Here is a 72,089-nt window from a genome sequence, read left to right as displayed (position 1 = left end):
AGAGGACATGGTAAAACAATAGAGATAAGAGAACTTTGAAGATGATAAAGTGCTTCATAGAGAGAATTCAGAAAAGGATAAAAGTGATGATGACATTGTTGATCATTATTATCGCCACATGTGCAACATGGCAATTTGTGGATTCCAAACCCCAGAGAAGCAATTTCCATTCAAAAAAATTGTAACACACAGTTTTTTTTTCTTTTTTTTTTTTTGAGATGGAGTCTCACTCTGTCGCCCAGGCTGGAGTGCAGTGGCACAATCTCGGCTCACTGCAAGCTCCGCCTCCCGGGTTCACGCCATTCTCCTGCCTCAGCCTCCCGAGTAGCTGGGACTACAGGTGCCCACAACCACGCCCGGCTAATTTTTTGTATTTTTAGTAGAGATGGGGTTTCACCGTGTTAGCCAGGATGGTCTCGATCTCCTGACCTCGTGATCCACCCGCCTCGGCCTCCCAAAGTGCTGGGATTACAGGCGTGAGCCACTGCACCTGGCCCACATACAGATATTTTTAGGGAAAAGAGAAGACCCCCTGTTCAGGGATTAGGACATTGTGGAATCCATCCAGGGGCTTTGTCGTGAGAACCCCCACCTGTTAGCCTATAACCAGAAACAGCCCCTGAGATAATTGTCTTGAATATCCCATTCATCTTTCATTGTCTTTTGGTGCTTTTATTCATGATGTTGGTGCCTTGTCTCCCACACCCAAAGGCCCAGAGCTCACAAGCTCTCTTTAGGTATCTTGGTTCCCAAAGGGAAAGGGGATGGAGGCAGAGTTGGTGTCATCTCAGTCACCTGAGGGAGCTTTTCCATAAATGAGGTGGCTCTGGAAGGAGGAGGGAGCCTGGCCCTGAGGGTGTGAGGCTTCAGTCAGAAAACCTGGATGCAGAGGATGTGATGGGAAATGGATGGACACTGGGCTGTGACAGAGCTGGCCCAGGTGACCACGTGTCCAGGAATGGGTCTTGGCTAGACCGTGGGGCAGCCCAGGGAGGAGGGTCCATGCTCCAGACCAGCACTTCTCACCTTACACCGCCTGCCTTTGTCAATGAGTATAAACTCACAAAGGAAACTGAGGCCACGGAGTCCAACATAAAAAGGGACCTCCAGAGCATGTTGCTTGCTGCGGCAGTCAGCACAACAGCAGCCTTGCTTTCTCACAGACGGGAAACTGTCGGCCCTTCCCTCACTGCCCTTCCCATTTGATCTCATTTCAACTCAGCTGTGCAGTTCATCATGGTGCCCGTTCCATGTGTACAGTGCTGAGAACACTGTTGAGAAGACACAAGCTCAGTGTCGTTGGAGGAATAAGACGATGCACAGGTCATAAATAATGCATAAAATAAGGCAGTCTTGCAACTAAGGACCCAAAATAAATGTGACAGAATCAAGGGCTGAGGGAGAGTAGTAGGAGGAATCCAGGCAGCGGGATCCATATTGGGGGAGTGGGGAGGGGCGTAGGTAGGCGGTACCCTGGGAATCTCACACTGATGCTCCCTTCTCTCCTCCCCTTTCCTTTACCAAGGAAGCCTGAAGGCCACTCTTCCCTGACCTTTAGCAAGGAAGACTAAAGGTAAAAAGCTGCAGTTACAACTCCTAAGAGGTCAAAGTCAGTGACGTTGGTAAATAGACCAATGACCCTACTCCATTCCGTGCCTTCCCTAATCTAGTCACACCCTCTGTTTCCCCAAAATAGTTATGTGGATAAATTACCTTTATTTCTTTTGCTACTTCATAAACTTCTACCTAAAATTTGAAATGAGGTAGAGGAAATTTGTGTTTTATGTGAAATGAGACGAGGATAGTTCATAACGTCTATAATGAATAAGTTTATAGAATTTCAGGCATCAAGGAAATTAATGGCACTATTGTTCCCATCAGAAGAAATACTTTCATGCTGTATCCCAAATTGTATCCATTAAATATTTAATTCCTTTAAATTTTTCCGTAAATATAGTCCTATTGTAAGCAAGACTAATGTTTTCAGAAACATACCAGGGATTGTATATTCATACTCAATAATTAATTTATTTTACAAACGTTTCTTTTTCTTTAGTCAAGTTGTTACTATCATGCAAATGTGTCCCTTTTAAGCTGAGGCACTCATTCTAACACCCCTGGCTCCTTTCACAGTATGCCTGGTACTCTAGCACTAACATTGCCCTGGGAGTTAGCACCCTAAAAGAGAATCCAAATTATAGCACTGTTTTTGAGGCTCAGCCTCTGCCCCTGGGTACGTCAGCACAAAAAGCTGAAATTATTGCTCTTACCTGAGCTCCAATATTGGGAAAAGGGAAAAAGCTTAACATCTATATGGATTCTAAATATGCGGGTCTCAGGTTCATGCTCATGCCAAAATTTGGAAAGAAACAGGACTACTAACTGATACGCATTTCTCCATAAAGCATGGGTGTGAAATTCTTCAACTACGGGAAACAATATACTTGCCAGAGGCCATAGCTGAAAGGAATTAGCCAGCTTGCTTTAGGCAGACAGTAAGGGAAAGGTCCCCAGAGAACCTCCAACCTGCCCCACAAGTGCTTATACCAGATGTTTTGTACATTTGAGGAAACTTGCACGGCGGGCTTGCCTAAACACACCTGCAGTGGAAAATTCCACTCATTAATACACATGCAGTAAGGGAAATAAATCAATTTGGAGTGACTCAGTCTAAGGGCCCACATGTGCACTGGAAGGATGGGATGGAGCTGCCAGGAATTTGCACCTTAAGCCTGGATATTCAACTGTGAAGGGTGCAATGGCAACCTGCTTTCAGGACCACTCTCTTTGCTGGGAGTTTTCCTTTTGCTTAATAAATTCTACTGCAGCCACTCTCTGGTATCTGTGTGCCTAATTCTTCCTGGATGTGAGACAAGGACCAAGACCTAGCTGAGCTAAGGAGCAAAAATCCTGCATCATAGTTATAATCCATTGTAGGGGGCATCAAAAGGACTTAACCCCTATAGCACAAGGAAACAAAAAGGCAGATAGGGAAGCCAAAGCAGCAGTTCAGGGTGCAATCTCAACAAATCCTAACACTGCTTCCTTTCTATGATTTCCCAATAGAACCTGAATATGCGTCACAGGAAAAACAGTTAATAAAGGAGCAAAGGGGACAAAAACAAGGATCCTGTGGTGTATGGGATCAAAAATGTATCTCTCTCAAACGGCCCAATGGAGAATTATAAAAATCTTCATGACTTTTTCCATATGGGAAGAGATGCCACTCTGGTCTGGTAAACACGTTCTTCACTGGGCCTAACTTAGCTTCAGTGGTTAAGCAGATCTGACAAACCTGCTCACTGTGTGCATTCAACAACCCAGGAAACAAAATGCCTCCTCTAATAGGACCAGCCCAGAGAAGGAGAACTTACCCAGGGGAAGACCGGCAACTGGACTTTACCCACATGCCAGGTTGTAAAGGATACAAGTTTTTCTTAGTACGAATAGACACTTTTACTAGCTGTGTTGAAGCTTACCCTACCAGAACAGAGAAGGCTAATGAGGTTATGAAGTTTCTCTTGAAGGAAATTTTCCCCCAGTTTGGGTTACCCCAAAGCCTCCAAAGTGATCACAGCCTTCTTTTGTCTCCCAAATAACTCAAGGGTTATTTATAACTCCCAAATAACTCTCATATAACTAAGGCTCTTGGAATCAAATACTATTTACATTCAGCATGGAGGCCTTAATCCTCCAAGAAAGTAGAAAAGGCTAAGCAAACTCTAAAACGGGCATTAGCTAAGCTACATCAGGAAACAACAGAAACTTGGATCAGCTTACTGCCCATATCCCTCTTAAGAATTTGTAATTCCCCAAGAGCAAAAATTAATATGAGCCCATATGAAATGTTATATGGGAGGCCATTTTAAACTAATGATCTAATGATTGATCCAGAAGCAGCCGGTTTAGTAAAATACTTAGTTAACCTGGGACAATTTCAGCAGGCTTTACAAAAAGTTTGGAACTCAAAGGTTCCCTGTACCAGGAACTAACCAGCGCACCAAGGTCAGGCCAGGAGATAAGGTACTTGTTAAAACATGGAACGAAGGGTCACCTGCTCAACAATTACAACCCAAATGGAAAGGACTGTTTTCCGTTGTGTTGGCCACGCCTTCCACAGTCGAAGCACTAGGATTAGATTGTTGAATACATCTTTCCAGGGTTAAGTCTGCAATATCTGAAGCCCTGGACCTGGAACTGGAGGCTCCCTCCAGCCACTATACCTGTGAACCTGTGGAAGACCTGAAGTACCTGTTTAAAAGAAAGTCAAAAGATAAGTAAATACATACCAATTTTCCCTGGTGTAAAATGTTAATTGATTTTTGCTCCCTCACTTACAGATGCTTGTGCAAGGGTTTCAGTCAGTTTTGGAATAAAATCCAAAATCGAGCCAAAGATACTCAACTGTCACAACTGGATCAAGCTAGCTGCACCTTTTATGACCAAGTACAAGTTTCATTGCAACTCACGGACACCGACCTAACTACCTAGGGACAAAGAGCCAGGATTCTCAATAGGCAGGGACAATGCCCGTGACCAGCAGGAAGCAGCTACAGAAAGCTGATCTTCAGCGCCTCTGCCTCCCATAAAGATTCAAGGGGATCATGTCTCTCAGCAGGAAATGAGACAGGAGAATAGGGAATTAAGGTAACCAAGGGTTAAGGCATAAGCAAAAAAACAGCAGGTGCCGACAGTTCTAGGCAAGATTAGGCAGCATAAAGGCCACATCCTTGCTCCTGTGATAACAAGACATAAGTTTCCACTTTATTCTCTGATTGGTCACAGGCCAATCCTTCATAAGGTGTAACCAATTGGAGACCTCTAAAGGGCACCCAGGTGGGTGTGGTGGTATGCGGCCTGTAATCCCAGCTACTCAGGAGGCTGAGGCAGGAGAATCACTTGAACTTGGGAGGCAGAGGTTGCAGTGAGCCGAGATTGCACCACTGCACTCCAGCCTTGGCAATAGACAAGACTCAGTCATAAATAAATAAATGGCACCTAGAGGTGTTGCCAAGTTATTTTGGCTATATAAAAACATTGGGGAGCATTGTAACAAGGAGATTCTTGAGCTGGTTGCTGGAGCTCACTCCCACCCTGTAAACTGTCTTCAACAAATCTGTGCTTTCATTACTTCCTTGCTTTGTCTTTCATTGCTTCATTCTTTTGTTACTTTGTGCATTTTGTTCAATTCTTTGTTCAACACTTCAAGAACCTGGACAACTCTATCAGTAACAATAGGATTGAACAAAGTAGTATGTATATTGCAAATAATGTTGCACAAACAAGTTACAAATAAGAATAGAACTTACTGCTTTTTAAAAGTATGTAGATAGAGAGATGCAGAAATCAACATAAGTATGTGGATTTGCATACGTAAATTTGCACGCATGGCTTTCCCAGCTCTGTCTGCTAAGGCGAGCTTAGAAAAAGTGACACCTTCTAGCAATGAGCACATCAAGTGCCCAAATCTTTGTTTATTACCCAATAACCAGAACCAAGAGTCCTTGGAAAAGGGGTAGATTCCAGAGAATGTTTCTCATGTATAGATTTGGCAAAACTCCTAAAGTTTGACAGCCTACTTTCTTGACAAAAGTATAGGGAAGACAGAAACTCTCAGACACTGCTGAAGGGAAAGCAAAAGAGTTCAGCCCTATGGGGGTAAATAAAGAAGGATTTACCCTTTGACACACATTATCAAATTTAAGAATGTGCCCAAAAATACACTGGCAAAAGTATAGAAAGAACTATGCAAAAGTCTCCTTGGAAGAGTACTATTGAAAAAAGCAAAGACAAAAACTGATCCAAATTACCATGAATAAGAGACTGGTGGGATGAACTTAGATACATCTATGCAATGAAGTACTTCTTCATTGTAAAAAGTAGTGAAGACTATCTCTATAGAGAGTTGTAAAATCATCTCCAGGATATATTGCCAAGTATTTTATTCAATTATGAGTTGAATAAAATAATGTAAGGGATACTATCATTTGTCTAGTAAGGGGCACAAGGTACACTTTTGCATATATATTTATTATATTTATGTTATATATTTTCATATAGATACATAAATATAAGGATGACAATAGAAAGATAAATACTTTGAAAACAAGCAAGGAAAGAAAGAAGGAAGGGAAAGAAGAAAAAGAGAAAAAGAGAGGTGGAAGAAAGGAAGAAATAAAAGAAGAAAGCAAGAAAGAGTAACAAAGAAGGAAAATGGTTACCTGTGTACAGAGGGAGGGAATGAGGTAGCAGAAATGAGAACAGAAGCTGGACTTCTTTGAATTGACTGTTATGAAGATTTGATTTTAGAATGATAAAAATATTTGAGTTGAAGTGTGACTCTACCACACTCACTCTTAACCATGCACTCTACAGCCTGTCCTTGGTTACTCTCAAGCCATGATTGTAAATTTTCATTGACATCATGTGATAAATAGGTCAGGGGAGGGCAAAGGAAATGATCCACACTTTGCTCAGAAGGTGAGCTGGGAGCGAGCCTTGGATTGGAGAGTCCGTGGGGAGAGGTCCGCATGTCTCTGTGGACTTTTCCCTCTATCCCATACTGAAAAGCCAAAGATGAGAGGGAGACAGAAAAAATCATTTTTTTTTTTTTGAGATGGAGTCTCACACTGGCACCCGGGCTGGAGTGCAGTGGCATGATCTCGGCTCACTGCAACCTCCCCCTCCCAGGTTCAAGCGATTCTCCTGCTTCAGCCTCCCAAGTGGCTGGGATTACAGGCACCCGCCATGGCGTCCAGCTAATTTTTTTGTATTTTTAGTAGAGACGGGGTTTCATTATGTTGGCCAGGCTGGTCTCAAACTCCTGACCTTGTGATCCACTCGCCTCAGCCTCCCAAAGTGCTGGGATTACAGGCATGAGCCACCGCACCTGGCCTAGAAAAATCATTTTAAAACTTTCCTAAATGGGAGACAATTAGATCATCATAGCAGATGGCAGGCAGGACCAGATTGCAGTTCTGGACAGAGCAGCTTGTGGAAGCTCACATTGTGAATTTTAGCTGCAGATCAACTGCAAGAACAAACCAGCAACCCTGAGAGGACCCTCCAAAGGAAGCAGACTGCTCCTGAAGGACCTGGGAGATACCCCAAATACTGTGAGTGCCCCAACTGCAGAAGTGGGAAAGGGAGACCCTCCTCTCCCAAACACACAACAAAAAAAAGTTCAGGACCAGACAGATTCACAGCAGAATTCTACCACACATTCAAAGAAGAATTGGTACCAATCCTTTTGATGCTGTTCTACAAGATAGAGGAAGAAGGAACCCTCCCTAATTCATTTTATGAAGCCAGCATCACAGTAATACCAAAACCAGGAAAGGACATAATCAAAAAAGAAAACTACAGACTGATATCCTTGATGAACATTGATGCTAAAATCCTTAACAAAACACTAGCTAACTGAATCCAACATACCAAAAAATATGATCGAGTAGGTTTCATACCAGGGGTGCAGGGATGGTTTAACATATGCAAGTCAATAAATGTGTTATACCACATAAACAGAATTAAAAACAAAAATCACATGATCATCTCAATAGATGTGGAAAAAGCATTTGACAAAATCCAGCATCCTTTTATGATTAAAACTCTCAGCAAAATCAGCATAAAAGGACCATACCTTAATGTAATAAAAGCCATCTATGACAAACCCATAGCCAACATAATACTGAATAGGGAAAAGCTGAAAGCATTCTCCCTGAGAACTAGAACCAGACAAGGATGCCCACTCTCACTGCTCCTCTTCAACATAGTACTAGAAGTCCTAGCCAGAGCAATCAGACAAGAGAAAGAAATAAAGGGCATCCAATCAGTAAAGAGAAAGTCAAATTGTCACTGTTTGCTGATGATATGATTGTTTACCTTGAATACCCTAAGGACTCCTCCAGAAATCTCCTAGAACTGATAAAAGAATTCAGCAAAGTTCTGGATATAAAATTAATGTACATAAATCAGTAGCTCTTCTATACACCAACAGCAACCAAGCAGAGAATCAAATCAAGAACTCAATCTTTTTTACAATAGCTGCAAAAAATAAATAAAATAAAATAAAATAACTTAGGAATATACCTAACCAAGGAGCTGAAACACCTCTACAAGGAAAACTACAAAACACATCTTAAAGAAATCATAGGTGACACTAATGGAAACACATCCCATGCTCATGGATGGGTAGAATCAATATTGTGAAAATGACCATACTGCCAAAAGCCATCTACAAAGTCAGTGCAATCCCCATCAAAATACCACCATCATTCTTCACAAGATTAGAAAAAACAATTCTAAACTTCATAAGGAACCAAAAAGGAGCCCACATAGCCAAAGCATGACTAAGCAAAAAGAACAAATCTGAATGCATCACGCTACCTAATTTCGAACCATAAAACAGTGTGATACTGTTTTATAGGCACATAGACCAATGGAACAGAATACAGAATCCAGAAATAAACCCAAATGCTTATAGCCAACTGATCTTTGACAAAGCAAACAAAAACATAAAGTGGGGGAAAGGACACCTTTTTCAACAAATGTTGCTGGGGTAATTGGCAGCCACGTGTAGGAGAATGAAACTGGATCCTCATCTCTCACCTTATAGAAAAATCAACTCAAGATGGAGTAAGAACTTAAGCCTAAGACCTGAAACTACAAAAATTCTAGAAGATAACATTGGAAAAGCCCTTTTAGACATTGGCTTAGGCAAGGATTTCATGACCAAAAGCAAATGCAATAAAAACAAAGATAAATAACTGGGAGCTAATTAAACTAAAGAGCTTTTGCATGGCAAAAGGAACAGTAAGCAGAGTAAATAGACAACCCACAGAGTGGGAGAAAATCTACACAACTGTCAAAGGACTAATATTAAGAATCTACAACAAACTCAAACAAATAAGTAAGAAAAAAAAATCCCATCTAAAAGTGCGCTAAGGACATGAACAGACAATTCTCAAAAGAAGATATACAAATGGCCAACAAACATATGAAAAAATGCTCAACATCACTAATGATCAGGGAAATGCAGATCAAAACCACTATGCAATACCACCTTACTCCTGCAAGAATGGCCATAATCCAACAATCAAAAAACAGTAGATGTTGGCGTGGATGCAGTGAACAGGGAACACTTCTACACTGCTGGTGGGAATGTAAACTAATACAGCCACCATGGAAAAGAGAGTGGAGATTCCTTAAAGAAATAAAAGTAGAACTACCATTTGATCCAGGAATCTCACTACTGGATATCTACCCAGAGGAAAAGAAGTCATTATTCAAAAAAGATACTTGCACATGCATGTTTATAATAGCCCAATTCACGGTAGCAAAATCATGGAACCAATCCAAATGCCCATTAATCAAAGAGTGGATAAAGAAACTGTAGTGTGTGTGTGTGTGTGTGTGTGCATGTGTGTGTATGATGGAATACTATGAAGCCATAAAAAGAATGAATTAACACCATTTTCAGTAACCTGTATGAGATTCAAGACTATTATTCTAAGCCAAGTAATTCAGGAATGGAAAACCAAATATCATATGTTCTCCCTGATATGTGGGAGCTAAGCTATGAGGACACAAAGGCATAAGAATGATACAATAGACTTTGGGGACTTGGGGGGAAATGTGGGAGGGGGGCGAGGGATAAAACACTACAAATATGGTGCAGTATATACTACTCAGGTGATGGGTGTACCAAAATCTCACAAATCACCACGAAAGAACTTACTCATGTAACCAAATACCACCTGCACCCCAATAACTTATGGAAAAAAGTCACATTAAAAAAAAAACAACTTCCCTAAGTGGTTCTTGGAAGACCCAGATGACCTCCAGCTAAGAGGAGGGCTGAGAAGTGAAACAAGCGTGTGCTTCAGACATGAGCTGACCTAACTGTAGCCAGACCCACCATTTCTGGAAGATTCCATAAGCTTCTTGAGACTTAGTTCCGTCTGCTATGGAAAGGGTCAATAAAACCAGTTGTGCAGGGTTGTCATGTGCTTTTCATGGAATAATTTCTAAAAGTCTTACACATTGCCTAGAGCACAGCAGCCACTCAAGATGCCACGGGATATATAAGAGAAACACAGACTAAAAAATCGTTCTGTGTCTTACCTAGAACCACACTGCAACTCAGGGGTTCAGCTGGAATTACAAATTATAGTCATTTTTTAGAGCAGCTAGTCTTCTCCCTAAGCTCCCTATCCTCCACCCCATCTCTTACACTATTAGGAGCACAGCCTCCTTCTTGGGAGGTGTTGGAATGTATCTAGACATGGAGTTAGTAGACCAAGTTCTAGTCTTTTCTTGTCAACCTAGATGACACTCGGGATGTCCCCAGTTCACTGGGGTTTGATTCTTTTTCAGTAATTAAAGCAATTAGAGTAGGTTTAGATTTGGTGTCTCTAAATTGCCTGCAAGTTCTGAAGACCTGTCCTGGGGACACTAATATCCTGTTAAAGGTAAATGACAGTTTTCAGACAACAGCATCACAACAGACACCAGATAGAAAGTGCCTGTTAAGCAAAGGCCTGTCCTGTGCAATATGAGCTGGAGGGACATTCTGCTTGAACTCTCAGCTTCCCCTCCCACAGCCTCTACACTCACATGCAGGCTGCCCCCCATGACCCCCACTCACACACAGCTCCCTGCTCTCCTTCCCAGCCAGCCTCACCTGCTTTTGCAGAATGGATGAGCTCACAAGTTCTCTCCAGGGAAGTGTGAACTACCATTTTTACTTCCAGCGAAACCTCTGACCCAGCTCAACTTCTGACCATGGAAGCTCCAAAGGAGTGGAGCCAATGAAGAAATATTTCACATTTAAACGGAAAAAGAATGTAGTATTTCACAATTTGGTAGGTGCTTCAGTTTTGCCTGAGGGAAGTGTTTTTCTCCATGGACCTGCTGGACTCCCGAGAAACCCAGTCACAGCCATTGCTTTGGATGGTAGTGTGACTCTGAAGGCCTAGTGAAATAGCCCAAATTTTGCTCAGTGTTGTATTCTCTATGGTCAGCCACTGAGATCCACTTCCTTCCCCTCCGTTTCAGGACTGAAGCCCCGAGTCTCCCTGCTGACTTGATGGGAGTGTTGAGGGCTGACAGCTGCTGGCTGAGCCCTGCCCCCACCCCTAAGACACCACCTCATGATTGGTCTCAGCTAAAAAGTCATTTCCTCCAAGGTCATCTCCCATTCCCAGGGCCACTCACACCTGATGACTTGTCAGTGTAGAGCTATAGAGGCCTGGCCTCTGGCCCCAATTTTGGGTAGCTGTGCAGGGCCATCTTAGCCCCTGGGCTCCTGGAGGGGTTGACTCACTAGGCCTTTGTTGTCATCACAGCCTGACTTCCTCTGCTTCCTTCACTCGCCCACAGGCTCTTCCCAAAAATACTCCTAAATGAATTTCATGCCTGCACAACTTTATCTCAGCATCTGCTGAACTGTGACAGCGACATCCAGAAAGCACAGTCTAATCCTCCTCACTGAGTGAAGGGAAGTTGAAGGGTGAGTGTGGGAGAGATTTGGGTGGGTACACAGAGCCAAACTATATCACATGAGTTATACCTAATCAGTTATTATTTGTATATTAGTAAATTATTATAGTTTGTATTTAGTTGCACCCATCAACTTACTAAATTCTCTTATTGTTAGAGTAGTTTATCACCTCCTGGGCTGTGGTAATGGATTGCAGAGGCCTTGTGACTGTGGCCTATGAGGTTATTTTTGTTTTTCGAGTCCTGGCACACTTACAGGTAATTTCCACCTGTGCCTCAGAACCAAGTTTTCGCTCCAGTTTAGAAGAGAACATTTTCAGAGGCTTGTAAAAAACTGACATTGAATTAAATTTACAGGTAATATAGAAATAATATACTGACTTTTTTATGATAACACATGTGGAGCAAAAGGCTCATATAAGTTTATAGCTTAGGGAATTGTCATAATTTGTTTGCTGTAAGCTTTTATATGTATCCATATTATAATATGTAGGTATAGATTATGCCTTCTCATACCTGTATTTGATTTTATTGGGTGAATATAGCCCAATTCATTTGGTGTCTATTGTAGATGGACATTTGCATTGCTTTCAGTTTTTTTATGAGTACACTGCTATAAATATTATAGGCATTATCTCTTGTTGAACACCTATTTCTCTTGGGTATGCACCCAAGAGTAGAATGGCTGAATATTGGCTATGTGTAATCTTCAGCTTTCATAGATACTACCAGATAATTTTTTTTTTGAGACAGTCTCATTCTGTTGCCCAGGCTGGAGTGCAGGGTTGCGATCTTGGCTCACTGCAACCTCTGCCTCCTAGGTTCAAGTAATTCTCCTGCCTCAGCTTCCTGAGTAGCTGGGATTACAGATGTGTGCCACCACGCCTGGCTAATTTTTGTATTTTTAGTAGAAGGGGGATTTCACCATGTTGGCCAGGCCGGTCTTGAACTCCTGACCTCAAATGATCCACCCACCTTGGCCTCCCAAAGTGCTGGGATTACAGGTGTAAGCCACCATGCCCAGCCCAGATAATTTTCCAAGGTGGTTTTACCAATGTACATTTTCATCAAGCCTTCTATGAGAGTTCTTTTTGCTGCATATCCTCAGAAGTTTCCTTTTTTTTTTTTTCTTTTTTGAGATGAGGTTTCACTCTTGTTGCTCAGGCTTGAGTGCAGTGGCACAATCTCGGCTCACGTTCCAGTGATTCTCCTGTCTCAGCCTCCCAAGTAGCTGGAATTACAGGTGCCCACCCCCATGCGTGGCTAGTTTTTTGTGTTTTTATTAGAGACAAGGTTTTATCATGTTGGCCAGGCCGGCCTCAAACTCCTGACCTCAGGTGATTCACCCACCTCTGCCTCCCAAAGTGTTGGGATTACAGGCATGAGCCACTATGCCCAGCCCCTCAGATGTTTCTTAAAGTTTTCTTTACACAGAGGTTACACATTTTAGAAGTTTGTCCTAGGTATTTTATCTTTTTGTTATTTTTAAAAATGTGATGTATTAGTCCATTCTTGCACTGCTATAAAGAAATATCTGAAACTGGATAATTTATAAAGAAAAGAGGTTTAATTGGCTCATGGTTCTGTGGGCTATACTGGCTTCTGCTTCTGGGGGGGCCTCAGGAAACTTACAATCATGGTGGAAGGTGAAGGGGAAGCAGGCACATATTCACATGGCCAGCAGAAGAGAGAGAGAGTGAAAGGAGAGGTGCTACACACTTTCAAACAACCAGATCTCATGAGAACTCTATCACGAGAACAGCAAGGTGGAAGTCTTCCCGCATGATTCAGTCACCTCCCACCAGACCCCTCCTCCAACACTGGGGATTACAATTCAACATGAGATTTCAGTGGAGACACAGAGCCAAACCATATCACATGTGTTATACCTAATCAGTTTTTATTTGTAACTTAGTAAGTTACTATAGTTTGTATTTAGTTTGCACCTACCAACTTACCAAATTCTCCTATTTTTATAGTAGTTCATCAGTTTATTCTCTTGATTTTCACAGATATGAAATCATATTTTCTGCAAATAATTTTATATCTAGCTTTACAATTTTTATGCATGCAATTACTTTCTGTTTTATCATTGTAGCATTCACTTGCTCTAGAAAACTGTAGGGGTAATAAGGAACAATGACATGTTTTCCTTTTACCTGACGTTAGGTTGAAGGGTTGTCAAATTCCCGACTAAGCATGATGCTGGATTTGATGTTGAGGTAGACACAGCTATCTATTTTGTATTATAAGGAATTATTTTTAAAAATCAAATACCGGTTGAACTTTATCAACTGCCTTCTCAGAATATAAGTAGAAGATCAAATTATTTTTCTTTTTGAATATATTACCACGTGAAATTATTTATGAATATCCTAATATTAACCTATCTTTGCATTCCTACTTGCTAATGCAAGGCTGTTCTTTGAAAGAACTGTTTGCTGATATTTATGTACCATTTTAATAAATATTTATAAGTGAGCCAACTCCTTGCTAATTATAGAGCAGTTCATATAATTATTTGGTTGTTTTACCCTTTGCTGACCCATGTTCTCAGGACTCCACCTTCACATAAAATATTTACCAAGATATTTTTATTAGATGACACACTTTCTGAGAAACATCTTGGTTCCAGCTCCTCAGAGTACTTACGGACACAAGAGATGGGATAAAACCCTCAAGTAACTAAGAGAAATGCAGCAAGGCCAGAGCACAGAGAAGAAGAAAGATTGTAAAAAAATGAGGCAGAAGAGGTAGCTGGGGAGCAGACTTGGCCTGGATCACCTAAGCGGGTAGGGAGCTGCAGAAGGGAAAGGAGAGGAAAGGAGAGGGGAGGGGAGGGGAGAGGAGGGGAGGGGAGGGGGGAGGGGAAGGAGAAAAAGAGAGGAAAGGGAAGAGAAAACCTGTGAGGGCCATAGCCCAGGAACACAGACCCAGTGAAAGAGTGAGGCAGATTTAATACTGAATGTATAGAATGCTTTCCTTGCCTCACTTCTTACCACCACATCGTAGCTTAGTGGATTGCAGCTGAAAGAACTACAAGACACATACACATGGTCCTTGCTTTATAATAATTTGATTTGTAATTTTTTGACTTCATGATAGGCTTATCAGGGTACTGAATGTATTTTCCACATATGATGTTTTTGACTTATGATGGGTTTATTGGGATGTAACTGCATCATAAGTCAGCAAGCATTGGTACTGTACTCAAGGAGTCATTAGGGACACCTGAAGACATCAGAGGAAATTAAACAAGGATACTGGAAGAAACTGAAACCTCTGACTACAGTTACAGCAAACATCAAACACAATGCAATCTGTAGCCACTCAACATAAAGTCTCATAGTGAAGGCCTATTTCCCTCAGTTCCCATTACCCAATGTATCACATCAGGCTTTCAACAAGGATTACAGGGCACACTAAAAGGAAAGAAAAATACAGGCTGAAGAGACAAAGCAAGCAACAGAACCAGACTCAGATATGACACAGGTTTTTGAATTGTCAGATGCAGAATTTAAACTAATTTCATTAACATGTTAAAGGTTGTCATTAAAAAGGTACACAACATTCAAGAAAAGATGGGTAATGTCAGCAGAGAGATGGGAACTTTAAGAAGGAATCAAAAGGAAGTGTTAGCAATCAAAAACACTGTTTTTTTTATTGTACTTTAAGTTTCAGGGTACAGGTGCACAACGTGCAGGTTTGTTACATATATACACATGTGCCATGTTGGTGTGCTGCACCCATTAACTCGTCATTTAACATTAGGTATATCTCCTAATGCTATCCCTCCCCACTCCCCCCACCCCACAACAGGCCCCGGTGCGTGATGTTCCCCTTCCTGTGCCCATGCATTCTCATTATTCAATTCCCACCTATGAGTGAGAACGTGCGGTGTTTGGAAACCATCATTCTCAGCAAACTATCGCAAGGATGAAAAACCAAAAACACCGTTAAAGAAATAAAGAATGCCTTTGAAGAATGCCATCAATAGCCTGGACTCAGCCAGGGAAAGAATCAGTGAGCATGACATATGTCAATAGAAACTTACCAAACTGAAATATAAACCAAAAAATGAAAGAAAAAGACAGACCAGAATATCTAAGAACTGTGTGATAGTTTCAAAAGATATAACATGCATAATTGAAATACCAAAAGAAGGAGGAGGAGGAGGAGGAGGAGAAGGAGGAGGAGGGGGAGAAACAAATATTTAAAGCAATAATACTAAGAACTTTATAAAATTAATGACAGGCACCAAACCACAGATTTAGGAAGCTCAGAGAACACCAAGCAGGATAAATACCAAAAAATATACACATAGGCATATAATATTCAAACTGTACAAAAGCAAAGACAAAGAGAAAATCTTGAAAGAAGCCAGAGGAAATAAAATGCCTTAGCTATGGAGGAAGGAGAAGAAGGACAGTGGATTGCTTATCAGAAACTGTGCCAACAAGAAGACAGTGGAAGGAAATATTTAAAGTGTTAAAAAAAAAAAAAACCACCACCAACGTAGAATTTTACATCCAGTGAAATTACCCTTCAAGAGTAAAGGAGAAATAAAGAATTTCTCAAAACAAACAAAAACTGAAGGAAATACTTCACCAGCCAATGGGCCCTGAAAAAAAATTACAAGAAATTCTTCAGAGAGAAGAAAACTGATATGGGTCAGAAGCTTAGATCTCCATTAAGAAATAAAAAGTGTTGGAGTAGGAATCAGTAAAAGTATAACAAACTTTTTTTTCTTGTTCATAGTTGATCTAATAGATAATGGTGCATTCAAAATATTAATAGTAACTAAGCGTTGTGCAATCATAGCATGCAGATTAATGAAATGAGTGACAGAACTGTGACAATAAATAGGAGAGAGGAATTAGGAATATTCCTGTTATAAGATACCTGCAGTACCCGTGAAGTGATATAATGTTATTTGAAAGTAGGCTTAGGTAATTTGAACAGGTATATTGCAGACTCTAGGGCAACAAGTAAAAACATTTGTTTAAAAAGAAGCATAATTGGTATGCTAATAGACATCATAGGAATGGGCTGGAGGAGAAGAAGTAGCAAGTACCTTACAGGCCTTGGTAAGACACATACACTATGAGTGTTAGGAGAAAAAAACATAAATACTCAAGGTCCTGCACTAACAGTAAAACTTTTAGGTTCCCAGTGGACTTTGTCATGCCAGAAGAACTCCTTCAGAATAAAGGACGTGTGCCATCCCACCATGAGGAAGGAGGCACAATGCTTGAGATCTCTTTGGGTTTTGGAGGAAGCAGAGTCCATGGCTGGGTATACTGCTCTGACCCACATACCAAGTGACAAAGAGGCTCCCAGCTTTCAGTGGGGCCCAGGGAAGGAAAGGGTCCTAAAGCAAACTGAAGATGTAGTACAAGAAGCCCCATGACCCAATAGAGGTGGAACATCAGACCGTGGTCTATCAAGCGACCATGTGGCAGGAACTGCCCATCATGATGCAGGCCCAGGAGTAGTCCATCACTAGATAGAAGCACGTCCAGGATTTGGCATTAGCAGGAGCAGGGGATGCAAGCACAATCATGAGCAGGCAGCCAAATCTCATGTCATCCATCACTCTTGTAGCAGTGCCTCTGCCTCAGTCACACCTAAGACCACAGGGGAAATCTCCTATGACCCACAGACAAACGAGGGAATATCCCAAGGCTGGTACATGTATTTGTTGGCTCAGTATGTGATGCAACTTAAAAATGGACAATGGCTGGCTCACACCTGTAATCCCAGCACTTTGGGAGGCCGAGGCGGGCAGATCATGAGGTCAGGAGATCGAGACCATCCTGGCTAACACAGTGAAACCCCGTCTCTACTAAAAATACAAAAACAAAATTAGCCGGGCGTGGTGGCGGGTGCCTGTAGCCTCAGCTACTCGGGAGGCTGAGGCAGGAGAATGGCGTGAACCCGGGAGGCAGAGCTTGCAGTGAGCCGAGATCACGCCACTGCACTCCAGCCTGGGTGACAGAGCGAGACTCCATCTCAAAAAAAAAAAAAAAGGACAGCGGCTGCTCTACAGTCCTATTCAAAGGCCTGGGTGGTGCAGGAAAATCCTCTCAAAGATCAATGTTTTGAATGGAGAATTGAGGACAAGGAGGTCTGGTGTGGAAGCATGGGGACCAACACATGGGTAGGCACAGAAAGTGTGAAGATCTCGTTTTACTCCTACCAGAGAATGTTCACCTTGGAAGAGACACTAGAATAATCACAAATACAAAATGAATCAGCCAGCTGACCAGAGCGGACAGGAGCCCTGTCGATGCTGGCACAATGGGCAAGTGCATGGAATAGCCATGGTGACAGGTGGAAGCTCTGCACAGGCCCAATGACATGGACTTTTCACTTACCAGGCCTCCTCCAGCTGCTGCCACCATCTGCCCCAAATGCAAATCCTGAGAGGAATGTCCTGGGGTTCAGGATCAATTTCAGGGGCTTAGAATATATACTTTTTATCAAGGCTTTGTTAGCACAGCAGGCTGGAAACAGAAAAGGCCATGAAAAAGAGGCAACTGGAACCCTGTGATACCCTGAGATTGCATGTAGACATCCTGCCCCTTCAACAGAGACCTCCTCACTTGCACTCTCTGTCTTTACTTCCACCAATCCAAACAGTCATAGCCTCCATTCTGAGGTCCCTCACAGAACCTTTCTAGGCTTTCTTCCTGATGTGTAAACATAGTAGCTCCTCTATTGCCTCTAAAAAAGGGTCCAGTGGATGTCTGTCATATTCCTGAGATGCAGAGAAGACATACAAATGGAGCCATGTGCAGGACCATTCTCTGGGTGGCCTTGGATCAACCCAGTTCCCCTCACCCCTTTCTCACTTGTAGTTCTCAAGAATACCTGAGAATGTGCTGGAAATGCAATGTTTTGAGATAAGGAGGAGCTGGCAAGGACTGCTCAGACTCTGTTCCAGAGTGTCGCTAGAATCAGAATGTCCTTCAATGCTTTATTCTAGTGATTCAGGTTACCCCAGAATATAAAACCAGGGCAGGTTGCTTTTGGTGGTCCCTCAGCTGCAGTGAAAGTGGGAAAAAGACATTCAAGACTTCATCCACCCCAGGCAGCTTTCCTGAATCTTGGAGGACCAGCTTGCAATGAATCCTAGGCTTCCATTGTCCTTTCTGCCCATTTGTAAGTAATAAATCCACAGCATATAACTTGTATGTGAACTAATAGAGTGTTTTATTTCACCAGACTCAGACAACTTGGTAATCACTGCACATGAAATGGCTTCATGCCAAGGTCAGTGTATTAGTCCATTTTGTACTGATGTAGAAGGATACTTGAGACTGATATAAAGCAAAGAGATTTATTTTCACTCACAGTTCTTCAGGCTGTACAAGAAGCATAGGGCCGGGCATCTGATTTGGGTGAGGCCTCAGGAAGCTTCCAATCATGGTAGAAGGAGAAGGGAGAGCAGGTGTATCACATGGCAAGAGAGGGATCAAGAGAGTTGCCAAGCTCTTTTCTTTTTTTGAGATGGAGGTCTTGCTCTGTCACCCAGGCTGGAGTGCAGTGGTATGATCTCTGCTCACTGCAACCTCCACTTCCTGGACTCAAGTGATCCTCCTGCCTCAGCCTCCTGAGTAGCTGGGACTATAGGTGCATGCCATCATGCCTGGCTAATTTTTGTATTTTTTGTAGAGATGGAGCTTTGCCATTGCCCAGGCTGGTGTCAAACTCCTGGGCTCAAGCAATCTGCCTGCCTCAGCCTCCCAAAGTGGTGGGATTACAGGCATTGAAACACTGCACCCTGTCCCAGGTTCTTTTTAAACTACCAGCTCTTGCATGAACTAATAGAGCAAGAATTCATTCATTACTGAGGGGAGGGCACTAACCCACTCATGAGGGATCTGTGCCCATGACTGCAACACCTCCCATTAGACCCCGCCTCCAACACTGGGGCTGAAATTTCAACATGAGATTTGGAGGGGACAAATATACAAACCATCTCAGCAAGCCATTGTGGGGAGCAGAGATATGATGGGAGTCTGATAGTGTCTCTAGGGGAACATCCAGGGCTCTGCAGGACTCTTACCATGGCTTACAGATTGTGACTAGACCCAGAAGATTCTCAAGGAACTGCACAGTAACTTTCAGGGCCAATGCTTGCCAGAAACGACTGAGCAAGTCTACTGTATATATCTGGAGAGTGAACCAGACCACTGCTACTGGATCATAAAGTATCAAAGGAAGAATCAGGGATAAAGACTTCAGTCTGACTATACTTTAGTAGGGCCACAATAAAATGATGTTAGTTTGTGCACTTTTCAAATTGAGTGTTTTTGTATGGATGATGGCACCATATTTAAGTTGAGTGTTTTTCTATGAATGAAGCACCACATTTAAGTAGAATCCATCTACATCGCAGATATTTATTAACTTACATGAATGTGCTTGAGTGGGCATGAATAACTCAGACCTTCATCAGACCTTCTGATGAATTTTGAGGTTATTGGGGAAGTCTACTCCTATATAAACCCACCTTGGCATACATGATCACTGATATTTCTGCAGGTAATAAACTATCTTTGGCTCTGACCCAGAAGTCTCATGTCTTCTGCTAGTACCCAGGAAACTGTCAGTAGACTAACTTGTTAGCTTACATACAGGGTAAAATCTGAGGCCCTTTACAGTTTTTGATAGTTCTTTGGTCTGATGCAACGTTACTTGAGATCCCTTGCCAGTAAATCAAAGATCTTGTAAGCCTTCAAGACAACTTGAAGTACTGGCTGAGACCCTACAGGTAGAAGAGGCATGTATGAAATTAAAACCTATGTTTTTTTTTTCATTACAGGTTTCTATCTATTTGGGGTGTGACTGATAAAATATAGCTGTGTGCTTGAATGTATAGCTATTCCCCCAAGGGCGTATATGTTACTTCTGATTTTCGAGATACAGCTTATTGCCTTCACTAGTGGTTACAGCTTTGATATGCAAACCAGATAAACAATGCACATTAAATAAAATGTAGTCAATTTAACTTATAAGTATCAATGAAAAAATTAAAAAATATTCAAAATAAAATTCAACAATGTATTAAAAACTCATATACCATGATGAAGTAAGATCATTCTGGTAATGGAAATATGAATTAATATTAGGGGATCTAACAATATAATTAATCATATTAATAAAAGTAAGGAGCAAAATCATCTGATCATCTTCACAGATGCTGATAAGGCACTGTTCATATAAAAACACTCAATTAAAAAGGGATTGATTAGCTGAATCAATCAAGCAGAGGAAAGGATATTAGACATTGAAGATCAACTTACTGAAATGAGGTGTGAAGACAAGATTTGAAAAGAAACAAAGCCTCCAAGAAATATGGGACTATCTGAAAAGACCAAACATAGGATTGACTGGGGTCCCTGAAAGTAACAGGGAGAATGCAACCAAGTTGAAAACACACTTCAAGATATTATCCAGAACATCCCCAACCTAGCAAGACAGGCCAACATTCAAATTCAAAAAATAGAAAGAACACTACTAAGACACTCCTTGACAAGAGCAACCCCAAGACACATAGTCATCAGATTCTCCAAGGTTAAAATGAAGGAAAAAATGTTAAGGGCAGCCAGAGAGAAAGGTCAGATTACCTACAAAGGGAAGCCCACTGGACTAAAAGTGGATCTCTCTGCAGAAACCCTACAAGCCAGAACAGAGTGGGGACCAATATTCAACATTCTGAAATAAAAGAATTTTCAACCCAGAATTTCATATCCAGCCAAACTAACCTTCATAAGTGAAGGAGAAATAAAATCCTTTACAGAGAAGCAAATGTTGAGGAATTTTGTTCCCACCAGGTCTGACTTACAAGAGCTATTTAAGGATGCACTAAATATGGAAAGGAGAAACTGGTATGAGCACTGCAAAAACACACCAAAATATAAAGACCAGTGACACTATGAAGAGACTGCATCAACTAATGTGCAAAATAACCAGCTAGTATCATGATGATAGGATCAAACTCACACATAACACTATTAACCTTAAATGTAAATGGGCCAAATGCCCCAGTTAAAAGACACAGAGTGGAAAATTGAATGACGAATCAAGACCTATCAGTGTGCTGTATTCTTACGTGCAAAGACACACATAGGCTCAAAGTAAAGGGATGGAGAAAGATTTACCAAGCAAACGAAAAACAAAAAAAAAGCAGGGGTTGCAATCCTAGTCTTTGATAAAACAGACTTTAAACCAACAAAGATCAAAAAAGACAAAGAAGGGCATTATGTAGTGGTAAAGGGGTCAATGCAACAAGAAGAGCTAATTATCCTAAATGTATATGCACCCAATACAGGAGCACCCAGATTCATAAAACAAGTTCTTAGACACCTACAAAGACACTTAAGACTCCCACACAATAATAGTGGGAGACTTTAACACCCCACTGTCAATATTAAACAAATCAATAAGACAGAAAATTAATAAGAATATCCAAGACTTAAACTCAGCTCTGGACCAAGAGGACTTAATAGACATCTAAAGAACTCCCCACCCCAAATCTACAGAATATACATTCTTCTCAGCACCACATAGCACTTATTCTAAAACTGACCACCTAATTAGAACTAAAACACTCCTCAGCAAATGCAAAATAATGGAAATCATAACAAACAGTCTCTTGGACCACACTGAAATCTAATTAGAACTCAGGATTAAGAAACTCACCCAACTGCACAAGTTCATGGAAATTGAACAACCTGCTCCTGAATGACTACTGGGTAAATAACGAAATTAAGGCAGAAATAACAAAGTTCTCTGAAACCAATGAGAACAAAGACACAATGTACCAGAATCTCTGGGACATAGCTAAAGCAGTGTTCAGAGGGAAATTTATAGCACTAAATGCGCACATCGGAAAGTGGGAAAGATCTAAAGTCAACACCCTAACATCACAATTAAAAGAACTAGAGAAACAAGAGCAAACAAATTCAAAATCTGGCGCAAGACAAGAAATAACTAAGATCAGACCAGAGCTGAAGGAGATAGAAACACAAAAAACCCTTAAAAAAAATCAATGAATCCAGGAGCTGGTTTTTTTTTTTTTTTGAAGACATTAACAAAATAGATAGAACAGTAGCTAGAATAATAAAGAGGAAAAGAGAGAATAATCGAATAGACACAATAAAAAATGATAAAGGGGATATCATCACTGATCCCACAGAAATACAAACTACCACCAGAGAATACTATAAAAAGCTCTATGCAAATAAAATAGAAAATCTAGAAGAAATGGATAAGACTAAACCAGGAAGAAGTCGAATCCCTGAATAGACCAACAAGAAGTTCTGAAATTGAGGCAGTAATAAATAGCTTGCCAACCAAAAAAGCCCAGGACCAGAAGGATTCACAGCTAAATTCTACCAGAGATACAAAGAGGAGCTGGTACCATTCCTTCTGAAACTATTCCAAACAATAGAAAAAGAGGGACCCCTTCCTAACTCATTTTATGAGTCAGAGTCATCCTGATTCTGAAACCTGGCAGAAACAGACACACACACACACACACAAATTTCAGGCCAATATCCCTGATGAACATCACTGTGAAAATCCTCAATAAAATACTGCCAACCAAATCCAGCAGCACATCAAAAATCTTATCCACCACGATCAAGTTGGCTTCATCCCTGGGATGCAAGGCTGGTTCAACATACACAAATCAATACATGTAATCCATCACATAAACAAAGCCAATGACAAAAACCACACGATTATATCAATAGATGCAGAAAAGGCATTTGATAAAATTCAACACCCTTTCATACTAGAAACACTCAATAAACTAGGTATTAATGGAACATATCTCAAAATAATGAGAGCTATTTATGACAAACCCATAGCCAATATCATACTGAATGGGCGAAAGCTGGAAGCATTCTCTTTGAAAACTGGCACAAGACAAGGATACCCTCTCTCACCACACCTATTCACATAGTATTGGAAGTTCTGACCAGAGCAATCAGGCAAGAGAAAGAAATAAATGGTATTCACATAGGGAGAGAGGAAGTCAAATTGTCTCTGCAGATGAAATGATTGTATATTTAGAAAACCCCTCATCTCAGCCCCAAAACTCCTTAAGCTAATAAAAAAACTTCAGCAAAATCTCAGGATACAAAATCAATGTACAAAAATTACAAACATTCCTATACACTAATAATAGACAAGCAGAAAGCCAAATTGTGAGTGAACTCCCATTCACAATTGCTATGAAGAAATTAAATACCTAGGAAACAAGTTAGAAGGGATGTGAATGACCTTTTCAGGGAGAACAACTACAAACCACTGCTCAAGGAAATAAGAGAGGACACAAACAAATGGAAAAACATTCCATGCTCATGGATAGGAAGAATTGATATTGTGAAAATGGCCATATTGCCTAAAGTAATTTATAGATTCAATGCTATTTCCATTAAGCTACCATTGACTTTCTTCACAGACCTAGAAAAAACTACTTTAAATTTCATATGGAACCAAAAAAAGAGCCCGCATAGCCAAGAGAATCCTAAGCAAAAAGAACAAAGTTCTGTAGACTTGGAGTACAGCATCACGCTACCTGACTTCAAAGTATACTACAAGTCTACAGTAACTAAAACAGCATGGTACTGATACCAACACAGATATATAGACCAATGGAACAGAACAGAAGCCTCAGAAATAACACCACACATCTACAACCATCTGATCTTCAACAAACCTGACTAAAACAAGCAATGGGGAAAGGATTCCCTATTTAATAAATGGTAGTGGGAAAACTGGCTAGCCATATGCAGAAAACTGAAACTGGACTCCTTCCTTACACCTTATACAAAAATTAACTCAAGATGTATTAAAGACTTAAACCTAAAACCTAAAATCATAAAAACCCTAGAAGAAAACCTAGGCATTATCATTCAGGACATAGGCATGAACAAAGACTTCATGACTAAAACACCAAAAGCAATGGCAACAAAAGCCAAAATTGACAAATGGGATCTGATTAAACCAAAGAGCTTCTGCACAGCAAAAGAAACTATCATCAGAGTGAACAGGCAACCTACAGAATGCGAAAAAATTTTTGCAATCTATCCATCTGACAAAGGGCTAATATCCAGAATCTACAAAGAACTTAAACAAATTTACAAGAAAAAACAAACAACCCCATCAAAAAGTGGGTGAAGGATATGAACAGACACTTCTCAAAACAAGACATTTATGCAGCCAAAAAACATATGAAAACAAGGTCATCATCACTGATCATTAGAGAAATGCAAATGAAAACCACAATGAGATACCATCTTACGCCAGTTAGAATGGTGATCATTAAAAGGTCAGGAAACAACAGATGCTGGAGAGGATGTAGAGAAATAGGAACGCTTTTACACTGTTGGTGGGAGTGTAAATTAGTTCAACCATTGTGGAAGACAGTGTGGCGATTCCTCAAGGATCTAGAATTAGAAATACCATTTGACCCAGCAATCCCATTACTGGGTATATACCCAAAGGATTATAAATCATTCTACTATAAAGACATATGCACACGTATGTTTATTGTGGCACTGTTCACAATAGCCAAGACTTGGAATGAACCCAAATGCCCATCAGTGATAGACTGGATAAAGAAAATGTGGTGCATATACACCATGGAATACTATGCAGCCATAAAAAAGAATGACCTCATGTCCTTTGCCGGGACATGGATGACGCTGGAAACCATCATTCTCAGCAAATTAACAAAAGAACAGAAAACCAAACACTGCCTGTTCTCACTCAGGTGGGAGTCGAACAATGAGAACACATGGAACAGGGAGGGGAACATCACACACCGGGGCCTGTTGTGGAGTGGGGGACTGGGGGAGGGACAGCATTAGGAGAAATATCTAATGTAGAGGATGGGTTGATGGGTGCAGCAAACCACAATGGCACATGTATACCTATGTAACAAATCTGCACATTCTGCACATGTACCCCAGAACTTAAAGTATAATAATAATAAAAACAGAAACAAGATCATAACAGAGATTGTGAATTACATTCTTTGTAAATATGCTGTGTTTAAGACATTAGCATAGAGAGGTCCTCCCTCAACAAAACAATGGACTACGTTATTTGGCTTGCAGGAAGTGAGGGATAACACCATGTGGGCAAAACTTTTTAAAATAACCAACTAAATAAATAAATAAATAAATAAATAAACTGAAATGGGAGTAGAGCCATAAACTCAAAGGGAAGATTGGTTGCCCCAAGAGCAAATGAAGCTCTCAGCCATACTCTCTGGAGCCTAAATTTGGAATCAGTTGTAAAGTGAGTTGTAGATTGAGGAATTTCTGGATTAAGCCAGAAATCTGAAAATTGGGTTGAAGTGGTCTCAGTTTAGTAGTACCAGCACCCCCTTGTCAGTTCCTGATAAAAATGTACACAAATCCTCTCTGGAGTGAAGCCACCTTGATTTCAATCCCAAGGATTTCCATACTTAAGTTCACAATCAAAGACTGTGAATGTAATTCCAGAAAAGAAATCACCAAAAGTGAGAGTCAGCCAAAAATAAAAACAAAAAATAAAAAAGAAACCAAAAGAACCAACATCAGATTTATATGCTGTATCAATCAGATTAGGCCAGATTACCTTGCAGTAACAAACACTTCCCAATTCTCATGGCTAAACGCTGAGCTGATTGATCCCTGGCTCAGTCAACTGCAGATCTGGGCAACTCTCCAGGGTCAGCCTGCAGAAGATGGAAATGATTAAAATTCAAAATAGATGGTTAATTTCAATTATGGGTGGAGTAATAACATTCTAAATACTTTCTGAATACTTAGGCAATGGAATGGTAAAGATCAACACATGACTTTTAAGAATTAATCATGTGGCTAGGCGTGGTGGCTCACACCTGTAATCCCAGAACTTTGGGAGGCCAAGGTAGGCAGATCACGAGGTCAGGAGATCGAGACCATCCTGGCTAACACAGTGAAACCCCATCTCTACTAAAAATACAAAAAATTAGCTGGGCGTGGTGGTGGGCGCCTGGAGTCCCAGCTACTCAGGAGGCTGAGGCAGGAGTATGGCGTGAACCCAGGAGGTGGAACTTGCAGTGAGCCAAGACCGCACGACTGCACTCCAGCCTGGGTGACAGAGCGAGACTCCGTCTCGAGAAAACAAACAAAAAAAAAAGAATTAATCATGTTACACCAGGCGCGGTGGCTCACGCCCATAATCCCAACACTCTGGGAGGCCGAGGTGGGCAGATAACTTGAGGTCAGGAGTTTGAGACCAACCTGGCCAACACGGTAAAACCCCGTCTGTATTAAAAATACAAAATATTAGCCGGGTGTGCAGACGCCTGTAATTCCAGCTATTTGGGAGGCTGAGGCATGAGAATCGCTTGAACCTGGGAGGATGAGGTTGCAGTGAACTGAGATCACACCACTGCACTCCAGCCTGGGTGACAGAATGACATTCTGTCTCAAAAAAAAAATTAATTGTGTCAGGGTATTTACAGAATAATTTAAGTAGAACATTAGAAGATATATATATATATACACACACATACTATGTAACAATTTTAGTAAATACACCATGACTATCAACCAGAACAGAACCAAAGAAAATTAGAACTATTATAGTAAATTGAGTGGAATTTTTTTAGGGAATCTTAACATTTTAAAATCATGTGGTAACAATATCATCACCTATGCTCCTATGTTCTGAATTTCTTCCTTCAATGGCTTCCCTTTAGCCACAGTTATCAGATCTGTTAGTAAAGTCCTAGAAAACATGTTTTTGAGGATGCTGAGGTGTTTTCTCCCTTGGCCTGTGTTTAAAATATTGTTCTTCCCCCATAACAAGTGCTCTCTTTAATCCTACATTTTAGACATTCTTTTGTATTTTCCCCTTTCTTATAGTGCAGATCTTCTAGAAGCTGTAACAATTGTAATTACCAATGATTCATGCCTTAGAGGTAATGAGTGTCAGACCTTGTCCTGAGAGAAACTATTAAAGGAAGGAGAGGTTGGGGAAGACAGGAGACAATGACTGTTTGCCCCAATACTGAGGCATAGAAGTTCCCTGGGGAGGAGGTGGGGTTCAGAAAAGAGAGATCAGGGAAAGTCACTCCTCCTGACACAAATCTTTCTCAGGCATCTGCTTCTTTTTAAGCTCTGAGTTCTAGTTATCCTGGCTCAGGATAAAAATAATCCCACCGCTGGTATCCTCCCTTTTTCTACTTCCGAGGCTGCAAAGTGCAACAGCAGACTCTTCTGACTCAGGAAGGCCGGTGCTCCTACCCACTTCCTGTTCCTCCATCTCCAGCGGACACTGCTCTTTCAAGGGCAGGTCTCCAGCCCAGCTCTCTGAAAACATTTTGCTGAAAATATAAACAAACATCGGCCTTGTCCTTGTGTTCATACACCGTGGAAGCTTTTCTCTGCCTCCTCCGTGAGAGTGCGTGGCCGGGAGGCCAGAAACGTGGTCCTTTCTCTTGCCTGTGAGCTGGTGCAGAGGTAAGTCTGAGTATTTGTGCGTGTCATATTTGGATGTGTATGTGTGGGTGTTTGTGTTGTGTATGTGTGTTTACATGTTTGTATGTGTTAACATGAATGTGTGTGAGTGGTGTTTGTGTGTGTGATGTTTGTGTTGTGTGTGTATGTGAGTGTTGTGTGTGTGTTGTGTATGTATATTTGTGTTTGTGTATGTGTTTGTGTGTTCACCTGCATGTGTGTGAGTGGTACATGTGTTTTGTGTATATGTGTGTGTTGTGTATTTGTGTGTGCTGTGGTGTGTGCAGGTTTGTAATGTGATAAAAAGAGCTGTGACCAACACGTCTGGAGAACTTTTTGCCTTGTGACAAAGTCACTGTTTAATATTTGGCAAGATGCTTCTCTGAGTTTTGCTTTCTTCCAGAGCAATATGACAAGGATGGTACTATCTGTTCCATCTTCTGTGTTGGAGACAATGCACACTGTGGCCAATATGGGAGGTGCCATTCCAGGGAGGGTCTAGGAGGAGGCAGGGAGGTGCCTTGAGTGCAGACCCATTCCCCGAACCCTGCGAAGGCACAGTGCAGGTTCCTGCATGCCACAGCCTAGTCCCACCCGGCTGTTGTTTCCTGTTAAGCTGCCTGCCCGTTCTCTCTAAAGGAGGAATGAGATTACATTGGTAAAGTGCTGCCTCAGTTTCCACCAGGGATGTAAGGAAGCCAGGGACAAAGAGATTGAGAGGCCACCAGTTAGGAAGAACTAACTCCCTTTGGTAGGTGAAATATTGGACTCCTTCCAGAATCTGGCTGTTCAGGTCTGAGTAAGGCTGTCCGCCTGGCCTGCTGCTTCTTTCTTCCTAGAAAGTCAACAGACCTTCCTGGACTCCCTCCATGCCCAGCCCAGCACTGCAAAATTGATCTTTACCAATCATAAAGCAATATCCGCATATATACTCCTGGGATCTGGGGAGGACTGGAGTGTGTTTGCCAGGTGAACAGAGTAGAACAAACATCTAACAATGTGGCAATGAGAAAAACATGTCTATCAGGTTCCCCTGGACTTAGGTTTCCCCACACCCCAGACCCTTCATCTGGATCTGTTTCATCTGGTTGTGAATGTCCTACATGATCTGGAAAAACAGTCATGGACCATGCAACTTCCTCCTCAGTCCCACAGAGAAAATCCAGCAGAGAGAACCTTATGGGATCTTGACACAGAGAACTGTGTCAGTCTATGAAGCCAGGACACATTGCTGTCATGGGAAAGGGGACAGGAGTTCCTGGTTGGGAATGATGTGGCCCTAATTTGCAAAAAGGACAAAGAATTGCTCTAAAAAATGTTGTGAAGTACGTTGAGACCTTAATAGGGGAAGAGACATTCACAGGCATCTAGTTCAGGCCCAACATTCTTACTGATGGGATGCTGAGGCCCAGACAGAGCTAACTGGTGGCTGCATCTCCCCTGAGGTCTCTGGCTTCCTTCCCAGCTCAGCCCCTGCAATCCCAGTCCTCTGTAACCCTCACTGCACAGTCTTCTCCAAAGTCTGGCCCCAAGGCCCACCAAGTGGCCCCTCCCAACAACATCCTACTCATTCACGTCCTCCAGGCACACCAGGCCTTCCTGCTGCTCCCAGGGCACACAGGATCAGAATCACACCTGCTTCTGTGCTTCCCTTCCTCCACCTCCTCCTTCTTCCCTTCCTCCACCTTCTCCCCACTGCCTCCCCCTCCACCTCCCCCCACCTCCCAGAACAGTTCCAGACGCTTTGTCTATCCAAATTTCATCCATTCCTCAGCTCCCAGGCCAGTTGCACCTTTATCTGTAAAATCTCTAAAACTTATGATGGAGACCACAATGAAGGGGGCGAGGGATAGCATCCCTAAAGAAATAGGGTCCCTAAAGCCAGCAGAGAGTGTCTTAGACCCCTTCTTCCATTGCCTCACTCAGTCCCACCCCAACCCTACACTAATGCAAAAAACTTTCCTCTGGCAAGAGAAAGGTGAAAGGCAGGTGGCTGTTGAAACTCATTTGGAAAGTCAGTAGAACATATGATTTTTTTTTTTTTGTAGATGGAGGAAGAAGAATATGAACAAATTCCCCAGGACAATCCCCCGGAAGAGCTGTCCCAGGATCCTGTGCTGGAGCTGTCAGGAGGTAAAATGAATGAGGAGAGGGGAGCGGGTGGGAAACATTTGGGGTGCAGGTGGGACACAGCTCCACCACCATAGTGTGCTTGGAGAGGCAGCTGACGTCCCCCAGTCACAGAAATTTACCCGCCTCAGCCACCATCAGAGGCCTTTGGGGTAGGGCCCTTCTTATCACCAGCCAAAAATAAGAAAAAAGACCTCTGGATAGGTATGGTAGATAAAAGGAGGCGAGAAATAGCACCAATGACTAAATCACCATGCCAGTCCCAAAGGAAATGCTTTCACATGGTAGATGTTCTTCCTCAGGATGGATGTGCTGACAGTGGGTGTGATGAAAATAAGTGGCCTTGGACTGAGGCTTGGATGCCAACAGACCCTGTATGGGTGTTTGGCTGACTCCGAAGTGGAGCTGTCACAGTTGTAAGTTTGAAAGTGCCTTGTGAACAAGCAGAATGTACTTGGCTGCTGCCTCAGGTCTGGGCTCTGCCTTACCGAGGGCGTCCCTTTCCCAAAAGCCATTGCACAGGGTCAGGCGCTTAACTTTCATGGGCTCAACTTCGTCATTCATCCTGGGGAGGCAGGATTTACAAATGCTGGAAACCCAGCCCTTTCCTGGCCAGAAGAAATGATTTGTGATTCATTATGTATTTTAATATGAATGACCTTTTACTTTATGAACTTAAATGGCCTGAGCCATCTGGAAAAAGCCACGTTAACCTACTACAATAGGGACATTACCAATACCTGTGCTAACACCTGTTTGACCTTTTGTTATAGCAATCAAGGTTAGCTATTCTTTTAAGAATCCTCTACAGAGCTCAAGTGATGCATTTGGCTTTAGTAAAGTCCAGTGGTGTGTGCTAGCTCCAGGCTGCTCAGATGGGGGTTCCTGTCTCCTCTGGCTCTGCACTGGGCTAGGTGGGTGGGGATGAAGATCTACGGCCCAGACTTCTGCCCATTCACTCAAATTCCTTCCAGCCACCTTGGGGAAGATGGAGGGGGCCCAATGTCACTCAGTTAGAATTGGCATGTGGGTCAGAGCCAAGGGTGGCTGTCAGGCCACAGCAAGGCCTGTTGGTGCCCAGGAGATTCAGGAGATGGCCACGCCCATGCTGCCACATGCCAGCTTCATGCTTTGTCATCTGAGATACATCAATGTCTTCAGTGGGGACAAGACTGGGAAACCAGCTATTACTTGTCACTTCTTTATGTGCTCTGGGTCTTGGGACCTGCAAGGCCAGGAGAAGGGAATTCCCTTCCTGCCTTCTTCCCCAGTCATATCTAAAAACCTTGGTATTGGGTTTCTTGGTGTTCTATTGGCCAAGTCTCGCTCTTCTTTCTAGGCTCTGCTCTTGCACTGGGAGAGAATGTTCAGCCCCACCTTCAAGGATGTGGGCCCAGAATGGTGGCCCAGCGCTGGTTTCAGGGCAGATGTTGGTCTTTGACAATCTGCCCCTGCAGTCTGGGGGTACACCCAGAGGCTCCTGGTGATGACAAGATGGGGTACATGGGCCCTTACCCCAGTTCCCTCTGCTTTCTTTGGATATTTCTAGGTCTAAGGGAGAAAGAACAGAAGACCCCAAGGAGACTGAGGCTCATTCTCATGGGGAAAACAGGAAGTGGGAAGAGTGCAACAGGAAACAGCATCCTCGGCAGGGACGTCTTCGAGTCTAAACTCAGCACCAGACCCGTGACGAAGACCTCCCAGAGACGGAGCCGAGAGTGGGCTGGGAAGGAGCTTGAGGTGATTGACACACCCAACATTCTGTCCCCCCAGGTCTCGCCAGAGGTGGCAGACGCTATCTGCCAAGCCATCGTCTTATCCGCCCCAGGGCCCCACGCCGTGCTCCTGGTGACACAACTGGGCCGGTTCACGGATGAGGATCAGCAGGTGGTCAGGCGCCTGCAGGAGGTCTTTGGAGTGGGGGTTCTGGGTCACACCATCCTGGTGTTCACCCGGAAGGAAGACCTGGCTGGCGGCTCCCTGGAAGACTATGTGCGAGAGACTGACAACCAGGCCCTTGCCTGGCTGGATGTGACCCTTGCACGGCGCCATTGCGGCTTCAACAACAGGGCACAGGGGGAGGAGCAGGAGGCCCAACTGCGAGAGCTAATGGAGAAAGTCGAAGCCATTCTGTGGGAAAACGAAGGAGATTATTACAGCAACAAGGCTTACCAATATACCCAGCAAAACTTTCGGCCGAAAGAACTACAGGAAAGGCAAGTAACCCAGGGCCAAGGCTCTGAGGATGTGCCTGTTGAGGAGTCGTGGCTGGAAGGACTGTCCCAGATCCAGAAGGAATCTGAGGAAGCCCACAGATGCCTGCTGGGGAAGGCTGACCTTTGAGTCTGTGCTGGACTTGAGCCAAGGACACCATCAGCCCTTGCACCCCTGTGTCCAGCCCTCTGTTTCTCTTTCCATCCCATGGAGTGCTTCCCAGTCTCCAGGTCATGACGTCTGGTGTAGGAAGAGGGGCATGGGGCTTGAGGACAGGGTCCAGCGTGCCCAGATCACATTCCAGTTCCTTCATTCCTTCTTCCAGAATATCTGGGTCCTCCCTCCTCTGTGCCCCAACAGCACGCTGTCTTCCTATTGGACCTTCTATCTCATTGGCATTGCCTTTCATGAGTTACTTGTCTATACTCTGACAGAACCAAAGTTTCTTGAGGGCAGGCCTGTATCTTTTACTTCTGTGTAACTTCCACAGCTTTTGACTGCATTGGAGTCATGCAGTCATGTTTGGTGCGGCAACTCCATGCAAGCTGTTGACCAGATGACTTCTCATCTCTCCCCACACCATGATGGTTTAAGGTGCCTGTTGTGTCTGGTGGCTGGAACATGGCAGTGGTGCTGAGACATGGGGAGGGTTGGAGACTGGGCGGGGAGGGTTGGAGACTGGGCTGGGAGGAGAGCAAGCAGGAACAGGGATGGAGGCAGGAGGAGCAGCCCTTTTATTCACTCTTGAGCTGTAACAAACAAGCCCTGTTGGAACTTCCTAGTGGGAATGATGGGAGAAGTTTGGGGCAGGGTATCCAAGAAGTCAGACTGTGGTCAAGTAGGTGGTCCCTTGCCCTGGCTACAGAACATGGAAGCCCCTAGAGATGCAAGTGGACTTGGGCAGAGGAGGTCACACCACCCCACCAAGGTAGACTTAGATTAGAGATGACTTGCATCTGTTACTTCCCCTTTTTCCATGGGTTTCATGGCCCCTCATGATATTTGCCTTCTGCTCCTAGAAGGTACAGACTACTTTCAACCTGCCTCGCTCTTCACTGCCACCCCTCCCTTCTCCCTTGATAATGGGAGCATGTGGATGGGGTGAGTGTCTGCGTGTGCAAACGGGTTCCCTAGCAAGGTATTTGTGGGGGTCCAATGCAAGGAGGCAGGGAAGAAAGGGGGCCTGCAAAGGAAGCAGTAGAGTGACTTAAACATCTTGCGAGGCAGCCTGCCTGGTTTATGGGAGAACTCTGAAGCCCATGATGTTTTCCTGGAAGGCTGTTCCTACAGACGGGGTTTATAAGAACTGATACTGGACAGGATGAGAAGGGAGTAGGATGTCATCCTGTCTCAGGCCTCGGATAGGAAGCTGCCTGCCTGCAAGAGGAGACTGATGTGCCTTGGGTGCACCCCACCTTCTTTGAAGTCCAAGATGCTCCTGGGGAGTTGACCGACATTTGGGAAGATAATAGGAGGCATTGGGGAAACTGCTTCCCAATATATTCCTCTTTTCCTTTCTTCAAGCTGTGTAGCAGGGGGCCTTTAGCTAGTTTCTCCCGAGAGGGGCGGGAAGTACAGCTGGTGGAGACAGTGCTGGGAGATGATCAGAAATCTCAGGGCACAGCCTCAGGTCTACCTGGACACTCATCCACTGTTGGAGATGCTCAACAGCTAGACACAGATGCTCACAGCCGACCTGTGGCCTCTTGCTCTGAAGCCATCCCCCATCTTCCCTAGACACAGCAGACATCTGAGAAAGCTTCAGCATTTCTCTTGCTAACAGATTCAGAAAAGTGTCTCAAAGCAGAGCACAGAGTTATTTGGTGTTTGCTGAAGACAGCCTTTGTGCCACAATCACTTATTAAATAAGCGATCAATTTCCCATTGAACTGAACATGCAACATTTATCATACATTCAGTTCTCATTCACACTCCTTAAAATTTGGTCAGAATTTTTATTTCTGTTCATGTCTTCTACTTTTCTACTCCTGTATGAATAAAATATTGGTTTGATTACAGTGGCTTTGACTATAATGTGGGAGCCAATTTTTGCCTCAGTCTTCATTTTTATATTTACCTTGTTATTCTCAGGCATTTTTTTCTTCTATGTGAGAGTTAAAATCATTCTGTAATTTCCCCCCAAAATCATATTGGTATTCTAGTTGGCAATGTCTTACATTTATGTTAAGTTTGAGGGAATTGGTAGTTCAAGTATAAGTTAATCAAGGCCATTTCGTTTCTAAGTGAACAGACTTGAAACTCCAGAGCTACTGAAGTAAAAGTTAGAATCATTTGCATTTTCATTCAGATAGGAGATAATTTTGTAAATTTTGATGCTATTATTTTAACTCTATTAGCTTAAGTAATGTCATAATAGAAAACACAAGCATTTGACCAAATGAGATCCATTCAGCGACTAACTGGCAAGGCACTCAAAACATGTCATTCATTAAATGTTGTTTTTATTTACCTCGAGTATGGTGTTTTCTCTCTTTTATTGCTAAGCACCAGGAAAGATATCTCCCATGACATTTCAGGAATAGGGATAGATGTCTCTGCATAGCTCTCACTCTTTCAGCTTCAGAGGAGAATGGGGAAAGCATGTGTGGGTATGTTCTAGAAACTCTAGTCTATCAACCAGTAAGAAATTAGTGGTGGGGGGTGATGGTGATGAGAGAGGGTTGTCTTGGCCAAAGCTGTGATAATAGCAGCTTTTAGAGTTTGTTAAAAATATCTCTACACTAAAGTGAAGGATGAAAAACAGGGATTTGGAGAATTTGAGCTAAGTCAGTACAAGGTTTTTCCTCCTTGGTGGATCAAAGCAGGTGTGGAGTGTTACAGAAAGGTTCCAGCCTCTAACTTTTTTGTGATAACATTTATAAAGTGTATAGAAAATTCAAAATTATAATACTAAGAAAATAACTTTGAAGGCATGGGAAATGGCTAAATGCAGGTAGACACTCATGCAGAGAACCTGACCCCTAAGATCAGGGGACCACACTAGTCTCATCTTGGTGTGACTTTTCACATTAAGGCAGTATTTAGTCATGTGGATGCAGACATGGCACACACCAGATGTTCACAGTGGCCTGGAGGGTGGGAGGGTGGAGCCTGGGACAACCAGAGCAGGTAAAAATTTACATGGGAGCTCCCCAAAATAAAAGAGCTGCAGAGCAGGGAGATGGAGTGGTGGGGATTTGCGGGCTGGGTACCAAAAGCTCTGCATTTCTCCCTTCAAATCCTTGGCTGACCCTGAACTGTACAAGCACAGGGCACTCTCCAGAGGATCCCAGGAAAACTTCTGTGGAGGTTGAAAGAGCTGATCAGAGATGTCAGCAGTTGCCCACAGTAGCAAAGAGAATTGCAAGTTCCAGTCCATCAAGTTAGAAGACCTTGGTAAACTTGTATATTTCCACTGAAATACCAAAAGGGTCATATTTTAGGAGTAAGTACTGCATCTCAGCACTAAGAGACTTGCCCTAGAAGGAAGAGCAAATTAAAGCAAACCCTTGCTAGTGATGTCTAAAATCAAGCCTTCCCAAGGCAAAAGCGATCCGCCAGTAATTTAAGTGCCCGTTGGAACAAACTCAATATTCTGCAGAAGATATAATATCCAAAGCCTCTACAACATATTACCTACAATATCCTTTACCTTACTAAAAATTCTTCTTTTCGAACATGTAAATATAGAGATATAAAATGTCCTTCTGTGCATGTTTATCTGTATCTCACACATTTTTATCTTTTTTTTTTGAGACAGGATCTTGCTCTGTTGCCCAGGCTGGTGTGCAGTGGCATGGTCATGGCTCACTGAAGCCTCAACCTCCTAAGCTCAAGCAATTCCCCCACCTGAGTTTCCTGTGTACCTGGGACCACAGGCATGCATCACCACACCCAGCTTAATTTTTTAGTTTTTGTAGAGATGGGGTCTCACTTTGTTGTCCAGGCTGGTCTCAAACTCTTGAGCTCAAGCAATCCTCCTGCTTCAGCCTACCAAAGTGGTGAAATTACAGGCATGAGCCACCACTCCTGGCCCACATTTTAAAATATTCTATTTTCACTATCATTCTTTTAAAATACTTTCTATATTTCTTGTGCTGTCTTTTTCACTCATGGATTATGTAGAAGTGTGTATTAAAATTCCGCGTTTGAATATTTTCTAGAAACGACAGTATCCGATAAGGTAGGTATTATCCACATGTGGCTACTGAGCACTTAATATATAGGGGCACACCTGAGAAACTAAATTTTAAATTTTATTCAGTTGTCATTACTTTTAAATTTTGAAACAGTGTAAAATATTTTACCATGAAACACAACTTTACTATTTTGGTGGAAATACATTTACCTCTAACTGTTGCCTCACTTAAGATATTACAGATCATCCCTGACTTATGATGGTTTGACTTAGGATTTCTTGACTTGATGATGATATGAAACTTCTGTGCATGCAGTAGAAAGCCATGTGATACCCTCTCACGAAGCTCAGCTGTGGCAGTGAGCTGCAACTCCCAGTCAGCACGCGATTACTCTGGTAAACAACTGCTACCCTACAGTGTACTGTTGCCAAGCTATAATGACCAGCAGGTTAGGTTTATTGAGTGCATTTTAGACTTTCAATATTTCACCTTACAATGGGTTTATCAGGACGTAACTCTGTTGTAAGTTGAGAAGCATCTGAGCCAGGCATGGTGGCTCATGCTTGTAATTCCAGCACTTTGGGAGGCTAACACTGGAGGATAATTGGCCCAGGATTTCAAGACCAGCCTGGGCAACATGGTGGAACCCCATCTCTTAAAAAAAAAAAAAAAAGAAGAAAAAGAAAAAATCTGAAAATAGAGATGTGTCTGTATTGGACTGCAAATGTGTTGCCACATGGATTGTTTTCAGCACCATGTATAAATATATCCCTGATCTAGTCAGTGTCAATGGATTGATTCAATTTGAATAATTTTTTTATCAGGACACAATATCTTTATTTGAATATTTTATGTAGATAGCATGAGTTATAGTTACACCTATCTATATTGTTAATGATAATTAAAATTAAATGCTAATTATTATTTTATTTATAATACAATTAAATTACTTTTTAGCTTAAAATAAGTATAGCCAAGTTTTAATTTTGAAGTGAAGGCATAATGCTGATGCAGAATTGAATGGAGATGATTAAGCTAGTGCTACAATTAGAACAGGAAAGAGAACTATAGATTAGCAGAAGACATGTTGCAAATTTCATGATTAATAGTAATTATAATATGCCACAGTACAGCAAAAGAAAACACACACCTTTTTTGTTGTGTTAAAAAAATGGAAAGATAATGGAGTGTACTATTATGAAGAGACATTTTCAGCAGATACATAGGGTGCTTGATAAAAAGCTTTCTCTCAACAATCAAAAACAGAATTGACAAAGTTAGTCACCTGGAGCCAGAATTAAACATCCAACAACGAAAAACTAAAGATGTTTTAACAGGATCTGAGCTTATGACTGACAGCAATAAAACTTGGATTATTGCACACACACAAAACAACATTTTTAGTTGGAGAGAAGGTACAATAAATTATTACTTCAGTTACAGAGAATTTTGTTGGAAAATGTGGCAGAAAAAAACTTAAAAAACTAAATGTATAGGAAACATGAAAAATCTTCCATTAAGGCACCAAAAAATGCCCACAGAGGCAAGACTTTTTAAATAATAACAAAGACTAATTGAGCTAACATTGGAAAATTCACAAGTATTTTTCTTGAGGACTAGATGAGAAGTGTGATATAAGACACCGTCTTACAAAGACTTTGGAAATGTTTTGCCTCAAAATATTCAAAATTTATGAGGGATGTAAATTCAAGACAAAAATATGAATTAGCGGTATAGATTATCTTAAAGTATTTTACACTTGTCAAAGAAGAATTTTAGCTAGCTATTTGGCACAAATCCCTTGTGATATAAGTAGTCTCATTTTCATATTTTATAACCCAGGACTACTGGGGTCTGTTATTTCTGAAAATTATGTTGCCTCCATTTTTTCCAAAGAGCATTTCATGTTCCTCTGCTGATACAGAGGAGTCAATTAGGAAAACTGAAGCACATTTAGGTATTAAAAGTAGGATGTACTTTCCATCCAGGGAACTAGAGACTGTCACATGCTTTGGAGAGCTGGGGATGCACAGGCCCGGGGAAGCTCATTGGTGCACGGAGCTGGTGGCTTTCAGATGCTGGTCTGCTGTAACATGCATCTGTGGTTCACCCATTGTCTCTTTGCTGTCACTGCCAGAGAATGATTCTCCTTCTTTCTCATCCACCTCCCAAATCTCACCTGAGTGCCTCTTGTTGGCTGACTCTCATATCTTCCATCTGGGGAAAGGGATGACAAGAAATGTCATCCCAGGCTCTTTCTCTGTGACTCAGAGAACTTAAGAGAATTAGTGATACTGCATTTATAACAGACACTTTGGCACAGCTAAATAATTCAACATCAACATTCATCTTGTTAAAGCAAAATTAAAGTGGAGAGTGGGCCTGAAAATGTTCTGAGCAAACAAAACCAACCAACTAGGCATTAAAAATAGCTTTAATGTTGCTTAAATTCAAAACATAAGCAACACTTAACTTGGGTTATTTCTGGTAAACTAATTTAACTTGAGTCATTTCTGTCTTTCTTAGACAGAAACAAAACCTAATCTCAGTCATTCATAAGCAGCCAATCAACATATGATTATGTGACTATGAACTTTCCAGCAAGGTAAAGAGAAAAGGTAAATTCATAACAGCAACCAATCAAATAATTTTAAAATTCTGCTTCTGCATTCATCCTATAGATACTTGCCTCTGAGGCTTTGTCATCAGCGTGCTGAACCTCTTTTGGTTTGTGTGTTTACCAATTCATGAATTGCTTGTTACTCAAATAAACTTGAAAATTTTGTTGTGCCTTGGTTTTTACCAGTTTGGTGTCAGAAATCAGATCTGAAGGATCCCCTTGTAATCCCCAGACGCAGTCAGTAACCAGGCATAGGTACTTGCTGAGTCCACTGTGCTAATTTCTTGCTGCATCTAGAGGTTATGGGTAAGTCCCTCTCAGATTTTGTATTTTGCATCCTGCGTTTGCATCCTGAGCTCTCTGCATTTTGCATCCTGAGCTCTCTAAGTTTATTTGAGAAGTTTTGTTTCTGAATGGATCCAGGGTTGAGCTGAGTGATTGACAGGAACTGGACCAGGTCCAGTGTAGTGTACACTAGCTTCTAGACTAGGTCTAACCAAAATCTGGGTTGGATTTCAAAGGTTCAACTGTGTTTTCAACAGGAACTGGACTGGTTCCAGTTAAGGGCCTCTGGTAAGTAGAATTTTAGAACAGAGAATTATGTGTTCATCAAAATCTAAGGAGTCTGGGACTCCTCTGTCTGTAACTCCAATGCATTTTAGGTTTAAAAATTATGGACCCAGAACCTGTGCATTTCTAGAGAAATGAGTGCATCTCAGGAAGATAACTTAGAGTTACCGTGGCCACAATGAGAAAGTTTTAATGTAGATGAAATTTTTTATCTATGGGTACATTAGGAAAAAAAGGGCGGGGCGGGGGGGTGGGGAAATCCCAAATGGCTCAAATACAATGAGATACATTTTTTGATTTGTGTACAAAGGATTCCAAAAGACAGAATGACTCAGAAAATTGCCCTTTAAGGAAATCTTTGCAGTGTGCTAATAGAAAACTATTCTGAACCTACTAACCTCTTTGATCTCTTGTCTTTTCCATCTGAACCTCATCAATACCAACTTCCTTAAAAAATTAGATCTTCAAATGAGTCAGGGGTATGTAGAACAACTAAATTTAACTTTTGGTCTCATACACACTCCCAAGTTATGGTAAAAGCATCCACCTACGAATAAAAAGAAGAAAGACTAATTGGAAATACACTGGATGTCTCCTCAGTCACTCACGTAAAATGTAATCTGCAGTCTCAATAAGATTGACTTCTGATAATAGGCAAATATGTCCCAAAACTCCTGGAGAAAACATAACATCCTTCCTCTGTGCCTTTGAGATGTCTAAATCTTCTAAATGCAAGCATCAGAGAAATCATTCACAAGTAGGGAAAAAAAGAGGAACCTTTTAGAAATAAACAGACAAACAGAAAACATTTTATGCCTTTTCCACAAATGTTAATTAAAGTCTTTAGCCATCTGAACAGGTAACTTTAACTGTCAAGAACATAGTTTGAACCCAACTAATGAGTTTTACATTATTGTGCCTGATACATGACTAAACCTTTAGAACAGATGCCACGACTCTATTTGCATCTGTTCATATGTTTATATATGTCTACATATGTGTATGTTATTTGTATGTAATTTTATTCTACCTATGGTTAATATTATTAGAAATAATATTAAAATTACTACATTTAATTGGCCTAGAGAAAAATAAGTGCTCATATAAACTGGGTATAGTCATGCACTGCATCATGTCATTTTGATCAATTAAGGGCTGCATATACTACAGTGGCTTCATAAGGTTATCATCGGACTAAAAAATTCCTATCACCTAGTGACACTGTAGCTATTGAATGTCATAGTGCAACACGTTATTCACATGTTTGTGGTGACATTGGTGTTAAAAACTGCCAGTCATATAGAACATACAATTATTTACAGTACATAATACTTGATTGTAATAATAAATGACTATGTTACTGGTTTATGTATTTACTATATTTTAAATCATTGTTTTAGAGTATACTCCTTCTACTTATAAAAAAAGTTCATTGTAAATAGCCCCTCAGGCAGGTTCTTCAGGAGCTATTCCAGAATAAGTCATTGTTATCACAGACGATGGCAGTTCAATGTGTGCCATTGCCCCTGAAGAACTTCCAGCAGGAAAAGGTATGGAGGTGGAAGACAATGAAATTCATGATCCTGACCATGTGTAGGCCTAAGCTAATGTGTGTGTTTGTGCCTTAGTTTTTAACAAAAAGTTTGAAAAGTAGAAAAAGACAAAAGCTTATAGAATAAGAATATTTTAAAATTTTTTGTGCAGTTGTTCAATGCGTTTGTGTTTTAAATTGTGTTATTACAAGAGTTAAAAATTTAAATAAAAAGTTTAGAAAATAAAAAGGTTACAGTAACCTAAGTTTAATTTAATTGAAAATGGACCCCTTCTTTACACCTTATACAAAAATTAACTCAAGATGAGTTAGACTTAAACATAAGACCTAAAACCATAAAACACTAGAAGAAAACCTAGGCTATTAATACCATTCAGGACATAGGCGTGGGCAAAGACTTCATGACTAAAACACCAAAAGCAATGGCAACAAAAGCCAAAATTGACAAATGGGATCTAATTAAACTAAAGAGCTTCTACTCAACAAAAGAAACTATCATCAGAGTGAACAGGCAACCTACAGAATGGGAGAAAATTTTTGCAATCTATCCATCTGACAAAGGGCTAATATGCAGAATCTACAAGAGACTTAAACAAATTTACAGGAAAAAAAACAAACAACCCCATCAAAAAGTGGGTGAAGGATATGAACAGACACATTTCAAAATGAGACATTTATGCAGCCAACAAACATATGAAAAAAAGCTCATCATCACTGGTCATTAGAGAAATGCAAATCAAAACCACAATGAGATACCATCTTACACCAGTTAGAATGGTGATCATTAAAAAGTCAGGAAATAACAGATGCTGGTGAGGATGTGAAGAAATAAGAATGCTTTTACACTGTTGGTGGGAGTATAAATTAGTTCAACTGTTGTGGAAGACAGTGTGGTGATTCCTCAAGGATCTAGAACCAGAAATACCATTTGACCCAGCAATCCCATTACTGGGTATATACCCAAAGGATTATAAATCATTCTACTATAAAGACACATGCACATGTATGTTTATTGCAGCACTATTTACAATACCAAAGACTTGGAACCAACCCAAATGCCCATCAGTGATAGACAGGATAAAGAAAACACGGCCTGTATACACTATGGAATACTATGCAGCCATAAAAAAGGATGAGTTCATGTCCTTTGCAGGGACATGGATGAAGCTGGAAACCATCATTCTCAGCAAACTAATGCAAGAACAGAAAACCAAACACTGCATGTTCCCACTCATAAATGAGAGTTGAGCAATGAGAACACATGGACACAGGGAGGGGAACATCACACACTGGGTCCTGTAAGGGGGTGCGGGGCAAGGGGAGGGATAGCATTAGAAGAAATACCTAAAGCATGTGGGGCTTAAAATCTTAAATGTAAATGGGCTAAATGCCCCAATTAAAAGACACAGACTGGCAAACTGAGTAACGAGTCAAGACCTATCAATGTGCTGTATTCAGGAGACCCATCTTAAGTGCAAAGACACACATAGACTCAAAATAAAGGGATGGAGGAATATTTCCCAAACCAATGAAAAGCAAAAAAAAAAAAAAAATGAAAAGAAAAGCAGGGGTTGCGACTCTATTCTCTGATGAAACAGACTTTAAACCAACAAAGATAAATAAAGACAAAGAAGGGCATTACATAATGGTAAAGGGATCAATGCAACAAAAAGAGCTAATTATCCTAAATATATGTGCACCCCATACAGGTTGGACAGATCAATGAGACAGAAAATTAACAAGGATATCCAGGACTTGAACTCAGCTCTGGACAAGCAGGCCTAATTGACATCTAAAGGACTCTCCACCCCAAATCTATAGAATATACATTCTTCTAAGCACCACATAGCACTTATTCTAAAATCGACCACATAGTTGGAAGTAAAACACTCCTCAGCAAATGCAAGAGAACAGAAATCATAACAAACAATCTTTCAGACCACAGTGCAATCAAATTAGAACTCAGGATTAAGAAACTCACTCAAAACTGTACAACAACATGGAAACTGAACAACCTGCTCCAGAATGACTACTGGGTAAATAACAAAATTAAGGTAGAAGTAAAGAAGTTCTTTGAATCCAATAAGAACAAACAGACAATGTACCAGAATCTCTGGGACACAGCTAAAGCAGTGTTAAGAGGGAAATTTATAGCACAATGAATATTATTAAAACATAGATGACGGGTTGATAGGTGCACCATGGCACATGTATACCTATGTAACAAATCTGCACGTTCTGCACATGTATCCCAGAACTTAAACTATAATAAAAAACAAAATAAAATAAATTGAAAAAAGAAAATATCTTTTATAAATTTAATATAGTCTACATGTACAGTGTTTATAAAGTCTACAGTAGGGTACACTAATGTCCTAGGCCCTCACATTCACTCACCTGTCACTCACTGACTCATCCAGAGGAACTTTCAGTCCTTCAAGCTCCATTTATGGTAAGTGCCCTATACAGGTATACAATTTTTTATCTTGTATACCATATTTTATACTGTGCATTTTCTGTGTTTATGTGTGTTTAGATATACAAATACTTACCACTGTGTTACAATTGTCTGCAGTATTCAGTACAGCAACATTCTGTACAGATTTGTGGCCTAGGAGCAATAGGCTATACCCAACAGTAGGCTATGTAGCCTTGGTGTGTAATAGGCAGTACCATGTACATTTGTGTATATACGCTTTATGATTTCACACAACAATGAAACCACTTAATAATGCATTTCTCAGAAGGTATCCCTGTTAAGGGATACATGACTGTATTTTCACTGTCAGAGGAAAACTGCCTACTCAAGCCTCAGTAATGGCAGACGCCCCTCCCCCCAGCAAGTTCCATCATCCCAGGTCAACTTCAGATTGCTGGGCTGGCAGTGAGAATTTCAAGCCAGTGGCTTTTAGCCTGCTGTTCTCCAAGGGATTGGGACCTGCTGAGCGAGACCACTTGGCTCCCTGGCTTCAGCCCTCTCTAAAGGGGAGTGAACTGTTCTGTCTCACTGGGGTTCCAGGTGCCACTGGGGTGTGAAAAAACACTCCTGCAGCTAGCTCTGTGTCTGCCCAAATAGCCACCCAGTTTTGTGCTTGAAACCCAGGGCCCTGGTGGTGTAGGCACACGAGGGAATCTCCTGGTCTGTGGATTGCAAAAACCATGGGAAAAGTGTAGTTCTATCTGGGCAAAATAGCACAGTCCCTCACGACTTCCCTTGGCTGTGGGAGGGAGGCCCCTGGCTGCTTAGACGTCCTGGGTGAGGTGACGCTCACCCTCCATGGTGCTGGGAAAAGCTGAGTGTTGGGAGAAGCTGAGGCAGGGCTTACATGTCTGACACAATGTAAAAGAGTCTTGGAACCTGTCCAGGGTCCGGGGTCTAAAACCTCTCTTGGCCTTTGGAACACCAAGCTCTGTGCTAAAGGGTAGAAGCCTACCCTGATGCACTATAATGTAAGCCCAGGACATAAAACCCTTCATGGCCTCTGGAATGTGTCTAGACTTGCTGGCTCCTTGCTCCTTGCTCTGCCAGGATCGATTGTATCTTGAGTTAAAAGAACCTTCTCTCCATTATCTCAAGTAGCAGAGCATATGCTAAACTGTCATAGCTGTAAATCATGTGCTTAATGCAATGCTCCCTTTCAACCCCACTTTCTCACCACCTGTTTCTTTGTTTGATCACCAATAAATAGTCTGGGCTTCCAGAGCTCAGGGCCTTCACAGCCTCCATTACTCACGTTGGCGCCCTGGGCCCACTTTCTCTCTCAAACTGTCTTTACTCATTCCTTTGACTCCACCAGACTTTGTCACCCCCACCACCTGGTGTTGGGACCAATCACCCCAACATTCCTGGCTGCCCAACTTGGGGTGACCAAGACCCCAGTGAAGGAATGCTAGAGCATGTGAAAGTGGAGGATGCATCGTCAAAGGACACCTGAGGACCACTGAAAGAAGCTCGTCAGGAAAGCTGAGCACTTGGAAGAAACAGGGTAACAATGGGACAAAGTGAAAGCAAACATTCTGCTTACTTGAATTTCTTAAGGCACTTATTATGAAGAGGGTGAGGCATGGGGTAAGACCCAGTGGAATCTGAGGCTTGTTTATTCAGAAGGCCTCATTTAGAGAAAAAGAAGACAAAGTGAGGACTTAGAAGGAGCCTGGGAAAGTAAAGTCATCTTGAAGCTTCAGTTTCACAGTTAACCTGCTTCTGCTGGAGAAAAACAGATTTAATGAGCACAGAGGCATGATATGGGACTGAATGTAAAGAAATTTGGACTCAAGGCCCCAAGGAATATTTGTTTGAGTTGTGGAATATGCTTGATTTTGGTACGTTAGCGATTTTCACAGCATTGTTCATTGCAAGATTCAGGGCGTTCTGGCATGCTTCCAAAGCCCAAAGCATCACTGATGCAAATGAAACTTTGAAGGACTTGACAGAAGTAACACTGGGAGATAATGTGAAACACTACAATTTGGCCAGGAGGGAGTGGGTCCCCTCTGATCCTTGGGTGGTGTCTGAAGGTCTTTGTGCAGTTGCTGTGGTTTTGAGTTTCTCTGGGATAGCTTGTATTTTGCCAGCAAATGAAAGCTTTGGACCTCTGCAGATGTCACCTGGAGGAGCAGTCAAAGACATCTTCAGGTTCATGGTCATATTCATTACGGTGTTTGTGGCCTTTATGATTGGAATGTTCAACCTCTACTCCTACTGCATTGGTGCAAAACAAAATGAAGCCTTCACAACATTGAAGAGAGTTTTAAGACAATGTTCTGGGCTATATTTGGACTTTCTGAAGTGAAATCAGTGATCATCAACTATAACCACAAATTCATTGAAAACATTGGTTATGTTGTTTATGGAGTCTATAATGTTACAATGGTCATTGTTTTGCTAAATATGTTAATTGCCATGATCAACAATTCGTTCCAAGAAATTGAGGATGATGCTGATGTGGGTCAAAAGAAAGGTTTCCAGGAAGATGTAGAGATAAGTAAGTAGAGATAGACATAAATAGAGATAGACATAAATAGAGATAGACATAAATAGAGACACAGATAGACATAACTAGAGATAGAGATAGAGGTAAATAGAGATAGAGATAAGTAAGTAGAGATAGAGATAAGTAGAGATAGGTAGGAAAAGACAGGGACTTGCAGGAACTAACAGGTACCATAGGGACAGACAGGGACAGATACGGATAGATGAAGACCAGCAATATAAGGTCAGTACCCTAAAGAGGTATTGGTCAGTACCCTAAAGAGGTACTGGTCAGTGAGGTACAAAAGCAAAGACTAGCAATATAAGGTTAGTGCCCTAAAGAGGTACAAAGGTAGAGACTAGCAAAGACAAGCAGAGATTTGCAGGGACAGACAAGAACATTCTGAATTATGGAAATTAGCTATGGCTCAAAGTCCAATCAAAATCTGAGAGGACAAATATAAAAGGAATAGAGGGGAAGGAGGTAAGGATGAAAATGCTCTTTCTTTTCTCTCTAGCAGGACCTTTTGAATTCAAAGTCGTGCTAGCAATAGGAAATGTTACTCTTGATATAATACACACTTTATTACATGCCCTGAATGTTGCTTGTTTACCTGCATTAATTCAACCTTTGATAAAAATATAACTATCTTGATAATTAAAGCCAGGGAAGGAGTTTGATCCCTCTGTCTCTAAATAGACTATGGGAAACATCACCATGTATTTATATTGTAACTGAGATCCTTAAAAAACTCTTATCCCGTTCCAAAAGATTTATAGTTGAAGGCCATTGGAGGCTCTACATTGTGGGTGTCTTTCTGGTTGTTGTGTGCTTGTGCTGTCTCCTTTTAGTCTGCAGATGCAGAAGCTGCCTCTGAAGAGGAAACCGCCTCTGAAGAGAAAGCTGCCATCAAGAACAAGCAATGACAGCTGTGGTGGTTTTATGAAAAAGAAAAGGGGGGTATGTTGGGAAAAGCTGAGTGTTGGGAAAAACTGAGGCAGGGCTTGCATGTCTGACATAATGTAAAAAAGTCTTGGAACCTGTCCAGGGTCCGGGGTCTGAAACTTCTCTTGGCCTTTGGAACACCAAGCTCTGTGCTAAAGGGTGGAAGGCTACCCTGATGCACCATAATCTAAGCCCAGGGGATAAAACCCCTCGTGGCTTGGATAGAATCCAGGGCTCAGGGCATAAAACCCCTCATGGCCTCTGGAATGTGTCTAGGTGCTGGCTCCTTGCTTCTTGCTCTCCCAGGATCGATTGTATCTTGAGTTAGAAGAACCTTCTCTCCATTATCTCAAGTAGCAGAGCATATGCTAAACCATCACAGCTGTAAATCATGTGCTTAATGCAATACTCCCTTTCAACCCCACATTCTCACCACCTGTTTCTTTGTTTGATCACCAATAAATAGTCTGGGCTTTCAGAGCTTGGGACCTTCGCAGCCTCCATACTCACGTTGGCCCCCTGGGCCCACTTTCTCTCTCAAACTGTCTTTTCTCATTCCTTTGACTCTGCCAGACTTCGTCACCCCCATGACCTGGTGTTGGGTCCAATCACCCCAACACATGAGCTGCTCCCACTTCCTAGATGAATAGGATACCTCAGTTGGAAATGCAGAAATCACTGGTCTTCTGCATTGGTCTTGCTGGGAGCTGCAGACCAGAGCTGTTCCTATTCGGCCACCTTGCCAGATCTCCTTGGAGGTCTTTATCTTAAGTGAAATAAGCCAAGCACAAAAAGAACAATATCACATGTGGGAGTTGAAATATCATATGTGGGAGTTGAAAGATTCGATCACATGGAAGTAGAAAAGAGTGAAAAGATAGCAGAGACTGGGAAAGTAGAGGGTGGATGAAGAGAATTGTGTTAAAGTGTACAAACATAAAATTAGATAGAAGTAATAAGTTCAGTGTTTGATGGCAGAGTAGGGTGACTATAGTTAAACAAAAATATACTGTATTTGTGTGATGGACACCCTAAATACCCTTCACTGTGCATTATGTACATGTAACAAAAATTCACATGTTCCCTATGAATTTGTACAAATAAAAAAACTGTGAAAGAAGATTCTGCTTATAGTGATAAAGATGTTTCTATGTTAACAAATTAGAAATTATTGCCTCCAATTTAAAGGATCTTAAGAAACAAATATAAATCTTTCATCAGACAAGTCCCACCTTCTCCATTAATGTTTTTTATTATACTTTAAGTTTTAGGGTACATGTGCACAACGTGCAGGTTTGTTACATATGTATACATGTGTCACGTTGGTGTGCTGCACCCATTAACTCATCATTTAGCATTAGGTATATCTCCTAATGCTATCCCTCCCCTCTCCCCCCACCCCACAACAGGCCCCGGTGTGTGATGTTCCCCTTCCTGTGTCCATGTGTTCTCATTGTTCAATTCCCACCTATGAGTGAGAACATGCGGTGTTTGGTTTTTTGTCCTTGTGATAGTTTGCTGAGAATGATGGTTTCCAGTTTCATCCATGTCCCTACAAAGGACATGAACTCATCATTTTTTATGGCTGCATAGTATTCCATAGATTATATGTGCCACATTTTCTTAATCAGTCTATCATTGTTGGACATTTGGGTTGGTTCCAAAGTCTTTGCTATTGTGAATAGTGCCACAATAAACATATGTGTGCATGTGTCTTTATAGCAGCATGATGTCTTTATAGCATGTGTCTTTATAGCAGCAGGATTATCCAATATCCCTGATGAACATCGATGCAAAAATCCTCAATAAAATACTGGCAAACCGAATCCAGCAGCACATCAAAAAGCTTATCCACCATGATCAAGTGGGCTTCATCCCTGGGATGCAAGGCTGGTTCAACATACGCAAATCATAAAATGTAATCCAGCATATAAACAGAACCAACGACGTAAATCACATGATTACCTCAATAGATGCAGAAAAGGCCTTCGATAAAATTCAAAAACCCTTCTTGCTAAAAACTCTCAATAAAATAGGTATTGATGGGACATATCTCAAAATAATAAGAGCTATCTATGACAAACCCACAGCCAATATCATACTGAATGGGCATTGATTTCTTTAGTGGATTAAATTTGACTCCTGGGAATCTTTGCTCAGAGGAATTTTTCAATCCTTGGCTATTATTCTCCTTATAGTTATTGTGTCTACCTCCTGGTGCATTACATTCTATCAAGGGTTTTTATTCTTTCCAGTGGCCACTCACATGTCAAAAGATTGCCCTTAGGATCAGCCAACTCAAGGAAATGAACATGGACCAAGTAATTGTTCACAGTAGCTGTGTAACTCTGAACCCCAGCATAACGATTAATGATGACAACAACATCTTCCTGACTTTTCTTTCCAAGGACTACATCAACATTGGTAACTGAGAGTAATGCTATGCCATTTGGTCACACTGTCAGCTTGCTGAAGAAATAACTAAAAAGGGAAAATTCTTAAAGCACAATTAAAATGGAGACCGGGCCTAAACATTGCTGAGCAAACAAAACCAACGGAAAATTAAAAATAGCCTTAACATTGCTTAAACTGCAAACAGAAGCAAAATTTTAACTTGGGTCATTTCTGGTAAATGCTTATGTTGAACAGAAACGAAACTTAGTCTCAGCCAATCATAAGCAGCTGACTAATATATGATCATGAGTTTAGGGATTTCCAACAACATAAACCAAAAAAGATGATATTATAGCTGCAAACAATCAAATACTGTATTTATTTTGCATCCACATTCATCCTATAAATCTTTGCCTCTGATTCTTTGTCATTGAAACACTAACCCTCTTTTGGTTTTGTGTTTCCCAATTCATGAATTGCTTGTTACTCAAATAAACACTATATATCTGATTGTGCCTCAGTTTACCATTTTAAATAATCTATCTGACCTCTTTGTGGAAACATTTCCTTCTCAAAAAAGATACTTAATCGGTGCCAGGTATACCCAGGACAAAGTAGTTTTGATCTTGTATTTTAACTACTTGCTGTCTGTCTCCTACAGTTGTGGCTGATGAAGAACACTTCCTTGTTCATCATTGGATTCCAACGTCCTGGAGTGCGTTAAGCACTCACTAAATGCTTCTCACCCATTTAGTAGCTGATTTTGATTTTGTATCCTGAGACTTTGCTGAAGTTGCCTATCAGCTTAAGGAGATTTTGGGCTGAGACGATGGGGTTTTCTAGATATACAATCATGTCATCTGCAAACAGGGACAATTTGACTTCCTCTTTTCCTAATTGAATACCCTTTATTTCCTTCTCCTGCCTGATTGCCCTGGCCAGAACTTCTAACACTATGTTGAATAGGAGTGGTGAGATAGGGCATCCCTGTCTTGTGCCAGTTTTCAAAGGGAATGCTTCCAGTTTGCCCACTCAGTATGATGTTGGCTGTGGGTTTGTCATAGATAGCTCTTATTATTTTGAGATACGTCCTATCAATACCTAATTTATTGAGAGTTTTTAGCATGAAGGGTTGTTGAATTTTGTCAAAGGCCTTTTCTGCATCTACTGAGATAATCATGTGGTTTTTGTCTTTGGTTCTGTTTATATGCTGGATTACATTTATTGATTTTCATAGGTTGAACCAGCCTTGCATCCCAGGGATGAAGCCCACTTGATCATGGTGGATAAGCTTTTTGATGTGCTGCTGGATTCGGTTGGCCAGTATTTTATTGAGGATTTTTGCATCAATGTTCATCAAGGATATTGGTCTAAAATTCCCTTTTTTTGTTGTGTCTCTGCCAGGCTTTGGTATCAGGATGATGCTGGCCTCATAAAATGAGTTAGGGAGGATTCCCTCTTTTTCTATTGATTGGAATAGTTTCAGAAGGAATGGTACCAGCTCCTCCTTGTACCTCTGGTAGAATTCCGCTGTGAATTCATCCGGTCCTGGACTTTTTTTGGTTGGTAAATTATTAATTATTGCCTGAATTTCAGAGCCTGTTACTGGTCTATTGAGAGATTCAACTTCTTCCTGGTTTAGTCTTGGGAGGGTGTATGTGTCGAGGAATTTATCCATTTCTTCTAGATTTTCTAGTTTATTTGCGTAGAGGTGTTTATAGTATTCTCTGATGGTAGTTTGTATTTCTGTGGGATCCGTGGTGATATCCCCTTTATCATTTTTTATTGCATCTATTTGATTCTTCTCTCTTTTCTTCTTTATTAGTCTTGCTAGTGGTCTATCAATTTTCTTGATCTTTTCAAAAAACCAGCTCCTGGATTCCTTGATTTTGCTGAAAGGTTTTTTGTGTCTCTATTTCCTTCAGTTCTGCCCTGATCTTAGTTATTTCTTGCCTTTTGCTAGCTTTTGAATGTGTTTCTTCTTGCTTCTCTAGTTCTTTTAATTGTGGTGTTAAGGTGTCAATTTTAGATCTTTCCTGCTTTCTCTTGTGGGCATTTAGTGCTATAAATTTCCCTCTACACACTGCTTTGAATGTGTCCCAGAGATTCTGGTATGTTGTGTCTTTGTTCTCATTGGTTTCAAAGAACATCTTTATTTCTGCCTTCATTTCATTATGTACCCAGTAGTCATTCAGGAGCAGGTTGTTCAGTTTCCATGTATTTGAGCAGTTTTGAGTGAGATTCTTAATCCTGAGTTCTAGTTTGATTGCACCATGGTCTGAGAGACAGTTCGTTATAGTTTCTGTTCTTTTACATTTGCTGAGGAGGGCTTTACTTCCAACTATGTGGTCAATTTTGGAATAGGTGTGGTGTGGTGCTGAAAAGAATGTATATTCTGTTCATTTGGGATGGAGAGTTCTGTAGATGTCTATTAGGTCCGCTTGGTGCAGAACTGAGTTCAATTCCTGGATATCCTTGTTAACTTTCTGTCTCATTGATCTGTCTAGTGTTGACAGTGGGGTGTTGAAGTCTCCAATTATTATTGTGTGGGAGTCTAAGTCTCTTTGTAGGTCACCAAGGACTTGCTTTATGAATCTGGGTGCTCCTGTATTGGGTGCATATATATTTAGGATAGCTCTTTTTGTTGAATTGATCCCTTTACCATTATGTAATGGCCTTCTTTGTCTCTTTTGATCTTTGCTGGTTTAAAGTCTGTTTTATCAGAGACTAGGATTGCAAACCCTGCCTTTTTTTGTTTTCCATTTGCTTGGTAGATCTTCCTCCATCCCTTTATTTGGAGCCTATGTGTGTCTCTGCATGTGAGATGGGTTTCCTGAACACAGCACACTGATGGGTCTTGACTCTAAATCCAATTTGCCAGTCTGTGACTTTTAATTGGAGCATTTAGCCCATTTACATTTAAGGTTAATATTGTTATGTGTGAATTTGATCCTGTCATTGTGATGTTAGCTGGTTATTTTGCTCGTTAGTTGATTCAGTTTCTTCCTAGCCTTGATGGTCTTTACAATTTGGCATGTTTTTGCAGTGGCTGGTACTGGTTGTTCCTTTCCATGTTTCGTGCTCCCTTCAGGAGTTCTTTTAGGGCAGGCCTGGTGGTGATAAAATCTCTCAGCATTTGCTTGTCTGTAAAGTATTTTATTTCTCCTTCACTTATGAAGCTTATTTTGGCTGGATATGGAATTCTGGGTTGAAAATTCTTTTCTTTAAGAATGTTGAATATTGGCCCCCACTCTCTTCTGGCTTGTAGAGTTTCTGCCGAGAGATCAGCTGTTAGTCTGATGAGCTTCCCTTTGTGGCTAACCCGACCTTCCTCTCTGGCTGTCCTCAACATTTTTTCCTTCATTTCAACTTTGATGAATCTGACAATTATGTGTCTTGGAGTTGCTCTTCTCGAGGAGTATCTTTGTGGCATTCTCTGTATTTCCTGAATTTGAATGTTGGCCTGCCTGGCTGGATTGGGGAAGTTCTCCTGGATATTATCCTGCAGAGTGTTTTCCAACTTGGTTCCATTCTCCCCGTCACTTTCAGGTATACCAATCAGACGTAGATTTGGTCTTTTCACATAGTCCTATACTTCTTGGGGGCTTTGTTCATTTTTTTTTTAATGCTTTTTTCTCTAAACTTCCCTCCTCGCTTCATTTCATTCATTTCATCTTCCATCACTGATACCCTTTCTTCCAATTGATTGAATCAGCTACTGAGGCTTGTGCATTCATCACGTAGTTCTCATGCCTTGGTTTTCAGCTCCAACAGGTCCTTTAAGGACTTCTCTGCATTGGTTATTCTAGGTAGCCATTCATCTAATTTTTTTTCAAGGTTTTTAACTTCTTTGCCATGGGTTGGAATGTCCTCCTTTAGCTCAGTGTAGTTTGATCGTCTGAAGTCCTCTTCTCTCAACTTGTCAAAGTCATTCTCCATCCAGCTTTGTTCTGTTGCTGGTGAGGAGCTGCGTTCCTATGGAGGAGGAGAGGTGCTCTGATTTTTAGAGTTTCCAGTTTTTCTGTTCTGTTTTTTCCCCATCTTTGTGGTTTTATCTGCCTTTTGTCTTTGATGATGGCAACGTACAGATGGGTTTTTGGTGTGGATGTCCTTTCTGTTTGTTAGTTTTCCTTCTAACAGTCAGGACCCTCAGCTGCAGGTCTATTGGAGTTTGCTGGAGGTCCACTCCAGACCCTGTTTGCCTGGGTATCAGCAGTGGCGGCTGCAAAACAGCAGATATTGTTGAACCGCAAATGCTGCTTCCTGATTGTTCCTCTGGAAGTTTTGTTTCAGAGGAGTACCCGGCCGTGTGAGGCGTCAGTTCACCCCTACTGGGGGGTGCCTCCCAGTTGGCCTACTCAGTGGTCAGGGACCCACTTGAGGAGGCTGTCTGCCCATTCTCAGATCTCAAGCTGCGTGCTGGGAGAAACACTACTCTCTTCAAAGCTGTCAGACAGGGACATTTAGCTCTGCAGAGGTTACTGCTGCCCTTTGTTTGTCTGTGCCCTGCCCCCAGAGGTGGAGCCTACAGAGGCAGGCAGGACTCCTGGAGCTGTGGTGGGCTCCACACAGTTCGAGTTTCCCAGCTGCCTTGTTTACCTACTCAAGCCTTGGCAATGTCTGGAGCCCCTCCCCCAGCCTCGCTGCTGCCTTGCAGTACGATCTCAGACTGCTGTACTAGCAATGAATGAGACTCCATGAGCATAGGACCCTCTGAGCCAGGCGCGGGATATAATCTCCTGGTGTGCCATTTGTTAAGCTCGTTGGAAATGTGCAGTATTAGGGTGGGAGTGACCCGATTTTCCAGGTGCCGTCTGCCACCCCTTTCTTTGACTAGGAGAGGGAATTCCCTGACCCCTTGCACTTCCCAGGTGAGGCGATGCCTCACCCTGCTTCAGCTCACACAGGGTGCAGTGCACCCACTGTCCTGCACCCACAGTCTGGCACTCCCTAGTGAGATGAACCCGGTACCTCAGTTGGAAATGCAGAAATCACCCATCTTCTGTGTCGTTCACACTGGGAGCTGTAGACTGGAGCTGTTCCTATTTGGCCATCTTGGCTCCTCCCCCCTCTTGTCATTTTCTTACTCCAATATAGCTTTCTTCCCACCACCTTCTAGGTGCTTTTATTAGTAAACATTATATTTCTCTGTTATAGATTCTACAGTATAATTATATACATATTGTTTTGTAAAGTTGCCTTTTAAATCAGTTAATAAAAGGGGAATAAATGTGAAAAAAAGAAAGAAGAAGAGAAAGAAAGAAGGAAGGAAGGAAGGAAGGAAGGAAGGAAGGAAAATTTTCTTATCTTGAAGTGTGACTGTATTCACAGCAATTCCTTCTTTTTCAATCTTAATGTCTTTATCTTACCTTCATTTTGAAATATATTTTCACTGGATATATTATTCTACAAATAGTATCCTACAAGCACAAACATGAATGCATTTAAAATGTTTACTTGCTCTTGCCTTCATTGCTTCTAATGAGAAGTCAACCTTCATTTTTATCATTCTTCGCCCATGTATGTGTCTTTTTCTTCCAGTGGCTTTTAAGATATTACCTTTTTCTATCTTTCATTTACAATAGTTTGACTCTTGTCAACCTAGGTGACTCAGGTTATTCTGCCTAAGTTACTGAAATCTTGAATAAGTAGGTTGAAAATTTTTACCAAATATGAGATATTTTCAGTTAATATTTTCTAAAATATTTTTCTGCCCATTTTCTCTCTTTTCCCCTCTGGATCTTCAATTATGTGTGTGTGTATTCATGTGTGTATGTATATGTGTATGTGTGTGTGTGTGATATGTGTGTGTTTGTAGTGCTATAACAAAATACCACAGACTGGTTAATTTATAAATAATATAAATCTATTTCTCATAATTCTGTAGGCTAGGAAATCCAAGCTCAAGGCATCAGCAGATTCTGTGCCTGGTAAAGGCTTACTCCTTGCTTCCAAGATGGTGCCTGTTTCCTGGTTTGAGGCAAAGTAACATTAGCAGTGAGAACTAAAATACAATCTAAAAGCTACCGGTGAGTTGGTAATAGGTAGTGCAGATGTCGACAAAACCATAGTTTCCTACTGTCAATAACAAACATGTTTCTATATTGCAAACAAATAAAATGCTATAATGTAAATACTGAAGAGTGATCCTGTTTATAATGAGTTGGGCCTTCTAGGAAAACTCTTGTCAAAGCAGCAATTCTCTACCAGCTGTGTGATTGTAAACTTGACTTTGGAACTGGCTCATGTAATACAGTCTGCTATAGCCTTCATACATATTACCACTGTATTCATACATATTACTACTGTAGGGGTTTGGAAATCAAGGGGACAAATTGTGGGGTGTTAAAAACCACAAACTTATTTCCAAACCTATGGCTTCTAATTTTACATACTTTGCTTAGTGCCCAGATAAAGAGCTGTACAATATTTTTTCTGCATCCAGTGAGATAATCATGCAATTTTTGTCCTTCATTCTATTAATATGGTGTAATACATGAATGATACTTGTATACTGAACCTGTCTTGCAACAACTACTACATGTGCCCCCAGGTTGTGTGTTAATAATGGGTGCAAGATTTTCCATTATACTAGCTCTATCCTGCACAAGAATATCATGCCATCAAATGCAGAAATCCTTAGCGAAAAATTCTGGACATAGTATTTCCAATAAAATCAATAACTTATCAAGCAGTTCTAAGTACCCTGTGAGGAGCCAATATTGCAATGACTTTTAGAACTCCAGTTAGAAGAAATGAACAAGTCATTGTTCTTAAGCTGCATGAGGAGGGGCCGCAGAGAATATGAAACTACAAGGGCAAATAATAAGCCATTTCCCAAAATATCCCCTAAGAACAAAGGAAGCATAAGGCCAGTCACTGCAAAAGAGGTAACACACCCCAAAATATCTTCTCTCAGCCAACATGAAGAGATTTTAAGATAGCGGGGAAAACATGAGAACCTAAGAAACTGAAAACAATCAAACAACTGAAATAACAAGCAGCAACTGGCAAACAGCTGGGAAAAAAAGCAGCTGGAGAAAATTCAAAAAGAGACAGCCCTTCTCCAGGAGCTAGAAGATTTAGAAATGAGTCTTTTAGATATTTAAAGAACATAAATTGAATGCCAGAAATCAGTATAAACGTATCTTTTTTTTTAAAACTGATGGGCTACTCTAAATATCCTTATGCCCATATTTGATCATTTATAACATATCCAATATTCTGAATATGTGGGGTTTTTAAATGTTTATTAAATGGACTTTTTCTACCTTTCAATATAATGTGGAAGGGGGTAGTAATGACCTTTTTAATTAGGTATATCTCCTAATGCTATTCCTCCCCCCTTCCCCCAATGCACTACAGTCCCCAGTGTGTGATGTTCCCCTTCCTGTGTCCATGTGTTCTCATTGTTCAATTCCCACCCATAAGTGAGAACATGTGGTGTTTGGTTTTTTGTCCTTGCAACAGTTTGCTGAGAATGATGGTTTCCAGCTTCATCCATGTCCCTACAAAGGACATGAACTCATCATTTTTTATGGCTGCATAGTATTCCATGGTGTATATATGCCACATTTTCTTAATCCAGTCTATCATTGTTGGACATTTTGGTTGGTTCCAAGTCTTTGCTATTGTGAATAGTGCCACAATAAACACATGTGTGCATGTGTCTTTATAGCAGCATGATTTATAATCCTTTGGGTATATGCCCAGTAATGGAATGGCTGGGTCAAATGGTATTTCTAGTTCTAGATCCCTGAGGAATCGCCACACTGACTTCCACAATGGTTGAATTAGTTTACAGTCCCACCAACAGTGTAAAACTGTTCCTATTAGGGGAACATCACACTCTGGGGAGTGTTGTGGGGTGGGGGGAGGGGGGAGGGATAGTATTGGGAGATATACCTAATGCTAGATGACAAGTTAGTGCGTGCAGTGCACCAGCATGACACATGTATACATACGTAACTAACCTGCACATTGTGCACATGTACCCTAAAACTTAAAGTATAGTGATAATAAATAAATTTAAAAAAAGAAAAAAAAAGTGTTCATATTTCTCCACATCCTCTCCAGCACCTGTTGTTTCCTGACTTTTTAATGATCGCCCTTCTAACTGGTGTGAGATGGTATCTCATTGTGGTTTTGATTTGCATTTCTCTGATGGCCAGTGATGGTGAGCATTTTTTCATGTGTTTTTTGGCTGCATAAATATCTTCTTTTAAGAAGTGTGTGTTCATATCCTTTGCCCACTTTTTGACAGGGTTGTTTGTTTTTTTCTTGTAAATTTGTTTGAGTTCATTGTAGATTCTGGATATTAGCCCTTTGTCAGATGAGTAGGTTGCAAAAATTTTCTCCCATTCCATAGGTTGCCTGTTCACTCTGATGGTGGTTTCTTTTGCTGTGCAGAAGCCCTTTAGTTTAATTAGATCCCATTTGTCAATTTTGGCTGTCATTGCCATTGCTTTTGTGTTTTAGACATGAAGTCCTTGCCCATGCCTATGTCCTGAATGGTATTGCCTAGGTTTTCTTCTAGGGTTTTTATAGTTGTAGGTCTAACATGTAAGTCTTTAATCCATCTTGAATTAATTTTTGTATAAGGTGTAAGGAAGGGATCCAGTTTCAGCTTTCTACATATGGCTAGCCAGTATTCCCAGCACCATTTATTAAATAGGGAATCATTTCCCCATTCATTGTTTTTGTCAGGTTTGTCAAAGATCAGATAGTTGTAGATATGCAGCATTATTTCTGAAGGCTCTGTTCTCTTCCATAGGTCTATATCTCTATTTTGGTACCAGTGCCATGCTGTTTGGTTTACTGTAGCCTTGTAGTATAGTTTGAAGTCAGGTAGCATGATGCCTCCAGCTTCGTTCTTTCGGCTTAGGATTGTTTTGGCAATGCGGGCTCTTTTTTCGTTCCATATGCAGTTTAAAGTAGTTTTTTCCAATTCTGTGAAGAAAGTCATTGGTAGCCTGGTGGAGATGGCATTGAATCTATAAATTACCTTGGGCAGTATGGCCATTTTCACTATATTGATTCATCCTACCCATGAGCATGGAATGTTCTTCCATTTGTTTATATCCTCTTTTATTTCCTTGAGCAGTGGTTTGTAGTTCTCCTTCAAGAGGTCCTTCACATCCCTTGTATGTTGGATTCCTAGGTATTTTATTCTCTTCGAGGCAATTGTGAATGGGAGTTCACTCATGATTTTGCTCTCTGTTTGTCTGTTATTGGTGTTTAAGAATACTTGTGATTTTTGCACGTTGATTTTATATCCTGAGACTTTCCTGAAGTTGCTTATCAGCTTAAGGAGATTTTGGGCTGAGACAATGGGGTTTTCTAGATATACAATCATGTCATCTGCAAACAGGGACAATTTGACTTCCTCTTTTCCTAACTGAATGTCCTTTATTTCCTTCTTCTGCTTAATTGCCCTGGCCAGAACTTCCAACACTATGTTGAATAGGAGTGGTGAGAGAGGGCATCCGTGTCTTGTGCCAGTTATCAAAGGGAATGCTTCCAGTTTTTGTCCATTCAGTATGATATTGGCTGTGGGTTTGTCATAGATAGCTCTAATTATTTTGAGATACGTCCTATCAATACCTAATTTATTGAGAGTTTTTAGCATGAAGGGTTGTTGAATTTTGTCAAAGGCCTTTTCTGCATCTACTGAGATAATCATGTGGTTTTTGTCTTTGGTTCTGTTTATATGCTGGATTACATTTATTGATTTTCATAGGTTGAACCAGCCTTGCATCCCAGGGATGAAGCCCACTTGATCATGGTGGAGAAGGTTTTTGATGTGCTGCTGGATTTGGTTGGCCAGTATTTTATTGAGGATTTTTGCACCAATGTTCATCAAGGATATTGGTCTAAAATTCTTTTTGTTGTGTCTCTGCCAGGCTTTGGTATCAGGATGATGCTGGCCTCATAAAACGAGTTAGGGAGGCTTCCCTCTTTTTCTATTGATTGGAATAGTTTCAGAAGGAATGGTACCAGCTCCTCCTTGTACCTCTGGTAGAATTCCGCTATGAATCCATCTGGTCCTGGACGTTTTTTGGTTGGTAAGTTATTAATTATTGTCTCAATTTCAGAGCCTATTATTGGTCTATTGAGAGATTAAACTTCTTCCTGGTTTAGTCTTGGGAGGGTGTATGTGTCGAGGAAGTTGTCTATTTCTTCTAGGTTTTCTTCTTTATTTGCGTAGAGGTATTTATAGTATTCTCTGATGGTAGTTTGTATTTCTGTGGGATTGGTGGTGATATCCCCTTTATCACTATTTTATTATGTCTATTTGATTCTTGTCTCTTTTCTTCTCTATCAGTCTTGCTAGTGGTCTATCAATTTTGTTGATCTTTTCAAAAAACCATCTCCTGGATTCATTGATTTTTTGAAGGTTTTTTGTGTCTTTATTTCCTTCATTTCTGCTCTGATCTTAGTTGTTTCTTGCCTTCTGCTAGCTTTTGAATGTGTTTACTCTTGCTTCTCTAGTTCTTTAATTGTGATGTTAGGGTGTCACTTTTAGATCTTTCCTGCTTTCTCTTGTGGGCATTTAGTGCTATAAATTTCCCCCTACACACTGCTATGAATGTGTCCCAGAGATTCTGGTATGTTGTGTCTTTGTTCTCGTTGGTTTCAAAGAACATCTTTATTTCTGCCTTCATTTTGTTATGTACCCAGTAGTCATTCAGGAGCAGGTAGTTCAGTTTCCATGTATTTGAGCAGTTTTGAGTGAGTTTCTTAATCCTGAATTCTAGTTTGATTGCACTGTGGTCTGAGAGACAGTTTGTTATAATTTCTGTTCTTTACATTTGCTGAGGAGTGCTTTACTTCCAACTATGTGGTCAATTTTGGAATAGGTGTGATGTGGTGCTGAAAAAAATGTATATTCTGTTGATTTGGGGTGATTTCTGTACATGTCTATTAGTTCTCTTGGTGCAGAGCTGAGTTCAATTTCTGGATATCCTTGTTAACTTTCTGTCTCGTTGATCTGTCTAATTTTGACAGTGGGGTGTTAAAGTCTCCCATTATTATTGTGTGGGAGTCTAAGTCTCTTTGTAGGTCACCAAGGACTTGCTTTATGAATCTGGGTGCTCCTGTATTGGGTGCATATATATTTAGGATAGCTCTTTTTGTTGAATTGATCCCTTTACCATTATGTAATGGCCTTCTTTGATTCTTTTGATCTTTGTTGGTTTAAAGTCTGTTTTATCAGAGACTAGGATTGCAAACCCTGCCTTTTTTTGTTTTGCATTTCGTTGGTAGATCTTCCTCCACCCCTTTATTTGGAGCCTATGTGTGTCTCTGCACATGAGATGGGTTTCCCGAATACAGCACACTGATGGGTCTTGACTCTAAATCCAATTTGCCAGTCTGTGACTTTTAATTGGAGCATTTAGCCCATTTACATTTAAGGTTAATATTGTTATATGTGAATTTGATCCTATCATTATGATGTTAGCTGATTATTTTGCTTGTTACTTGATGCAGTTTCTTCCTAGCCTTGATGGTCTTTACAGTGGCATGTTTTTGCAGTGGTTGGTACTGGTTGTTCATTTCCATGTTAGTGCTTTCTTCAGGAGCTCTTTTAGGGCAGGCCTGGTGGTGACAATATCTCTCAGCATTTGCTTGTCTGTATTTTATTTCTCCTTCACTTATGAAGCTTATTTTGGCTGGATATGGAATTCTGGGTTGAAAATTCTTCTCTTTAAGAATGTTGAATATTGGCCCCCACTCTCTTCTGGCTTGTAGAGTTTCTGCCGAGAGATCAGCTGTTAGTCTGATGAGCTTCCCTTTGTGGCTAACCCGACCTTCCTCTCTGGCTGACCTTAACATTTTTTCCTTCATTTCAACTTTGATGAATCTGACAATTATGTGTCTTGGAGTTGCTCTTCTCGAGGAGTATCTTTGTGGCATTCTCTGTATTTCCTGAATTTGAATGTTGGCCTGCCTGGCTGGATTGGGGAAGTTCTCCTGGATATTATCCTGCAGAGTGTTTTCCAACTTGGTTCCATTCTCCCCGTCACTTTCAGGTATACCAATCAGACGTAGATTTGGTCTTTTCACATAGTCCCATACTTCTTGGGGGCTTTGTTCATTTTTTTTTTATGCTTTTTTCTCTAAACTTCCCTTCTCGCTTCATTTCATTCATTTCATCTTCCATCACTGATACCCTTTCTTTCAGTTGTTTGAATCGGCTGCTGAGGCTTGTGCATTCGTCATGTAGTTCTGGTGCCTTGGTTTTCAGCTCCAACAGGTCCTTTAAGGACTTCTCTGCATTGGTTATTCTAGTTAGCCATTTGTCTAATTTTTTTTCAAGGTTTTTAGCTTCTTTCCCATGGGTTCGAACTTCCTCCTTTAGCTTGGAGTAGTTTTATCATCTGAAGCCTTGTTCTCTCAACTCGTCAAAGTCATTCGCCGTCCAGCTTTGTTCCATTGCTGGTGAGGAGCTGTGTTTCTTTGGAGGAGGAGAGGTGCTCTGATTTTTAGAGTTTCCAGTTTTTCTGTTCTGTTTTTTCCCCATCTTTATGGTTTTATCTACCTTTTATCTTTGATGATGGTGACGTACAGATGGGTTTTTGGTGTGGATGTCCTTTCTGTTTGTTAGTTTTCCTTCTAACAGTCAGGACCCTCAGCTGCAGGTCTATTGGAGTTTGCTGGAGGTCCACTCCAGACCCTGTTTGCCTGGGCATCAGCAGTGGTGGCTGCAAAACAGCAGATATCTGTGACCTGCAAATGCTGCTTCCTGATCATTCCTCTGGAAGTTTTGTCTCAGAGGAGTACCCGGCCGTGTGAGTTATCAGTCCACCTCTACTGGGGGTTGCCTCCCAGTTAGGCTACTCATGGTTAGGGACCCACTTGAGGAGGCAATCTGCCCGTTCTCAGATCTCAAGCTGCATGCTGGGAGAACCACTACTCTCTTCAAAGCTGTCAGACACTGACATTTAAGTCTGCAGAGGTTACTGGTGCCTTTTGTTTTTCTTTGCCCTGCCCCCAGAGGTGGAGCCTACAGAGGCAGGCAGGCCTCCTTGAGCTGTGGTGGGCTCCACCCAGTTCGAGCTTCCCAGCTGCTTTGTTTACCTACTCAAGCCTTGGCAATGGCAGGCGCCCCTCCCCAAGCCTCGCTGCCGCCTTGCAGTTTGATCTCAGACTGCTGTCTAGCAATGAGAGAGACTCCGTGGGCATAGGATCCTCTGAGCCATGCAGAGGATATAATCTCCTGATGTGCCGTTTTTTAAGCCCATTGGAAAAGTGCAGTATTAGGTTGGGAGTGACCCGATTTTCCAGGTTCCATCTGTCACCCCTTTCTTTGACTAGAAAGGGGAATTCCCTGACCCCTTGCGCTTCCCTGGTGAGGCAATGCCTCACTCTGCTTCGGCTCACACATGGTGCACTGCATCCACTATCCAGCATTCCCCAGTGAGATGAACCTGGTACCTCAGTTGGAAATTCGGAAATCACCCATTTTCTGCATTGCTCACACTGGGAGCTGTAGACTGTAACTGTTCCTATTTGGCCATCTTAGCTCCTCCCCCCTCTTGTCATTTTCTCACTCCAATATAGCTTTATTGCCATCACCTTCTCTGTACTTTTATTAGTAAACATTATATTTCTCTGTTATAGATTCTACAATACAATTATATGCATATTGTTCTGTAAAGTTGCCTTTTACATCAGTTAACAAAGGGGAATAAATGTGAAAAAAAGAAGAAAGAAGAGAAAGAAGATAAATAAATAAAGAAAAAAGAAAGAAGGAAGGAAGGAAAGAAGGAAGGAAGGAAGGAAAATATTCTTATCTTGAATTGTGACTGTATTCACAGCAATTCCTTCTTTTTCAATCTTAATGTCTTTATCTTACCTTCATTTTGAAGTATATTTTCACTGGATATATTATTCTACAAATAGTATCCTACAAACACAAACATGAATGCATTTAAAATGTTTACTTGCTCTTGCCTTTATTGCGTCCAATGAGAAGTCAACCTTCATTTTTATCATTCTTTGCCCATGTATGTGTCTTTTACTTCCAGTGGCTTTTAAGATATTACCTTTTTCTATCTTTCACTTACAATAGTTTGACTCTTGTGAAACTAGGTGACTCAGGTTATTCTGCCTAAGTTACTGAAATCTTGAATAAGTAGGTTGAAAATTTTTAGCAACTATGAGATATTTTCAGTTAGTATTTTCTAAAATATTTTTCTGCTCATTTTCTCTCTTTTCCCCTCTGGATCTTCAATTATGTGTGTGTGCATTCATGTGTGTATGTATATGTGTATATGTGTGTGTGTGATATGTGTGTGTTTGTAGTGCTATAACAAAATACCACAGACTCGTTAATTTATAAATAATACAAATCTATTTCTCATAATTCTGTAGGCCAGGAAATCCAAGCTCAAGGCATCAGTAGATTCTGTGCCTGGTAAAGGCTTACTCCTTGCTTCTAAGATAGTGCCTTGCTGTGTCTTCCAGAGGGGGCTAACGCTATGTGCTCATATGACAGAAGGAGAAAAAGGTCAGAAGGGACCAATGCTTATTATTTTATAAGGGCATTAATCCCATTCATGGGGCAGAGTCTCATGATCCTAATCTCCTTAAATTCCCACCTTTTAATACAATTGAATGGGGATTAAGTTTCAATAGGAATTCTGGAAGGACCCAGACATTCAGACTCTCTCTCCCTCTCTTTCTCTCTCTCTCCTGTGTGTGTGTGTGGCAGGCTAGGGAGCTGTTACCTACTATCCCACAAGTTATTAAGGTTTTGTGCCTTTTTTTCTAAAGCTTTTCATTTCTGTGATAAAATTAGGATAATCTCTCTTGATCTGTTTTCAGGCACACTGTTCTTTTTAAAATGTTGTATCTAATCTGCTGTTAACCTCATCCAATAAAGTTTTATTTCAGATATTTAAACTTTACAGTTTTAATCTGTTCAGAAACTCTCCATTCTTAAACACATTATGATTATCTTTTCATGAGGGTTCTTTTTCATATTTATCACTGTTACTTTAGATGCTTCTCTGACATGATGGACATTTGTGCAGGTCTGTTTCCTTTCTGATAATTGTCTTTGATATGGGTATTGTTTCATATTTCCTGCTTCTTAAAGATGTCTATTTTGTAGTTTTGTTAGTAAGGAGGAAAGGGAAAATGGATGGTAAGCACAGAACTAGTACCATGGGCCATGTAGAGCTTGGGTGAAATTGCTCTGCACTTTGCTGGGAACTCCCTCAATCTCACCTACTAAGGTGATGTCTTTTGACAATCTCACAACCAAATCTTGTACATTCTAAACATATCCCAAGGATAGGTCAAGAAAATCAAAACTCAGAGTCTGACTCTGGTTCCAAAATAACACAGAGGCTTGAAACTGGCTAAATGTCCTAGAGATAAGTTTTGGAGAAAGTATTAAGAATAAAATATTGCTCAAACTTCTCAAGATGGCCAAATAAAAACAGATCTGGTCTGCAGCTCCCAGCAAGATCAACACAGAAGGCAGATGATTTCTGCATTTCCAACTTAGGTACACGGCTGATCTCATTGGGATTGGTTAGACAGTGGGTGCAGCCCACGGAGGATGAGCAGAAGCAGGGTGAGGTGTTGCCTAACCCAGGAAACACAAGGGGTCAGGGAACTCCCTCCCCTCACCAAGGGTAGCCGTGAGAGACTGTGCCATGAGGGATGGTGCATTCCAGCCCAGATACTGTTCTTTTCCCACCATCTTCACAACCCACAGACCAGGAGATTTTCTTGGGTGCCTACATCACCAGGGCCCTGGGTTTCAATCACAAAACTGGGCAGCCACTTGGGCAGACACCGAGCTAGCTGCAGGAGATTTTTTTTTCATACGCCCATGGTGCCTGGAATGCCAGCAAGACAGAACTGTTCACTCCCCTAGAAAGGGGGCTGAAGCCAGGGAGCCAAGTGGTCTAGCTCAGCAGATCCCACCCCCATGGAGTCCAGCAAGCTAAGACCTATTGGCTTGAAATTCTCGCTGCCAGCGCAGCAGTCTGAAGTCAACCTGAGACGCTTGAGCTTGGGGGGTGGGCGGGGAGGGGTGGCATCCAGCATTGCTGAGGTTGAGTAGGTGGTTTTCTCCTCACGGTGTACACAAAGTCCTCAAGAGGTTCAAACTGAGCAAAGCCCACTGCAGCTCAGCAAAGCCCCTGTACCCAGACTGCCTCTCTGGATTCCTCCTCTCTGGGCAGGGCATCTCTGAAAGAAAGGCAGCAGCCACAGTCAGGGGCTTATAGATAAAACTCCCATCTTCCTGGGACAGAGCACCTGGGAAAAGGGGCAGCAGTGGGCACAGCTTCAGCAGACTTAAACTTTCCTGCCTGCTGGCTTTGAAGAGAGCAGTGGATCTCCCAGTACAGCACTTGAGCTCTGCTAAGGGACAGACTGCCTCCTCAAGTAGGTCCCTGATCCTGGTGCCTCCTGACTGGAAGAAACCTCGCAGCAGGGGTCAACAAACACCTCATACAGGAGAGCTCCAGCTGGCACATGGCAGGTGCCCCTCTAAGACAAAGCTTCCAGAGGAAGGAACAGGCAGCAATCTTTGCTATTCTGCAGCCTCGGCTGGTGATACCCAAGCAAACAGGGTCTGGGGTGGATCTCCAAAAAACTCCAGCAGACCTGCAGAAGAGGGACCTAACTGTTAGAAAGAAAACTAACAAACAGAAAAGAATAGCATCAACATCAACAAAAAAGACGTCCACACAGGTACCCCATTTGAAGGTAACCAAAATGAAAGACCAAAGGTAGATAAATTGATGAAGATAAGGAAAAGCCAGCACAAGAGGGCTGAAAATTCCAAAAACCAGAATGCCTCTTCTCCTCCAAAGGATCACAACTCTTCACCAGCAAGGGAACAAAACTGGACAGAGAATGAATTTGAAGAATCGACAGAGGTAGGCTTCAGAAGGTGGGTAATAACAAACTCCTCTGAGCTAAAGAAGCATGTTCTAACCCAATGCAAGAAAGCTAAGAATCTTGAAAAAGGTTAGAGAAATTGCTAACCAGAATAATCAGTTTAGAGAAGAACATAAATGACCTGATGAAGCTGAAAAACACAGTACGAGAACTTTGTGAAGTATACACAAGTATCAATAGCCAAATGGATCAAGCTGAAGAAAGGATTTCAGAGACTGAAGATCAACTTAATGAAATAAAGCATGAAGGAAAGATTAGAGAAAAAAAGTATGAAAAGGAAGGAACAAAGCCTCCAAGAAATATGGAACTATGTGAAAAGACATTTGATTGGTGTACCTGAAAGTTATGGGGAAAATGGACCCAAGTTGAAAAACACTCTCCAGGATATTATCCAGGAGAACTTCCCCAACCTAGCAAGACAGGCCAACATTCTAATTCAAGAAATTCAGAAACCACCACAAAGATACTCCTCGAGAAGAGCAACCCTAAGACATATAATTGTCAGATTCAACAAAGTTGAAATGAAGGAAAAAAACGTTAAGGGCAGCCAGAGAGAAAGATCAGGTTACCCACAAAGGGAAGCTCATCAGATTAACAGTGTATCTCTCTGCAGAAACCAAACGAGGCAGAAGAGAGTTGGGGGTTGTCAATGTTCAACATTCTGAAATAAAAGAAGTTTCAACCCAGAATTTTATATCCAGCCAAACTAAGCTTCATAAGTGAAACAGAAATAAAATCCTTTACAGACAAGCAAATACTGAGAGATTTTGTCACCATCAGGCCTGCCTTACAAGAACACCTGAAGGAAGCATGAAACATGGAAAGAAACAACCAGTACCAGCTGCTGCAAAAACATAACAAATTATAAAGACCATTGACATTATGAAGAAACAGCATCAACTAATGGGCAAAATAGCCAGCTAGCATCATAATGACAGGATCAAATTCACATAACAATATTAACTTTAAATGTAAATGGGCTAAATGCCCCCAATTAAAAGACACAGACTGGCAAATTGGATGTAGAGTCAAGACCCAACATGTGCTGCTGTATTCAGGAGACCCATCTTAGGTGCAAAGACAGACATAGGCTCAAAATAAATGGATGGAGGAATATTTACCAAGCAAATAGAGAGAAAAAAAAGCAGGGGTTGTAATCCTAGTCTCTGATAAAAACAGACTTTAAACCAACAAAGATCAAAAAAGACAAAGAGGGGCATTATATAATGGTAAAGAGATCAATGCAACAAGAAGAGCTAACTATCCTAAATATATATGCACCCAATACAGGAGCACCCAAATTCATAAAGTTCTTAGAGACCTATGAAGAGACTTAGACTCCCACACAATAGTAGTGGTAGGCATTAACACCTCACTGTCAATATTAGACAGATCAACATGACATAATTAACAACACTATTCAGGACTTGAACTTAGCTCTGAACAAAGCAGACCCAGTAGACATCTAAAGAACTCTCCACCCCAGATCAACAGAATATACATTCTTCTCAGCACCACATTGCACTTAGTCTAAAACTGACCACATAATTGGAAGTAAAACACTCCTCAGCAAATGCAAAAGAAGGGAAATAGTAACAGTTTCTCAGACCACAGTGCAATCAAATTAGAACTCAAGATTCAGAAACTCACCCAAAATTGCACAAGAACGTGGAAAGTGAACAACCTGCTCCTGAATGACTACTGGGTAAATAACGAAATTAAGGCAGAAATAACGAAGTTCTTTGAAACTAATGAGAACAAAGACACAATGTATCAGAATCTCTGAGACACAGCTAAAGCAGTGTTTAGAGGAAAAATTATAGCACTAAATGCCTACAGGAAAAAAAGGGAAATATCTAAAATTGACACCATGATATCACAGTTAAAAGGACTAGAGAAGCAAAAGCAAGCAAATTCAAAAGCTAGCTACAAGACAAGAAATAAGATCAGACCAGAACTGAAGGAGGTAGAGACATGAAAAATCCCTTCAAAAAATCAATGAATCCAGGAGCTGTTTTTTTCTTTAAAAAAGATTAACAAAATAGATATACCACTAGCCAAACTAATAAAGGAGAAAAGAGAGAAGAATGAAATAGACACAATAAAAAATGATAAACTGGATATTACCCACTGATTCCACAGAAATACAAGCTACCAACAGAGAATGCTATAAACACCTCTATGCAAATAACTAGAAAATCTAGAAGAAATGGATAAATTCCTGGAGACATACACCCTCCAAGACTAAACTAGGAAGAAGTCGAATCCCTGAATAGACCAATAACAAGTTCTGAAATTGAGGCAGTAACTAATAGCCTACCAACCAAAAATAGCACAGGACCAGGCTGATTCACAGCTGAATTCCACCAGAGGTACAAAGAAGAGCAGATACCATTACTTCTCAAACTATTCCAAACAATAGAAAAAGAGGGACGCCTTCCTAACTCATTTTATAAGACCAGTATCATCCTAATACCAAAACCTGGCAGAGACACAACAACAAAAAAAGAAACTTTCAGGCCAATATCCCTGATGAACATCGATGTGAAAATCCTCAATAAAATACTGGCAAACCAAATCCAGCAGCACATCAAAAAGCTTATCCACCGCCATCAAGTCGGCTTCATCCCTGGGACTCAAGGCTGGTTCAACATGTGCAAATCAATAAACATAATCCATCACATAAACAGAACCAATGACAAAAACCACATGATTATCTCAATAGATGCAGAAAAGGCCTTAGATAGAATTCAATACCCCTTCATGCTAAAAACTGTCAATAAACTTGGTACTGATGGAATGTATCTCAAAATAATAAGAGCCACTTATGACAAACCCACTGCCAGTATCATACTGAATAGGCAGAAGCTGGAAGCATTCCCTTTGAAAACCAGCACAAGACAAACCTGCCCTCTCTCACCACTCCTATTCAACATAGTATTGGAAGTTCTTGCCAGGGCAATCAGGCTAGAGAAAGAAATAAAGAGTATTCAAAAATAGGAAGAGAGGAAGTCAAATTGTCTCTGTTTGCAGATGACATGATTGTATATTTAAAAAACCCCATTCTCAGCCCAAAATCTCCTTAAGCTGATAAGCAACTTTAGCAAAGTCTCAGGTTACAAAATCAATGTGCAAAAATCACAAGCATTCCTATACACCAATAATAGACAAACAGAGAGCCAAATAATGAGTGAACTCCTATTCACAATTGCTACAGAGAGAAAAAAATACCTAGGAGTACAACTTACAAGGGATATGAAGGACCTCTTCAAGGAGAACTACAAACCACTGCTCAAGGAAATAAGAGAGGACACAAACAAATGGAAAAACTTTCCACACTCATGGATAGAAAGAATCAATATCATGAAAATGGCCATACTGCCTAAAGTAATTTATAGGTTCAATGCTATCTCCATTAAGCTACCATTGTCTTTATTCACAGAATTAGAAAAAACTACTTTAAATTTCATATGGAACCAAAAAAGGGCCCATATAGTCAAGACAATCCTAAGCAAAAAGAACAAAGCTGGAGCATCATGCTACCTGACTTCAAACTATACTACAAGGCTACAGTAACTAAAACAGCATGATACTGATACTGAAACCAATACATAGACCAATGGAATAGAACAGAGGCCTCAAAGATAATGCCATCCAACTACAACCATCTGGTCTTTGACAAACCTGACAAAAACAAGCAATGGGAAAAGGATTCCCTATTTAATAAATGGTGTTGGGAAAACTGGCTAGCCATATGCAGAAAACATAAACTGGATGCCTTCCTTACACCTTATATAAAAATTAACTCAAGATGGATTAAAGACTTAAACATAAAACCTAAAACCATAAAAACCCTAGAAGAAAACCTAGGCAATACCATTCAAGACATAGGCATGGGCAAAGACTTCATGACTAAAACACCAAAAGCAATGGCAACAAAAGCCAAAATTGACAAATGGGGTCTAATTAAACTAAAGAGCTTCTACACAGCAAAAGAAACTATCATCAGAGTGAAGAGGAAACCTACAAAATGGGAGAAAATTTTTCCAATCTATCCATCTGACAAATGGCTAATATCCAAATCTACAAGGAACTTAAACAAATTTACAAGAAAAAAACAAACAACCCCATCAAAAAGTGGGCAAACAACATCCAAAGAGACTTATCAAAAGAAGACATTTATGCACCAAAAAACATGAAAAAACTCATCATCATTGCTCATTACAGAAATGCAAATCAAATCCACAATGAGATACCATCTCATACTACTTAGAATGGCCATCATTAAAAAGTCAGCAAACAACAGATGCTGGAGAGGATGTGGAGAAATAGGAACACTTTTTGAAAATATATGTATTTTTTATTAGTATACTTTAAGATCTAGAGTACATGTGCACAACATGCAGGTTTGATACATAGGTATACATGTGCCATGTTGTTTTGCTGCACCCATCAACTCCTCATTTACATTAGGTATTTCTCCTAATGCTATCCCTCCCCCTTCCCCCCACCCCACAACAGGCCCCAGTGTGTGATGTTCCCCACCCTGTGTCCATGTGTTCTCATTGTTCAATTCCCACCTATGAGTAAGAACATGCGGTGTTTGGTTTTCTGTCCTGGTGATAGTTTGCTGAGAATGATGGTTTCCAGCTTCATCCATGTCCCTACAAAGGACATGAACTCATCCTTTTTTATGGCTGCATAGTATTCCATGGTGTATAGGGGCCACATTTTCTTAATCCAGTCTATCACTGATGGACATTTGGGTTGGTTCCAAGTCTTTGCTATTGTGAATAGTGCCACAATAAACATATGTGTGCATGTGCATTTATAGTAGAATAATTTATAATCCTTTGGGTATATACCCAGTAATGGGATGGCTGGGTCAAATGGTAATTCTAGTTCTAGATCCTTGAGGAATTGCCACACTGTCTTCCACAATGGTCAAACTAATTTATACTCCCACCAACAGTGTAAAAGTGTAGAAATAGTAACACTTTCATTTTTATAGTAGAATGATATATAATCCTTTGGGTGTATACCCAAGAGTGGGAGTATAAATTAGTTCAACCATTGTGGAAGATAGTGTGGCAATTCCTCAAGGATCTAGAACCAGAAATACCATTTGACCCAGCAATCCCATTACTGGGTATATACCCAAAGGGTTATATATCATTCTACTATAAAGACACATGCACACATATGTTTATTGCGGCACTATTCACAATAGCAATGACTTGGAACCAACCCAAATGCCCATCAATGGTAGACTGGATAAAGAAAATGTGGCACATACATACCATGGAATACTATGCAGCCATTAAAAAAGATGAGCTCATGTCCTTTGCAGGGACAAGGATGAAGCTGGAAACCATCATTCTCAGCAAACTAACACAGGAACAGAAAACCAAACACTGCATGTTCTCACTCATAAGTGAGAGATGAACAATGAGAAGACATAGACACAGGAAGGGGAACATCACACACTGGGGCCTGTTGTGGGGTGGGGGGCTAAGGGAGGGACAGCATTAGGAGAAATACCTAATATAGATGACGGGTTGATGGGTGTAGCAAACCACCATGGCACGTGTATACCTATGTAACAAACCTGTA

At 41.1% G+C, this 72,089-nt stretch overlaps 1 protein-coding gene across 2 annotated transcripts; it reads left to right on the top strand.

Annotated features, from left to right (window-relative positions):
* The first annotated feature begins 27,540 nt into the window (after positions 1-27,540).
* On the top strand, positions 27,541-34,832 carry GIMAP6 (GTPase, IMAP family member 6). 2 transcript variants are annotated; one of them, XM_004046480.5, is made up of 3 exons: positions 27,541-28,016; positions 30,062-30,146; positions 31,693-34,832. In XM_004046480.5, exons 2-3 carry the CDS (start codon positions 30,062-30,064, stop codon positions 32,484-32,486), a joined length of 879 nt encoding a protein of 292 aa, XP_004046528.4. In that variant the 5' UTR covers positions 27,541-28,016; the 3' UTR covers positions 32,487-34,832. The 2 variants fall into 2 exon arrangements, with proteins under 2 accessions (XP_004046528.4, XP_063564924.1); XM_063708854.1 differs by having other exon boundaries at positions 27,670-28,016; positions 31,917-34,832.
* Positions 34,833-72,089: the final 37,257 nt, after the last annotated feature.

This window comes from Gorilla gorilla, chromosome 6, assembly GCF_029281585.2.
Source record: "Gorilla gorilla gorilla isolate KB3781 chromosome 6, NHGRI_mGorGor1-v2.1_pri, whole genome shotgun sequence".
In the NCBI taxonomy this organism is placed as follows: Eukaryota; Metazoa; Chordata; class Mammalia; order Primates; family Hominidae; genus Gorilla; species Gorilla gorilla.
Note: the sequence above shows the minus strand (reverse complement) of the source record. Positions and strands in the feature narration are given on the sequence as shown.

Excerpts from the sequence above, each read along its gene's own strand:
- GIMAP6 (XM_004046480.5), top strand. The coding sequence starts at position 30,062 with ATGGAGGAAGAAGAATATGAACAAATTCCCCAGGACAATCCCCCGGAA. Across the intron at positions 30,147-31,692 it reads TGTGCTGGAGCTGTCAGGAG|GTCTAAGGGAGAAAGAACAG; the intron begins GTAAAATGAATG and ends GGATATTTCTAG.